The sequence below is a fragment of the Zingiber officinale genome, chromosome 1B (genome assembly GCF_018446385.1).
Source record: "Zingiber officinale cultivar Zhangliang chromosome 1B, Zo_v1.1, whole genome shotgun sequence".
In the NCBI taxonomy this organism is placed as follows: Eukaryota; Viridiplantae; Streptophyta; class Magnoliopsida; order Zingiberales; family Zingiberaceae; genus Zingiber; species Zingiber officinale.
The window spans coordinates 4,931,162-5,001,509 of record NC_055986.1 but is presented as its reverse complement, the minus strand read 5'-3'; the positions used below and the strand labels follow the sequence as shown (position 1 = coordinate 5,001,509).

At 39.0% G+C, this 70,348-nt stretch overlaps 7 protein-coding genes and 1 long non-coding RNA gene across 16 annotated transcripts in view; 3 read left to right on the top strand and 5 right to left on the bottom strand.

The window, feature by feature from the left end:
* LOC122021432 (alanine--glyoxylate aminotransferase 2 homolog 3, mitochondrial-like) overlaps positions 1-1,961 on the top strand; it is a 2,418-nt gene extending 457 nt beyond the window's left edge. The window contains exons 2-9 of the mRNA XM_042579886.1: positions 7-237; positions 325-495; positions 566-709; positions 839-1,018; positions 1,120-1,345; positions 1,430-1,543; positions 1,611-1,697; positions 1,780-1,961. Of these exons, the coding sequence (XP_042435820.1) occupies positions 7-237; positions 325-495; positions 566-709; positions 839-1,018; positions 1,120-1,345; positions 1,430-1,543; positions 1,611-1,697; positions 1,780-1,823 (1,197 nt within the window). The 3' untranslated portion in view covers positions 1,824-1,961. The remainder of the gene's footprint in view (positions 1-6; positions 238-324; positions 496-565; positions 710-838; positions 1,019-1,119; positions 1,346-1,429; positions 1,544-1,610; positions 1,698-1,779) is intronic.
* Positions 1,962-3,562: 1,601 nt separating this feature from the next.
* LOC122047822 (pre-mRNA-splicing factor SYF1-like) lies at positions 3,563-8,678 on the bottom strand. The gene is made up of 7 exons (XM_042609324.1): positions 7,549-8,678; positions 7,124-7,449; positions 6,342-6,526; positions 6,085-6,255; positions 5,051-5,251; positions 4,283-4,534; positions 3,563-4,200 (listed from the first exon to the last, which is right to left on the bottom strand). The coding sequence occupies exons 1-7, from the start codon at positions 8,595-8,597 to the stop codon at positions 3,763-3,765; spliced, it is 2,622 nt and encodes an 873-aa protein (XP_042465258.1). The 5' UTR covers positions 8,598-8,678; the 3' UTR covers positions 3,563-3,762.
* Positions 8,679-20,484: 11,806 nt separating this feature from the next.
* On the bottom strand, positions 20,485-22,786 carry LOC122020549 (DNA-directed RNA polymerases II, IV and V subunit 12-like). The gene is made up of 4 exons (XM_042578871.1): positions 22,633-22,786; positions 21,768-21,847; positions 21,567-21,659; positions 20,485-20,747 (listed from the first exon to the last, which is right to left on the bottom strand). The coding sequence occupies exons 2-4, from the start codon at positions 21,808-21,810 to the stop codon at positions 20,725-20,727; spliced, it is 159 nt and encodes a 52-aa protein (XP_042434805.1). The 5' UTR covers positions 21,811-21,847; positions 22,633-22,786; the 3' UTR covers positions 20,485-20,724.
* Positions 22,787-23,090: 304 nt separating this feature from the next.
* On the bottom strand, positions 23,091-23,771 carry LOC122019824. Its single transcript, XM_042577766.1, has one exon. It carries the CDS (start codon positions 23,715-23,717, stop codon positions 23,256-23,258), a length of 462 nt encoding a protein of 153 aa, XP_042433700.1. The 5' UTR covers positions 23,718-23,771; the 3' UTR covers positions 23,091-23,255.
* Positions 23,772-25,339: 1,568 nt separating this feature from the next.
* Positions 25,340-47,781, bottom strand: LOC122047776. Of its 9 annotated transcripts, none has more exons than XM_042609249.1 (8): positions 47,513-47,781; positions 47,309-47,438; positions 47,050-47,143; positions 26,994-27,237; positions 26,735-26,816; positions 26,401-26,455; positions 25,759-25,897; positions 25,340-25,684 (listed from the first exon to the last, which is right to left on the bottom strand). In XM_042609249.1, exons 4-8 carry the CDS (start codon positions 27,162-27,164, stop codon positions 25,580-25,582), a joined length of 552 nt encoding a protein of 183 aa, XP_042465183.1. In that variant the 5' UTR covers positions 27,165-27,237; positions 47,050-47,143; positions 47,309-47,438; positions 47,513-47,781; the 3' UTR covers positions 25,340-25,579. The 9 variants fall into 9 exon arrangements, with proteins under 9 accessions (XP_042465183.1, XP_042465219.1, XP_042465205.1 ...); XM_042609285.1 differs by having other exon boundaries at positions 47,050-47,133; positions 47,309-47,466; positions 47,550-47,781; XM_042609271.1 differs by having other exon boundaries at positions 47,050-47,133; positions 47,513-47,779.
* Positions 47,782-47,953: 172 nt separating this feature from the next.
* On the top strand, positions 47,954-52,872 carry LOC122047762. The gene is made up of 4 exons (XM_042609232.1): positions 47,954-48,375; positions 50,990-51,059; positions 51,136-51,213; positions 52,596-52,872. The coding sequence occupies exons 1-3, from the start codon at positions 48,034-48,036 to the stop codon at positions 51,210-51,212; spliced, it is 489 nt and encodes a 162-aa protein (XP_042465166.1). The 5' UTR covers positions 47,954-48,033; the 3' UTR covers position 51,213; positions 52,596-52,872.
* LOC122047769 lies at positions 48,382-50,982 on the top strand. The gene is made up of 3 exons (XR_006130657.1): positions 48,382-48,536; positions 48,619-48,676; positions 49,984-50,982. It is a non-coding gene; the product is annotated as an uncharacterized LOC122047769 (long non-coding RNA).
* A 424-nt stretch (positions 52,873-53,296) lies between the features above and the next one.
* LOC122047751 (CASP-like protein 4B2) lies at positions 53,297-58,413 on the bottom strand. Its single transcript, XM_042609221.1, has 3 exons — positions 57,779-58,413; positions 57,549-57,684; positions 53,297-53,660 (listed from the first exon to the last, which is right to left on the bottom strand). Exons 1-3 carry the CDS (start codon positions 58,087-58,089, stop codon positions 53,472-53,474), a joined length of 636 nt encoding a protein of 211 aa, XP_042465155.1. The 5' UTR covers positions 58,090-58,413; the 3' UTR covers positions 53,297-53,471.
* Positions 58,414-70,348: the final 11,935 nt, after the last annotated feature.

The following is a 70,348-nucleotide window of genomic DNA, read 5'->3' as shown; positions in this document are numbered from 1 at the left end:
CCGCAGTTGAACGTGGTGGCGGGGAAGATGCAGTATCTGTTCGACGAGGACGGGCGGCGCTACCTCGACGCCTTCGCCGGCATCGCCACCGTGGGCTGCGGCCACTGCCACCCGGAGGTGGTGAACGCCATCGTCGACCAGACGCAGCGGCTGCAGCACTCTTCCGTCGTCTACCTGAACCACGTCGTCGCCGACTTCGCCGAGGCGTTGGCTTCCAAACTGCCCGGCGACCTCAAGGTCGACCAAGAAGAAAGAATCAAATCACGAACACATCCCATTATTTCCTTCTTTCAAATATAACCAAACTCTCAAGCAATTATCCAGGTCGCTTTCTTCACCAATTCCGGAACAGAAGCCAACGAGCTCGCGCTCATGATGGCTCGGCTCTACACTGGCTCCCACGATATCATATCAGTAAGAAATTCTTACCATGGAAATGCTTCTGGAACAATGGGAACCACTGCTCAATACAACTGGAAGTTTAACGTTATCCAGGTGAGAAATTTTCTCTCTGTTTCTAAAATCATTCTCTACTTAAATCGAATCGAATTCTGTTTTCCACCAGAGCGGAGTGCACCACGCAATGAACCCTGATCCCTACAGAGGAGCATTTGGATCAGATGTCGAGCAGTACGCGAGAGATATGCAGGAAGTAGTAGACTTTGGAACATCTGGTCATGTTGCAGGATTCATATCTGAAACTATACAGGTATTGTTTAATAGGGATTCTTATCATTCTTATCTTATCTTATCCTCTTCTAATTATTGATAAATCTGAAGGATGATGATGATGATGATAGTTATAGTTGTTTTTTTGGTTGGGATCATCAATCATCAGGGTGTTGGGGGAATAGTGGAGTTGGCACAAGGCTACTTGCCTGCTGTGTACAAGATCATAAAGAAAGCCGGTGGACTCTGCATTGCTGATGAAGTGCAATCTGGATTTGCAAGGATTGGAAGCCATTTTTGGGGGTTTGAGGCGCATGGTGTTCTGCCTGATATTGTCACCATGGCAAAGGTGAAACAAATATATATCGCATAACGGCGGCTACACTGACATGAAAAAACATCTTTTGTTGGTCGAAAATGTCTGATTCGTGTGGTTTTTGAGCTCACCAGGGGATTGGAAATGGGATACCTCTGGGGGCAGTGATCACCACGCCGGAAATAGCTCAAGTCTTGACCCGTAGAAATTACTTCAACACCTTCGGGGGGAATCCTGCTTGCACCGCAGGCGGCCTGGCTGTTCTTCGAGTCATCGAGAGGGAAAAGCTTCAGGAAAACGCATTCTGTGTGGGTTCTCATCTCAAGGGCCGACTCAAATCGCTCCAAGAGAAGCATGAGAGTAATCACTCAAGAATCTACTTTGGATAATTGAACTGAGTCATCTTGTTTCTTGGGGGAATTTAGTGCTTGCCTTTTCTTGTAGTTATTGGCGATGTGAGAGGGAGGGGGTTGATGCTGGGGGTTGAGCTGGTGACTGACCGGGAAAAGAAAACTCCGGCGAGAGCTGAGATCTTACACGCGATGGATCTGATGAAAGGTGAAGCAAGATAGTCTATCACATAATCCTACCTTCACTCTCCTAAAATTCAAAAACCTTGTTGCAGATATGGGAGTGTTGGTTGGCAAGGGTGGCCTTCATGGCAATGTGTTCAGAATCACACCCCCTCTGTGCTTCACCAAAGAAGATGCAGGTAACCTAAGAATTGATGATACTTTTTCTTGTTCTAATCGGTGTTTGATCTTTTAATGCTTTGCTTTTATTCCATGATGCAGATTTCTTGGTGGAAGTGATGGACATTGCCTTGTCAAAGATGTAAAGCTTCATCTTGGAAGTCGAAAGTTTTTGTGTTTCAGTGCTGTTATCTATGCTTATCTTGTGTAATTGTCGATATGCAAGAATTTTACTACCTGTTTTAACTAAAATATGAATGTTGGTAATCACAAAAACTGATTCAGGAAGTCCATATTTCTTTAAAGCCCAATCAAAAGAATGGTCCATGCAGCTCGTAAGATCCACATGAGGATGAGGTGGGATACTCTGATCTGTAATTTACGGATCAGAGAATGATACACTACTTGTGATTGTCGGATTATGATTTACTTCATTTATTTAAGTGATGAGGTCCATTAAAATAGATCAATCCATAAAGTGGACCATCCTCTAGTCCGTAAATTGTGGACTAGAGGATCCGTGTTCCTTGAGGATACAAGTGTCATGTTATTGACATCGGCGAATACCTTCTAGTCAATCTCGTGAGAGCCATTTTAGATCGAGGAGGAGCACCATTGACATCGGTGAATACCTTCTAGTCGATCCCCTATGAACACCCAAATCTCATATGACCGTTCTTGTCGAGATTGAGGAGGAGCTACATCAACATCAACAAATACCACCAGCTCGATTCTCTTGCCGAACACTCAAATACCGAAGGACTGTTTTTGTCGAGATCAAGGAGGATCTACCATCGACATCAGCGAATACCTCTGGTAAATCCCCAAGCTGAACATCCAAATTTCATTTGTTTGAGCAAATCTTGCCTCGACCGATCGACATTTGACGCATGCAGGTATTGTTCGCACATGAGTCAACTTGGTTCAGTGCAATCTAAGTTCTGAATTTATACCCCTTATGATGGCAAAAGACGAATACGCTCGCCCCTAGCGCCCCTGCTAACCCGTCCCAAGACCAACACAGAGGAGGTAAATTACGGACGACTACTAGCCTTTGGAATAGTGACTAGCATATAAGGGAGGTATTTACCTCAATTTTATGGAGATTCGAACTCTAGACCTCATGGTGGCAACACCTCATACGCTAACCACTAGTCCCATCCGAGGAAACTTTCCTCATGTATATATTTACAATATCAATACATATATCATAATTTAAATCAATAATAAAATCCACAGACTTTTAATATAAAATTAAAATTCATAAAATCTTTTTTTCTCCACCTCTTTATCCTATACTCTTTATTCTATTCATATTTCCACCATATAAAGTACATCAGGAGGTCGTTGCTGCCGTTACGTGGCCGATGCTTCTGCAAACTACAAAGTACTCTCAGGAAGCTGGAGATCAAATCACAGTTGGGCGATACTTCTGCAAACTAGAGAAGAGTCTCCGGAAGCAAATTTTGCAAACTAGACTTTCAGTTAAAAAATATTCTATCTGAATTAAACGCTTCATTCAATTCAACTAAACTCTCTTCCCTTCATTTTTTTTATGGAAGCTTACTAATCAAACATTAATTAAGACTATTTAATTTATAGTTACATAGATAAATAGATCTATCTGGACCATTAAATTCATTAATCTCTTTTGTATTCTTTTTTGCGCTCTCAATTTTATATGCAGAAGTTTAATTTATCTGGATCATTAAATTTATCAATCTCTGATTCATATTTTGCCTCACAGCTTCTTAGTGTCATTTTTCAGCTTATTTATTTGTAGAAGCTGGCTAAATAAGAGTTAATTAACAATAGATAATTTGTATAACAATATGACGAGTAATTAATGACCCGCAATACTTATTGAGTAATTTCATACATATTCTATTGAAAATTAAAGAAATCCACACCTATGAGTAATTTCATACTTAGTGAAATTTGATATCTAGTGGACTGTTTTAACCACCAGACAAGATAATGAAACAGACAACTTTGATTCAGGTAATGACAACAATTGCAGTAACTCACGAGATTCAGGAATTTCAGGAAATACAATCTGAAGCCAGTAACATTCGTGATGTGGCATCATTGTTGCCGTTGCCTCTTGATTCGCTCAAGTGCTCCAAGATGGGTACTGTTTGTGTTATCTTTCGCATCGGCTTTGTGGTCAGCATCCAAGGCACGCTTGTTTGCCAAATCTCCAAACACAGAAGCAGGAACATCCTTCTGAGAAATTTCAATTTTCTCGTCATCTGAATCACTCTCCTCAGGCAACTCAATATCTTCGCTGTTTGCAGTCACTTGCCTAACACCATCTGACTGTGATTCAGATCCAGCACTGACAAAGCTCACTGTCCGGACACCATCCTTAGAAGGTAAATTGTTGGTTGCAGGAGCCAACTGCCTTTCTAGAGCAGCCATTTCATCCTCTGGGACCCCTGCACGCTTCAGTGTGTCCACAGCTTCCTCCAAGTTCATTTTTTGATCTTTTTGCATCAAGTACTCAGGCAGGATGACATGTGTCTGTCAGAGACAGTGTTAAGTCAGAAACAGTATAAGTTAAATATCTAACAGCTCAGCCTCGACAACAGAAATTAGAAGTTACCTGGCTGTAGCTCGCAGAAACACTACGACCTATACGAAGCATTTCCCTGAAAGTGTCCTCATTACCATGCTGAATCTCAAAATCTTTCCATTTTTTCCAGAAATCTGGATCAGAACGTGGATCTGCAAACTGTGATGCAAAAACATAGATGGCCCGTGCACGATCTATTTCTCCAAGGTTCTTTTCCAATTCAGCATACTTCAAGCACATTTTCTTGGCGTCATTATCATGCAGACCAGATTCAATGGCTTGCTGAAGAAGAAGCAATATGAAGTTAAGCAAAGATGCAATATTGAATAAGAAGACAACACGAATTAAAAGATCTATTTTAAACACAAAAGCATGGTGACACAACAACAACTATTCTGATCAATTATCATATGACATACTATAATATTAACATTCTAATATAACCTATGTTAATTAGGTTAGTTAAGTATATCCAAGCTAAAGTGTAGGGATACCAAAAAATTTACGTTGTAGTAGGTAGGTTATCAACCGGATCCTATATTGTACTGTTAGAAGTACCCTTGCTGGATAATGTGTTAGTTCTCAATCAAAGATACTACCTTTGGATTTGAGAATTATTCTGCATTTAGCAAGTTCTTAACTTATGATCGCCATGAATTATTTACGCTCCTAGAGAGGAACAATGATAACAAAGCAAAGAATTGACCAATATCTCAGATTGAATGCCTCAATTAACAGCTGCAGATAAATCTTGTTAAGATTCAACAGGAAGAGACAAACAAAAAAAAAAAAACCAACCTGGTATATCTCCCTAGTTTTTGGAACACCGAATATTGAAGCTGCTCTAGCTATATAAATCTCATACATGCTCAATTTCTCACTGTCAGGGACAGTCTTCACTGCTTGATCATAGACCTTCATTGCACGCTTCGCAAGACCATACTCTTCCTCCAGTTTTGCATATTGAAGGAATATTGGCTTTACCTCATTTTCAGGTGCCTGACCATGACATAGAAACTCATTAATTAGCCTCTACTGTTAAGGCAACAGAACTATATTCTTTCTTTTTTCCCCTAAAGAATCAATACAATCATGCCATAATCTGAAATAGTCTATTCTAGTGAAAAAAAAAGTTTATAAAGGGCTAATATTAGAGTAGACTAATATCACATGACTAAATATTAATCAAACATAATCGGTATCCAATTGTGAAATATGTTCTTATAGACAGTAAATGTAAAATGTTGGACTGAGCAAAGTTTCCTAAACTGAGTACTGCAATGAAGATAAATAAAGCTGATGTAGAATATTAGAACAAAAAAACTAATGACTTTGATGCATCATTGAGCACATATCAGGATTGTACTTTTTCTATTCACCGGAGACAAAAATGGAGAACTGATGTTTTGGAACCTCAATGGCTCAATTATCCAACGACTCCCAACCCACACCCACACAAAGAATATATACTACTTTAGTTGTTATAAGTAACTGAAATTAAACAAACTAGCAAAGACCCGCTAATTGAAGGTTTACAAAAACAAATCATAAAACATGTAAAATCAGAGAACTGGAGCCAAAAGATGATTTCAAAACCAAGACACAAACTTATGTGCATCAAACAAGCATTGACTGAGAAGCCAACATACTATTCATCCACTATCATCCTTTTAGAGCGATTGATAGAAAACATCCTGATTTAATTCATCATAAACACCGAGAGTTAATTAACCAAACTAACATAAAACTTATTGATCTCATATTGACATACAACTAAACATGCACACTTGAGTGAATCCATCAAAAGCCAACAGTTAAAACTTAATCAATACCTGCTCAATAGCATGTTCAAACAACTCTCTTACACGCTCCAACTTTGTCTTTCCATATCTCTTAACAAACTTGGAGAGGTAGGTGACCCATATATCTTTAACATGTGGGTATTTAAATATCTTCACACCTCTCTCATAAACCTTGAATGCATCTTCAAAGTATTTGTTCTCCTGAAAGGTCAAAGCAAAACAAATTTGAGAATGAAAGAATTTTCATCAAGAAGTGAAACATCACAAGAATATCACTTGTTTCTTACCTCAAGAAAGAATGCATAATTTAGGATAATTTGTGGAGTTGCTATTTGCAGATCAAGTATACGCTCATAAACTATTCGAGTCGACTCCAACATCCCAAGGCTCTCCTCCAAATCCACATAAAAGCTCCACAGCCTCAATGATTTGTGTAGCTTCATCTGTACAGGCTCATTACCATCAGCAGCAACTGCAAAAAGACAATGTGTTGAAAACCAATTAGCATCCTTTTGGTTCATTTGTAGGCTAGCAATACTATCATGTTAGCATACAATCATGATACAGGTAGAAAACAACTTCAAAATGAGCACAATGCTGATGGATCTTGTTTTAGCTTGACTTCTTAAGGTATCTAAGTCCAAGAAGGATAAAGTTTTGTTTCCCAAGTTTCATCCAGATTCTAAAGTTATCTGGATTTGAGATAAGTATTAAGCAATAAAAAAAAAAGGAGAAGAAAAACTTAATACCTTATCACAACAGTTTGGGTAACGTTTAAATTACACATTTTTACATAATTTTCTAGCTTACATGGGATTACTAGATAATGATCCAATAACTTTAAATTCAACTGTTCATGTTGGTCCACTGGTGACCTGCTGTCATTACTAGGCTGATTATCTCATGTAATTGCAAATTTTTTATAAGCATAAAAAAAATATGCTGTTTCCAACATAAATCCAAGCACAAGTGCTTCACGGTCTAGTAGGTAATGTAAATAAAGATAATTCTTCATCTTAACAGGACTATTATGGGGCACAAAACAACAAAAACTAAATAAATTTAGTACCTCTGCGCTTGACTTCAACTGAGGGCTCTGCAGTGGCCTTCCGCATTAGCTCAATGGCTGTTCTGAACTCCTTGTGTCTCAGCTCCATTTCAGCATATTCACACCAGACAGTTGCTAGATGGTTCACTGCCTTGTAATTGACATTGACAGCCTTCTCAAAAATATCCCTAGCATTCTTGAGATCATTGTGGCTCTCATATAATCGGGCAAAGGCAACCCAAAGTGTGTGAGGCTTCCCCACTGCCTTCAACGGATCAATTGTTCTCACTGCCTCTGTGTAAGTGAAAACCTGTTTTGCTGGATCATTCTCAAAAATTTTAACTCGCCTGCACAACAAAATAAATAAATAAATAAAAAGATTCAGTAACCTAAATGGACTAAAATAATAATCAAAAGAAGAACAAATTGCTATATAGCCAACTTGCCTGTGCCACTGTTCCACATTGTGTGGATTTTGTCGTAAGAGCACACTGTTAAGGAGCTCTGGCCGACGGGAGAGAAGATTCTCAAACCTCTCCATCCTTAAATCTGTATCATTGTCATCATTTAACCAAAAGCTATGGAGGAACTTCTTGCTCAGCTTTGATAAATCAACCTTCCTTTCATCTTCCTCCCCTTCCCCATCCTCCTTCTCCTCCTCAGCTGTCTCCATCTTTGCTTCAAGCCCACTCTGTTCAAACTGTGCGTAACTTTCAAAGATCACACTGAAATCCCTAACTGTTGTCACAATCTGAACGCCCTCCTCAAAGATGTCCCTCGCCTTCTCATACAATCCCCTGCGGACATAGTAATCCGCAAGGGACGTCCATAGTCGCCCAACCTCATCCGTGTACCGCCGGATGCCACTGCGTATTATGGCGTCAACATTAAGGCCAGACACCTCAGTGGCATGGTGAGTGAGGAGATCGCAAAGCTCAAGCCAGAGCTGATGCCGTGTCTTACCCTTGATGGAACGGAAGCTGTTGTCATTAAGTACACCAGCAAGCCGCTCTGCGGCTTCCTGCCAGCGCTTCGAGGCTATAAGAAAATTGATGAAATCTTCGATGTGGGAAAGATCGAACAAGAGGTACCGGCGGAAGACGCGTAGGGAGGTCTCCACGGGAACACCGGGGAGGGAGACAAGAGTGAGGTAGGGCTCCCAGATGCGATCGTGCTGGGTGACAGGGAGGGAGCGGAGGGCACGATCGAAGGTCCGACGAGCGCGGGTGAGGAGTCGCTGCTCGGAGAGGGAGGCGAGATACATGAGCCAGATGCGAGGCATCTTGTGCATCGTCACGAGGGCGCGCTCAAAGGTGTTGTTGAGAGAATCGAAGGCCAGGTCGTTGACGGGGCGGCCGCGGACGGCTTCGAGGCGCTCGCGGAGGTACGCATGCCACAGTTTGTAGCTTCCAGGTAAGGCCTTGAGCGCGCGTTCGTAAATGACGGCCCGGCGCCGGAAGGGAGAAGAAATCGCCGTTTGAGTAGCCACCGACATTGGGAGAACGCCGATGAACGAGAACAAAGAACGCGAAGACAAACGAGGAATCTTCTGACGTCGGGCAGGATGCTGATCTTCTGACGCAGGAGATGTCGAAAAAGTAATACTTTTAAACAAATAATTATTTATATAGAGTACAAAAGTAAAAAAAAAAAATCCTTACAATTTTAAAAATCTTAAACGGAATATAAAAATAGAAATTATGAAAACTAGCTTAATACTAAAAATATCTCAAGTATTAAAAAAATTTAAAATTATTAAAAATAGTAATAAAAATCTTAGGGTAGGGTGTGCTTGATTTGCACCTTTTCCATTGTGCATTTTTTAGAAAATAAAAAATGATTTTTAGATTTTTTTATTTTTCTAAAAAATGATATTTATTTTTTAAAAAAATGGGTATGAAAAATATAAACCAAACACTATTTTTCATAAACATATGTTTTTCATAAAATGAAAATAAAAAATACACAAACTAAATAAACGCACCTTTAGATTCTTCCAGATTAAAAAAAAATTATCCTCAAATTTAAAATAATACCTCTATAAAAAAAAAACTCCTTCTGGATCAATAAATTTTTGAATAACAATTGTTGGAATGACCATGAAACTTTGAATACTCGTCGAGTATCCAACTTGTTATCTTAATGTGTTGTATATATCATTGCTCTCTTGAAATCCAACGTCCGCTGATTGATTAGCCAAGTAATGCTGATCATGATTATTTTCTCTGGAGCATTTTAAAAGACCAGCATTAAGAAGCACAAGCACAAGTGAAATCCATGCATTATTCCTGAGTAAATCCAAACGCTGTATCGATGAAATTTCTAACTGCTTAGAATGAATCTGAGTAAGAATATTATAAATGACTCCAAAAAATATCAGCATCCTCGTCAATATCAGTGCCTTCAATCACCATAATATGACCAAAGCTCAGGAAGGATTTAAAATCTGCCACAACGAGAATCTGGGAAATTTATTGAGACCACATCCCAATAAAGTGAAAACATATAACGTTCAAAGAGTAATTGTTCTGATGTTTCCGATAATTTGCCTTTCAAAAAATCAAGAATTAATGTGAATTTAGAGATCAGTTCGGTCCAGTTCAGCGATTGATTTCACCATGTCTGTACAAGCAGTGCCCCAGTCTTTTACATTGGAATGATTGATCCCACCGATCTCGAGTGAATCCTAGCATCTCAATGTGAGAGGTGGAGGTACTGCCTACATAGATAGAATTGAACTAACCCAATTTAATGACAAATGTTCTTAGATAATATTTATTGTCAGATCAGATCCTTTGTCCTTATTATTGATGTAATATTTCCTAGGTCAAGGTTGACCTGTTTGACTGGACTTGAAGTGAGTCAAGCTCGAGTCTTGATGATTTGGTTTTGATGTTTCACAATATTTGTAGACAACACATGAACATTGCAGGTACAATTGTTCATGTGGGGAGATTGTAAAGGAGAGTCAAGCAGGTCAAAGTTGACAGGATACTTGACTGAAAATCCTAGTGAGTGAAGCTAGGTGAAAGTCCTGGTGAGTAAAGTCAGGCAGAAGGAAATCCTAGTGAGTGAAGCTAGGTGAAAGTCGTGGTGAGTGAAGCCAGGCAGAGGGAAATCCTAGTGAGTGAAGCTAGGTGAAAGTCCTGGTGAGTGAAGCTAGGCAGAAGAGAAATCCTAGTGAGTGAAGCTAGGCAGAAGGGAAGTCCTGGTGAGTGAAGCCAGGCACGGGGAAATCCAGATGGGTCAAGGTTAACCAGACATCTGGTGAAAGTTCAAGTAGGTCAAAGGAATTGACCGGATACTTGGCAAGAGGAAAAAAGTCCAAGTGGGTCAAAGGGATTGACCAGACACTTGGTGAGAGAATCCTAACTGGTCAAGGGTGACCGGATGCTAGGTTTTTATGTACCAACAACTCATGATTAACTGGATGTTGGTTTAGGGGGCTTTGGACTTGCTTTTGGGCAAAAACCAATATCTGGATTGATCAGCCGATTGATCCAGCAGATTTGGATTGATCAGCCGATTGATCCAGCAGATCTGGATCGATCAGCCGATCGATTGGATCATGCCCAATCGATCATCTGATCGATCGGGTGAGTCCCCACGAATAAAACCCCTTTGGATCGATCCGTGGATCGATCCAGAGGTCCCAATCGATCAGTGGATCGATTGGGAGCTGCTGTTTGTGCGCGATAAGCCCTGGATCGATCAGCTGATCGATCCAGGCTATTCCAGAGAGCACAGAGGCACTCTGGATCGATCGGTTGATCGATCCAAAGCCTTCCCGATCGATTGGGAGCAATCCAATCGATCGGGATCCGACCGTTGGCGTCGTATTTAGCTGCAGGCGAGCGTTTCCTTCAGTAGAATCTCACCGATTCATCTCAGATCACTTCAACGCTTCCACAACTTCTCCACAAAGATCAGATCGCCAGTTCTTGAAGGTTCTTGGAGGTTTTCCAAATCAAGAGGCGGATCTACAGCTGAAGAAGAAAGCTAGGGTTAGGGTTTCTATACTCATTGTATGCTTTTGCTTGTATTTGTGTATCCTTTCCCTTTCTTCTTGTAGTGTGAACTTGTAGGGCTTCTCCGCCTTCGATAGTTACCAAAAAGGAGTGTTTATTAGTGGAGGTGTGTGTGTGTGCGTGGATCCTTGGACTAGTCACCTCTTGTGAGGTGAATACCAAGTAAAATCTCAAGTGTTAGCGTTGTATGTTTTTGTTTCTTATATTTCCGCTGCACATCTTCGAAGAAACAAGCAACGTCAAGCACCGAGCATGCGCCGAGCTATTCACCCCCCTCTAGCAACTTTTCGGTCCCAACACTTATTTCTCATGTATCCGTGCCCCATTCAAGATCAAATGACTACGTCATCATTCCAAATTTATTATTTACTAATAAAGTATTTTTTTTAAAAAAATAATATATTTCTTAAAATTTCAAAAAATCCCATAAATAATAATTTCTAAATTAACAGAATACTTCTAAATTTAATTTTCTAAAATTATTTTAGAAACTTTTCAAAAGTAATTTTTATAACAATTTAAGAAACTTCCAAAAATATTTTTTTTAATAATTCTAGAAAAATCTCAAAATTAATTACAACACTAATTACAAATCGTAAAATAATTTTATGATCATATCAATACATGATCAGACTCTAATATCACTGATGGATATGTCTATCATGTGGTGTGCTAAAAGTACGTTTCGTAAATATGTACAGCGGAACACTTAACGATAAATAAATTAATTTATTGTATCACACACACCACACGCATGTAAGATATAATCAGACAGAGAAGAACATAAAATAAAATAAAATTGAATAATAATTATTCTAGGTATATCTTACGGATGACCTGTAATGAGAATGACATCAACCTTTTGCGACGTTATTAAATCTCACCTCTATCAACATCTACGTCGAGTTCTTCAAGACAACTCCAAAAGAACAAACTTTACCTTCGGAAGGAACTAGCCACAAGCGAAGGAGAATGATCAAATAGGAAGAAGAAGCAAAAGGAAGACCTTCTTCCTTTGGGTGGCTCACAGCAACAACAGGAGACCCTCTTGTTGTGGTCGGTAGCAAGAGAGAGGTAGAGGGAGAGAGGTATTGAGTTTAGAATTTCAAAATCTAATCAAGCCAATAGTGAATTGTGTATTAATTCTCTCTTAATCATATCAACATATAGTCATATTTAATGAGTTGGATTAGAAAGCCCAAATCTAACCTATTATGCCTTAACAAAAAAAATTAGCTCATTAACCCTTGGTTTGGTTCACAACTAAATCAAGTTGGTTCATGGCTAAATCAAATAGGGTTCAACTCTTCTATAAGAGATGTGGTTCATCCGCGCTTCTATTCCGACAAATATTTATATATATGTCCCATGTATGGTCCAACTACATATTTATCCTTTGATCTGAGAATCTTATTCTCTAACTTATTTTATGTCTTTTAAAAATTCATAGTGCGTAGGACTGAATAGGTTCTCGGTTTATCTTGGTCGTCCATAATTAACTTCTTAATTATGGAACAATCATGAGTGACACCTAGTAGTACATCATGATCCCCAATTAGTCAGAAAATACAGTTGATCTCAGAACTAATTCTGAACCCTTCAGTAGTTACAGTGAGTCATGTCTCGTTTCTTTCATTCATCTTATACCTACTTGGTACATGGCATGGTCTATGTGTTTGCTCTCACTAGGTTGATTACGTCACACCTAGCCCAAGTAATATTTTCTCGTTCTACGAATTCAAATTACTTACACATGTATACAAGAGTCTCATACTCTTAACATGTGATGCTTTAGCCAAAGACTTTGAATAATAATCCTAATGAGTGGCCATAGAGTATACGTCTCCTCGTAAAGAGCGATGAATCCTTCGTGTGCTATTCAGACACCTTTGAACATTTCTACTTATACTCAATCATCTCGTGTCCACACTTCCAAGGAGATGCTTGATTAAGATATCAAAGTATAAGTCTTCACGACCAAGATGACTTGTATACCTCAAGTTGAAGGAAACTTACACTCGAGTTGCAGTAAAAACTTTACAGACATATCCAGATTTATAGAGAACCATATGAAGTTTTACAAGAAGTTACTCCAATGAACTAGTTTCCATAACTAGTATCCACGTTTAACTCTCGACGTCCCAATATCTCCAACTAGTAAGAAACAATTGTTTGACCGAATCAAGGAGTATAACCCGTACTAGTCTTATAGAATTGATGATGTCTTAATGCACGAATTCGACGATTAGGGAAATTTCAATACGTTCATAATTATATATGTAGAGATAATCACAAGTTGTGATTCAATTACAAATTCTCTTATGCTATGAATTATATTGCGGACATTAAGTAAATAATGATTTTAAAATTATTTAAACATATAATATTCACTCAAATAATAACTCTATATTTATCAAATAAACAGTGAAAATCATAAAATGGTTGCTTTAGGATATCCCTCAAAATTTAATAATATCAACGACAATATAGCAGCAAAGAATCCATTAATAAGAGTTTTTGACCAACTTGTATTTCCCCCCTACATACTATAAACTTAAACAAAACCAAAAGCTATCAAATTACATCATCGTAAAGTTGTGTTTGCCTCCACTATTTGAGATTTGCTATGTAATCTATAAAGGTAAATATATAGTACAAGTGGGTGAGGAAAACACTCCTTAATGTCCAGCCAAAAATTATCAAACTGTTCTACCCCTCTTGAACCTTCAAATTTGTACCCAGCAGAGTTACCGTATCTCACTTGCTGTTGAACCCGTGGAACAAATACAATTTGATCTGAGATCTCTTATGCATCCCAGGAAAGTCACCTATCTGCTTCAGATTGGATGATAGTGGTTGTATGCAAGACTGCTGAATACAGTACTGCCTGGAATGCCATCTTTGGCAAGATAATGCGATATGACAGGTGGTGCTTCTCTGTACTTCAACAAAATTGAAGTAGTCTCTGGGTATGATGAAAATTCAATCCGAACCTTTTTGCCATCTAGAAACCAAAAGTTAAAGGTTCATTTGGCCTGTACCACCATTATATAGAAACTACTTGGCAAGCATCCTTGAAGCAATTGGAACAAGTCATATTTTTTGGGAGAACTATCTGTCTGTGGCAATGAAGGTTGTGGATTACTTTAATATGAGCAAGAGCCAGATTTCTATGAAGATATGGGGCTAAGAAACAAGTTCTAACAGTCAGATTATATATAATAATTTGTTTATATGTTTAGGGTATTTTAGTCTTTTCCTTTTCAATTAATGGTTCAGGGTTCTTAATCTAGATATATAATCCTTTGTACTCTAAATTTCTAAAACACTTTTGATTCAATAATACTTTTGATTCAATAATACGGCTAACTTTTTTCTCTTCTCAATGTTTACATGGTGTTAAAGTCTTCATCTTCATGACTTTAATAGGTTGATCGAAAAACTGTTAATTCGATCCACAACCTTTATCTTCTTGTTATGAGCTTTTGATTGAGTTTCTTTTATTTTTACATCAACTTGGTTTTGTTTATCTTTTGGTTATTTGTGAGTACTATTCGTTCTATTATCATAAGTGATTGTATAGATGATTCGCTTCAATCGATTAGTGTCAAATTGAACGAAAAAAATTATTCGTATTGGGGATATGTTATGAAATATTTCTTGTGAAGAAAATCTATATGGAGATATGTTTCAGATGTGTGAGTTAAACCTATAGACAACAACGCTACAATTATGCAAAGTTGTGGGATAGTTGGGAGGTTGATAATGCGAAGATTATTACATGGATCAATAATTCTGTTACACACTTTATTGGTGCTCAGTTGGCCAAGTATGAAACTGCCAAAGAGATTTGGGATCATCTGGCAAAATTATGCACCATCTAATTTTGCAAAACATGATATCAATTGGAAGCAGATATCCGAGCACTTCAACAGCAAGATATGAGCGTCCAAGATTTTTATTCTATCATGTCAGAACTATGAGATCAGTTGACACTCATATAATCCCCAAAATTACGAGTATTCCCAGCTTATGCCACTCGTAGAGAAGAACAACATCTTGTCTAATTTTTTATGGCTTTTCGTGATGATTTTGAAGAATTGTGTGGAATAATTTTACATCGTAGTCATATCCCTTCTATTGATTTAGTGATACATGAATTGCTAGCTGAGGAAATTCGCCTTAAGTCTCAGGTTAATAAGAGGATTATTGCACCGTCTACGCCATCTGTTTTTGCAGCACCTTAGTGGCCTCTGTCTCATAATCAAAATATGTCAAATATGAAGGTTTCTAGTGATGAGTGTGTTTATTCCATGTGGCAAAAGGTGATTCGTTCGCCCCCAGCGCCCCCGCCAACCCGTCCCTAGGCCAACACGGAGGAGGTAAATCACAGGTGGCTACTAGCCATTAGTGCAAATGGCCAAGACATGGGGGAGGTCATGCTCGGTCACGCCGAGTTTCGACCCCAAGACCTCATGTGACAATACCCCATGTCTTAACCATCACACTGCCCCGAGAGGATATGAGTGTGTTTATTCCAAAGACAACTTCTAGTGTCCATTATTGTTCAATAAAGATAAATTATCATAGCAGCATAAATGACCATCGCAATAGTATCAGCAACAACGACCTCAACAACTACCATTGCTACATCAAAATACTTCATGGAAATATGATAATCAACCACAACAGTCTAGTAATGCAGTGGTTATCCCCTCTTTAGATCCGCATATGTTTGAGTAGCTTCTATTGGTGCAGGGAGTACAAGACGATTGAACCTAAGTTTTGATTATGGCAAAAAGTCCAAAGTTAAGGTTACTTGTTGTCTAACAAAGATGAATGAATTTGCAGAAAAGTCCTAAGTGTTCATAAGCAAAGTCCTAATGGATTCTAGGTAGGTGGAAAACCGTAGGGGGAGGTAACCCTAGATCCTAGGGGGAGGTAACCCTAGGTGGTGGAAAGTCCTAATTGCGATTAAGCAAGGCTAAGTCTTAGCGGTCGAGCACTTTGGGCAAAATCTTGGAGTCGAGGACTCTAGATGAAAATCCTAATGGTCACGGACTAGGTGGAAATCTGGACGGGTCGTGGAGTGGACTTTCAGTATGAAGACCTGAATTCTTGGACGCTAAGCAAAAATCCAGATGGTCTGGAGGGCCGGTCTAGAAAAATGGTAAACTCTCCTGAGGGGACCATGTGAGGATGTGTTCCCTCTTAGGAGGGAACAGTAGGCGTCGGTTCGACCTAGAGTTTTAGCGAAACTCAAAGTCAGAACCAGACAGTCAGAGACCGTCAAATTTATATTTTACATATATTTTATACTGCCTAAACTAACTTTATTTTACAGGGAAATAAGTTGTTGAAAAAGTCGGTCCAGGCATTCGGAGCTGGTCTGGGCGCCCGAATCTGGTCTGGGCGCCTGAAATGGCAAGACTTATTTCGTCGCCAGTTTGGAGCGCGCTAATTGGAAGAGTTGACGTCACGGTCCATGCGTCTTGAAGGGATATAGGCGCCCGGAACAGCCTATATAAGCAGCATTCCACTAAGAGACATACACACAACTTGCATTTGCGATTGCTTTCTTGTGCGTTGCTCCAAAGACATTCCTGTGACTCCACGATGTGACTCTGACGACCGAGTAACACTGCTCCGATGACCGAGCAACACAACTCCGATGACAGAGTGACGCGAGAGTCTTGATGTTTAGGTTTCGATATTTGACAATATATGGAGATTGCAGGAGCAATCATCCGATTGAGGAGATTCTTAGAGCAATTCCCCTCTGGTCAAGGTTTGACCAGTCTAATGTAAAAAAGAGTTAAGTAGGTCAAAGGGTTGACCATATACTTGACTGGGAAAGTTCTAACTGGAGGTTAGACAATGGGAAAGACCTAGTGAGTGAAGCTAGGCAGGTGAAAGTCCCGGTGAGTGAAGCCGGGCAGTGGAAAAATTCTAGTGAGCGAAAATAGGTGAAAGTCCTGGTGAATGAAGTCAGGCTGATGGAAAGTCCTGGTGAATGAAATCAGGCTGATGGAAAGTCCTGGTATGTGAAGTCAGGCTGATGAAAAGTCCTCGTGAGTGAAGCTAAGTAGATGGAAAGACTTAGTGAGTGAAGCTATGCAGATGGAAAGACCTGGTGAGTGAAGCCAGGCACGTGGAGATTCAGGTGGGTCAAGATTGACCGGACACCTAGTGTTGGGAAGTCTAAGTAGGTCAAAAGAATGACCGGATACTTGACACAAGGAAATCTAGATAGGTTAAGGGTGACCGGATATCTGGTGGAAGGAAGTCGAGTGGGTCATGGAGGACCGGACACTTGGCACGAGACGGTAAGTTCAAGTGGGTCAAGGTTGATTGAACACTTGGCACGAGGAGAAAAGTTCAAGTGGGTCAAAGGATTGACCAGACACTTGGCGAAGAAGTCCCAGCAGGTCAAGGTTGACTAGATGCTAGACACGAGAAGTTCAAACAGGTCACAGTTGGCCGGATGTTGGATTTGGGGACTTTTGAGCTTGAGTTAAGCAAGTCAAGGGTGGCCAATCGATCAGTCGATCGATCGGACCAAAGCTCAATCGATCAGCCGATCGATTGGGAGAATATTGCGATAAACAGTAGCCCAATCAATTGGTCGATCGATTAGGGTTGTTTATCGCACAAACAGAAACCTCCCCAATCAATTAGCTGATCGATTGGGCATCGCCAATTGATCAGTCGATTGATTGAGGGTTGGAAATCACATGTGACACGAGAAAGCTAAATTGATCAGTTGATCGATTCAGACTTTTCCAGCGAAGAGCACAGAGGCGCTCTGAATCGATTAACCGATCGATTTAAGTCTCCTCAATCGATTGGTAATCGATTAGGATACGACCATTGCGCAGGATACAAGTTTTGGACAACCGAGATTGCTGGGATCTAACGTGGGAATAGATTGGAAGGAGCCCCAATCGATTGGAAGCCTTAAAAGCGCAGATATAAAGGTGACGAAGCATTCAAATGCTGTAACCTTTCTTCATGATCTTCACGCGATCTTCTTCGACACTTCTCGCGAGTTCTTGGAAGCTCTTGGGGACAAGTGTTGGTGCACTTCTAAGGTTCAAGAGGCAATTACAAGCAACAAGTGAGCAAGAAGAGAGTTTTTCATTTATAGTCATTGTATTTTTCTTCTTGCATTGAGTTACTCTATGTGTGAGTATTGTATAAGGTTTCTCCACCTCCAGTAGTTACCAAGAAGGAGAGTTTTATTAGTGGAATGAGCGTCGTGTGTGGATTCTTGGATTAGTCATCTCTTTTTCAGGTGGATACCAAGTAAATCCCTTGTTAGCGTTGTGAGTGTTTACTTCGAATTCTTTTCTGATGCACATCATCACGAAACATCAAGACAACGAACGCGACGAACTATTCACCCCCTCTAGCTACAAATCGACCATAATATTTGTTAGGACCGAAATATAGCTAGAGGGGGGGGTGAATAGCGTCTCACCCAAATCGATCGCTTCCTACGTATTCGTTAGTGCACAGCGGAAAACAAAGAATACAACCACGAATACAAATATGAAAGCTAAATACAAAGGAAGAGATGCAAACCGCTAACACGTTCGTTTACGTGGTTCGGAGATAACTTGCTCCTACTCCACGGCGTGTCCGTAAGGTGGATGATCCCTTAATCCGTCGGTGGATTAGTCCCCGGAAAACCTCCGGCTTGCTCAAGCTCCGTGTCGGTGGAGAAACCTCGCCACAAACACTGGAATACAAGCACACCGATCACATGAAGGCTTGGGAGACTCTAATAGGCTTTAACCAAGTCTATTTCGTCAACCATGCCCAAACACCCCGAGCTCTATTAAATAGAGCTCGAGAGGAAAACACTAAGCTGTTTTCCCACTACCAGTCGACTGGTGTATGCATCAATCGACTGGTCCTTTAAGTGAAGCTGACAGTTAACCAACGGTCGACTACCAGTCGACTGCTACAGTGTATCCGTCAACTGCTACAGTGACCAGTCGACTACTACAGTGCTGCTACAGTATCACAACAACGTTGCTACATTGCCGCTACAGTATTGCTACATTGAAACCTAAAACCATAAGATCTTTCCCCGAGTACAATCACTCAGCATTCGTCATTGCCCGACCAACCTAGACCTAGCCTTCTAGCCTCCTCCATCAGCCTCGCGCCCCTCGGATGTCTCCCCATCCTTCACATTTTGTCTTCTGGAGCTTCCTTCGGCCTTGTCTTTATTGTCGGGTCTTTGTTTACCAAGAGGCTCATCACCTCCGGGACTTCATCCATTGCCAAGTCACACTTGGACTTACATTGGCAAGACTACATACTTGGACTTACACCGCCAAGACTCATCATTGGACTTTCCTCCTTTGCCAAGATCACACTTAGGCTTTCCTTGTTGTACTTGTATCATGCACATATATCAAATACAATAATAAACCTAACTTAAACCTTTGTTTAAACATCAAAATATAAGACACCTAGATTGCTCCAACAATACTTCCTTCCTACATTATTGCACAACTCAATGAAAAAGAACAATTACACAAGTCAAAGGATGCATATAACACCAAGCAAAGGTAAATACACCATATTAAAAAAAAAAAATCAAAAGATGACATTAAAAGAAAATATTTAATTAATTTCATTTAAAGCATATGGAAACTTAGTTATGCAAAATAAATAGACCCTACGAGTAAGGGATGTAGGATTTAAACCTAGACTGTAATATATAATACTGATTTAGTATTCGATTAAAATAGGACTGAACTAAATTAATTAAAATCTACATGAAATGTTTTTTTTTAAATAATCAATTAATTTTTTTAATAAAAATAGAATAAATCGACCTATAAAATATCAACTAATTGCACAAAAATTAAATTAATTAATTATTTTCAACAATAATGACATCATGTAAAATTTACCAATTAATTAAAATAAAATAGACTTACTTAAATATTTAACTTTTTTAAAAGAAAAATAGAAATTTCAAATAATCAAATTGAATTTATAAAATAAATTGATTCGGTCTAACTTTTACCCATTTGACTATCGCCAAAGTTCTTAAATTCACATATGAATTTCCATTTCACTTAAAAAACGTTTTTAATTTTTTCTTCCCGAATAAACAAAAACAAGGCAAAATCATATTTATCTTTATAATTATTTTTTTTTTCAAATCATTTATCATGTTTGGAGAGGAGACATTGTCAATTAACTCAGAATCTAATTTTGTCCGTCTGATCCAGCCTTGATTTTGGTGTTATCATATGCTTATGCTTCACTATCATCATAACTAAGCTATGTTAATTGCAATTATTTGGATTAGCAAGTGTTAATCATATGCTATGGCAAAAAAAATACAAATCTTTAGAAGTAATATATCAAGATTACTAATCACGATAAAAAAAACATATAGACGTGAGCTAGTAGTAATAAATCACTTCCACAACTATTAACATATTAGAGGTTTTACTTATCAAAGCACAGTGGATCAAACTTTTATAGCGACACACTACAAAAGTTCTCTTTTAACACAGAGACCACTTAAGCAGATGACTTGCCCCTTAAGGATTGTGCTCTTGGCTCTCACCGGGCTTGGAATTGCATAACTGCAAGATTCAGAACAAAAAAACATGAGGAAAAAAAAAAAAGATTCATGGAACCAGTTACAACAGAGAGAACAAGGAAATGTGTAAATAACAATAAATTTTATGAAGAAGATTAGAAAATCTCTTTGTATCTTTCTGCCCTGATTTCAGGCTTTCTAAGGAAACAGGGTCTTAATCAGTAAATAGACTTTAAACTACATTCATTGAAGAATGGAATTTTGATTCTCTATTTCTTCTGTAACTACTTTTTCCCTAGCTGTTTGAACAGAATAATAACATGGTCTTCTTTTCTTTCCTGCTAGAAGGCTTCCCTACATGAATGCGGCGACAAGTTTAGTATGACAATGAAGTCGCATATAGTATTAGACTAGTGAAAATCAAATTTACAGATTGATTCCTTAAAAATCTAATCCATTACACACTATGCATCCCACCTTAAGTGCTAGTAATGACTGAATAATCATATAGTCCTAGATAAGAAACTCGAATATATGCAAAAAGGAATATACTCGAGCAATGTATTTCCATAGCTCCTCTAAGAATGTATGAAAAAGAATTTCAATAAGGGCAAAAGTGAAAAGGAGAAATAAATGACAGTTGGCAAATCTATGTATTTGGTTTTCAATTTAAGTTATCTTTTCACATGAAAAGAAGATTATAAACAAGGAGAAGTCATTTGCAAGTGGTTAAGTATTAAAACTGTAGGAAGATGTGTCAATCATATATAGAAGTTATTCACTCTTCCCACCATAACAATTAGCAATCTATAACAGACTTTAACAAAAGTAAATATTAAAAAACAAACCACATAATACATACTTCTGCGAGTGCGCTTCTTGTGAAGGACGCGATGTCCACACTTCCTGCACTGTACTACATCCCCTGGCTTCAGGGTGTTCTCTGCTCCGCAATCTAAATTATAGCCATTCCAATTTTCATTGATAAGCAGAACTATCAAAGTGATAAGATGAATTCATTAATACACAAACTACATAAATCAAAGAACGGAACAATTTTCACCTCCACATAAGTAAGTAATAGGCTCAGGCTGCAAGGGGTCCATGACACCAAGGACCAAAAGCTAGGTTCACAATAAACACCTGATCACGGATTGGGATTCATGAAAAAGTAGAAATAAAAGTTCGGAAAGCAGAGAAAGGCATACTAGGATGATATCAAGAGAAGATAAAAATTACAAGGATCAAATACAAATAAACTTAAAAATCCACAGCTAAGAAATAGATTTGCAATCATGTCTGGATCATTTTTTATTACTTGAAATAAATAATTTAAGAACAAGTTTAGGAGCACTCTACTGAATTGTGATTTAATCAATTGAAGAATTTGAGAAAGCCTATTTTGCTCATTGCGCAATGGACTCTTCTCAAATCTGAGACATTATATAATTGGCAGACAATAACATGTTCGCAACTGATTAAAATTAGTAATACATGAAGGAAAAAATTACCATGGTCGATTGTGCTGATAAAATTGATCTACTGACGGTTCATAAATAGGCCGTGAAATGAAACATAAGAAAAAGGCCTCATATTATTTCAAGAAACACGCAGTTTTTAATTTAGTGGAATTTCGATATTCATCCGGAGCATACAAATAGTAGAGATCTCCTCAGGGGAGTAACGCTGGAGCAATACTGCGTGATGCGTTCCGTTTTCCTACTGAACTAAACAGCGAATGCACTAATTTAACAGAACTAAAAACATCCATCGCGAAGGTATCCAAAAATCAACTGGAAGAAAGAAAACTGCATAGAATAGGAAGAAAATACAAATAAGGTCACCAAAAGCATCCAAATCAAACAATAAATAAAATCTGGAAACATTGTTAAGATCAAAAACCACGAGCGGAAGGTAAAATATGGCACCTTTGAAGAACGAATTCGTCGAGGAAAGAAGCACCCAAAACCCTAGCTGGACAACAAGTATGAGATTGTGTGCGAGGGGAAGGTGGCCGGCGCTTTTATAGAAGGCACCTTCGAAGGGCGAATTCGTCGAAACCTAACTCGACAAAAAGTACGAGATTGTTTGCGAGGGAAAGGTGGCCGGCTTGTGATTGTTTCAAGATTCGTGCCGTGCTATCGCGATCCGAAAAACATTGACGGTGTCCATATTTTAAAAAAAAAAATCTAAAAAATAATATTACAGTCGATGCATAAAATAATAATTAGCAAAAAAATTGATATAGAGTTTAATAATTAAATTCACCGCAGGGACTTGCTTGGGTTGAAAATCTAAATTTCTTTTTTTTTTTAAAAAATATTTTATTTCGGATTGTTCTAAATATAAATTCTTATTTTTTCAATAAATCGCAAACGGGCCCACCCAAAAAACTTTTTTTTTAAATTTTAAATTTATACAAACACCACGCAATATTTGGATATTGACACAAACTTGATGTGACGAGGCTTTTTTTTTTTTAAATAAAAATTGTTCAAAACTAATTAATTGTTGGGCCGGGCCCAAAAATTGATTAGTTAGGGCTGATAATTCAAATGGCGAGAACAAGGCCCGGGAGTGAGCGTCCGCCGGCGTTGGGCCCTGCCTGGCTCCGCCAGACCGCCGATCCTCCCACCCCACCGCCGGAGCTGATCCCGGCCTCACTCGGCTGCGCCACCTCCTGCACCGTGACGGAGGTGTTGAAGTACTCCCGAAACCGGATGATGCGAGCGGTGGCGACGTCGACGGCCCAGGCATGGACCCAGTATGCGTGCTTACCCTCCCACCCCTCCGCCACCACCCAGCGGCCGACCTCCGCCACTCGCCGCGGCCGGAACCGGAAGTCGCGCGGACCAGCTTCACCCGTCAGCGTGCGCCGCATGTACTGGCACCGCCGTGGCCCGTGGAACCACCACTCCACGTCCTCCGCCAGCAGCGCCGCCGCCGCCCCCGCGTCGCCCCTCAACAGAGCCTCGTACAGCGACTCCACCACCGCTTTTGCCGTCGAAGCCATCGCAATCAATCGGCAGCCTCTCGATTCGAACTGCTCGCAATGTGGCTCGAGCAATCGAGGTATGGAAATGGAATGGAGAGATTTGGGGGGCAGCGAGGACTAAATTTATAGTGTGTTCTTGAGTGAGAACGACAAGAAATTTTTCTAGAACCACTAAAATTTATCACAATTTTTAACTTCGCCCCATATTTTAAATGCTCTAGTTTCTGTGTGAAGTTGCTCTTAATTTATTAATTAATTAAAAACATTTTCTAGGATTAAATCTCAAATAAAAGAGAGCCAAATCTTATACAATATTTAATTGTAATAAATAAATAAATTATTTAGCCTGAATTTCAATGGATCCAGCTTGTCATTGTCTTTTAATAATTTTGAGTAATAAATTTCTGATTCATGAAATCATTTAATAAAGGTGAGCTCTGGACAACTAGTTTATTGGCCATGCCCCAATCACTGTGTACATCAATGAGTTAGGTGTTGGATTCAATTGGCGTGAAGGGGTGCAAAAAGTTAGGCCTGAGAGTTTGGAGGTGATTTTTGACAAATTTAGGCAGACATCCATATCGCAAGAAGCATAATTTATCAAGATATTGGCGTGTTACAAATACCATTATAAATGATTTTTTTTTTGGGGCACTTTCGCACAGTAAAAATTAATATAATTAGTATTATGAAAAAAGAGGTTCGGTATTGACAGTATTAAAAAAATAAAATAGAAAATAGTTTTCACTAAGAGATTCAGATTAGGACAAGTCGAGATACTATTTGTCTCTTTTCCAGATGCAAAACAGCTAATGGTTGAATAAACTATACGACCATTATCTTTTGTGGTTGAATATTTAATGTGGGAATTGCTCAATCAATCAATTTCTCATTTGCGATTATACAATTAGAATTGCATAATCATCAAAATAACTTCCAAAAGCTTTCACACATTTGCACCTACTAAAGAAATAACATTATTATTAATAATAATGCCTTTTTCAACTCTGTCAGATTTAATAGAGAGACAGAAACTTGACGGTGAAATCCATGTCAGAGTTTAGCTCCACTAGTGCTTCAAATAGATTACCCTACAAGTTATTGAGGAAACTGGTAGGAATCCTTGTGCACGCACCAACGAGGCAAGTCAAACAAAAAATGATTAAAAACAAAAACGTTGATTCCTTGAAGCCTGGATTCACCAAAAATCGAGGTTAATGAAATAAATCGTCTCTATCGACTCCAATAAAAAATGTTGCATTGGGTGCGACACCAGTGTATTATCGACTGCTGCATGGCGCGAGGTGTCTACTGGGGAGGAGCACAGTTGAGGACTCGGTGCCTCTTCTCCCCATTCCCCAGTTCCACCCGTCTCTCTTGGGTTCAATTGGATTAAAATAAACAGATAAAATAAATCTCTCATGAGGTCAATAAGTCTGTCCCTGACTCAGTGTCGACTCATTGAGTACCAGTGATTAAATATATGTATGGCCAGCTAATTTTGTTGGCCAGATTTGGACCAAATGCAAAGGCATGCCAAGTTCAGCTCTAGGTTGAAGCCGCTGGATACGACAAACAGTGTTTTCAATCAAAATTGCTTCAAACAATGTAGACAGTGTTTACTTCTGGCGGATGCATTCTTCAAGCACTGGTCTGTCAATTTAATTGCTGAAACCGTTCAAAAATTATAACCGGCGAGCAGGTATTCCAGTATAAACATTTGAAATTCCATCAACGATCCATCAGGTGAAATATCACTCTCAACATCAGGTTCATGAAAAATGATTCCGACTTGGCATCAAGAGGTGGCACGCTGCAGCAAGCTATTCTACACATGGCCACTTCAGTACATTCATTGATGAGTTATTGCACAGAACTGGTCAGGTAATGCTGGTTTCTTCACAGTTAATGGCGGCGCGCAAGGCCTTCCACACGGGAACCAACATTTTCAATGGTGGTTGTAATTTCTGTACGAATCTAATCAACTTCAGAACCCAAGAGACAATGATCAAATAGAGCCAAAGAACAGTTGTAAAAACTAAAATGATCGGTTGGTTACCTGGAACACTAGCATAAGCTCACCCTCATCACGAAGAAGCAGAGCCAAACTCCAGTAGCAAGTTACAGGGGTCACACATTCATTCAGCATGGAGCTTAGTATTTTGCTTATGGGGACAAAAAGGCGAACAATCCTTCCACTATGAAAATATAAATATTTGCTTTAGCACATAAATACATTCATTTAGAGACATGCTACTACAGACCACGACCTGATACAACTAGTAATCTAAAGATTATCCTAAGTAAAGAAATAAAGATAACCATTTGGGAATTAAGTCTTAATGGCTGTTCAAGCAAGGAAAAATAGAGAATAAGCTATAAGAGTGGTTTTTTAAGTTAGTGATTTAACGTTGATAAAGCATCAATGCATTATATCGTACCTAAATTTAAAGAAGGGAGTCACAAGGAATACATAAAGACTTCATGAGTAAGCAATCAACATCATGATAAAAAAAACTGCAAGGAATGCTGACTGAGGTAATAGTCATGAAGGAACTAACTACGGAGTAGTATATTTTGAAAATATAAAACAAATTCCACAAAATGCCTATTCCTTTATCAATAAACATAGAGATATAAAATGAGCAAGGAATGCATAAGCTCAAACATTAATGTGAGCAACTGCCATCTCATAACTTACCTCCAGTAATGAGTTTCAAGTTGCACACCAAATGCTGGCATAATCACCACCCTTTCTGGATAATGAAAAGGCATCAGTTAGTGAAATTCCCAAACCAAAAGTTTGCTAGTTGATTACCTAGCTCTAGTCATACATACTGTAATTTCTATATTGGTTTCAAACTAGATCATCTTCAACTTTATGAAATCTATTTGAAACTTCAGGCATACAAAGGAGGAACCAAAAATAGTTTTGAGAATCCCATTTGTCATCAGCGCATATCAGTTAGATTTCTCTGATAAATATAAATTTTGCTAATTAAAATCAACTGATTAAAGCACGATTTGAAATTTACCTTTCTTAACAGGGTTGTAGTGCAAAAACTTGGCCAAGAGAAAGCACACAAGAATGCTCCAAATGCTCCTGATATTAACTTCCTGTTACAACAAAATGAGGTAAGGCATTGGCAACGACAATTTTGCACCAATGCCGTGTAACAATTATTTAATGAAATTTGTGTCATGAAATGGGATAATTCCCCTGAAACATATACGTATTGGCAAATAAAGTTGATGAAGCATTACAAAGAACGTAAGAATTAAAATACAAAATACCTTCGTTGTAACAAAATATACATTAGTTCCCAGAAACACTACAACCATGAAATAAGACAAGAAAATCCCAAGCCTGCTCCTCTTCACTAAAATTTCATGAATGTCAAGCTGTTGCGCTTTGCCATCATGATGATAGCTGTATTTGCTATGAAAAATTGGAGCTTCAGACATCACATCTCAATCATAAGAAACTGTGGATATCTGAGGCAGGTTATTTGCAATGTACCAGCCAACCACATTTTACCTACATAATCAACATTAAAAAAAAAAAAACTATACTCAGTCACAACCAGCAGTTCAAAGAAAAGAAAAACTAATAATCAATCTCAATCCCAATAATCAAGAAAATCCAAATCAATCATAATCCCTACAATTAAGGGAATCTTCGGAAGTATTCAACGCTCCCCTTCAAGCTGAAGAATATATATCATATGCACCAAGCTTGTTACATATGTAATCAACTCGAGGACCTCAAGTGACTTAATGAATATATCTGCTAGTTGATCAAATGAATTGACAAAGCTAGTAGATATTTCTTCATATATGACTTTCTTTATGACAAAATGACGGTCAACTTCAATATGCTTTGTCCTCTCATGAAAAACTGGGTTCGAGATGATATGCATGGCGGCCTGATTGTCACATATAAGTGATACTTGTGTAACCTCTCCAAACCTTAGTTCCTGAAGCAATTGTTTTAGCAATATAAGCTCTTGACTGGCTATGGTCATAGCTCGATATTCTGCCTGTACACTGGATCTTGCCACATCATTCTGCTTTTTGCTTTTCCAAAAAACAAGGTTACCTCCGACAAATATACAAAACCTAGAAGTGAATCTTCTATCAATGGGATTTCCTGCCTAATCTGCATAAGAATATCCAACAACTCGAGTATGTCTTTTGTCTTCATACAAAAGATCCTTTCCTGGTGTGCCTCTGATATATCGAATAATGTGAGTCACATCATCTCAATGTTCCTTGCATGTAGAGTTGAAAAACTGACTTACTACGCTTACTGCAAACAAGATACCCAGACGAGTAACAGATAGCTTAGTTTCCCTACTAATCGTTTGTACCATTCAGGATCTGGGAGAGGCTCCCCCTGATTTGGTAATAGCTTGACATTAGGATTCATGGGGTTGTTGACTGTCTTTGAGTTTAACATTCATGTTTCTTCCATAATATCAATTGCATACTTCCTTTAGGATATGATGATCTCATCTTTAGACTGTGCTACTTCTATCCCCAAGAAATATTTGAGTTTGCCGAGATTTTTTGTCTTGAAATGTTTGAAAGATGTTGTTTTACCTGTGAAATCCCGAGATGATCACTACCTATGATGACGATATCATCAACATAAACCACTAAATAGATGCAACCAGTAGATAAGTGACGATAAAAGACAGAATAGTCAGCCTCGCTCTGAGTGCCTCACTCTGAGTCATGCCAAACTGTTGAATTACAGTACTAAATCTACCGATCCATGCCCTGGGTGAGTACTTGAGGCCATATAAAGATTTCCGCATACGACATACAAGACCAGAAGACTCCCCTTGAGCAACAAAACACGGAGGTTGCTCCATGCAAACCTCCTCAAGCAGATCACCATGTAAGAATGCATTTTTGATGTCCAACTGATAAAAAAGCCAATGTTGAATCGCAGCAATGGACAGGAAAAGAAGCACAGAAGACATCTTGGCAACAGGAGAAAAAGTGTCCTCATAATCCAATCCGAAAATCTAAGTATTGTTGGAGTGTATACTGAAAGCCTAAGCTTTGTAAACATTCATTATGAATAAAGAATCACATTTGGTCAAATTGTCTACATTTAGTTGTAGTTGTTCAATTAATTTATATTGTAGATAACATAGTATGTGGTGCCACATGCAGAAGATAATGTTATCAGTACCTTATAAATTATAAACAGTAGCTCACGACCAAAATGGAAATGAACAAACCATTAGAAGGTCGTAGTGTAATTAGGTATTAGTTTATCTTGACTATATAATTACACTAGTACACTCAGAGTGTATTGAGTAGGATCATTTGAGGTCGTTTCTTTTATACTGACTTTATAAAGAAACAAAGACCTCAGTTATTATGGAAGTGTGTGCTCTTAATCCTAATATAATAACAAGCACATATATTTAATATTTATTTCTTTAATTTATCAATGGGTGAGATTTAGTTCGATGAATCAATAAACTCGATAAGTTGGAAAATGGTATCACTTATAGTGTGTGTTGTTGATTATAGAAGGAAACTGTGTCCTAGAGATACTAGGTTGATAATGTCCTCAAGAGGAGCTCATAAGGATTGTCATGTTAAACCCTGCAGGTGGACTTAATCCGACATGATGATAAGGTTGAGTGGTACTACTCTTGGACTAAGATATTAATTAAATGAGTTGTCAGTAACTCACTTAATTAGTGGATATTCGATATCTTAAACACGGGGAGACTAACACACTCATAATAAGAAGGAGCCCAAAAATGTAATTTGGGATTGGTGCGGTAGTTCAATAATAGTTCTCTAGTGGAATGAATTATTATTGATAAAATTAAGTTGTGTGTTGGGGACACAGGATGCTTAATTTTATCGGAAGACCAAACCAATTCCTCCTCTCGGTCCCTATCGTAGCCTCTTATTTATAAGTCTATACCCACCTATACCCACCTTCTATACACACCCAATAGGGGCCGACCAAGCTAGGGCAGGCCTAGGTATAAATCGTGGGTGGTCGGCCCTAGCAGAACCCAAGCTAGTGGGGCGGGCCAAATTAAATTAAAAAGAATTTTAATTTTAATTTTATTATGTGGAAGAAATAATTTATTAAAGAGAATTACAATTAAAATATCTCTCTTGTAAAAGATCTATAAAGATTAAAGAAAGAGATTAGATCTCTTTCCTTATTTATAGATTGGTGAGATATTTTATTTTCTCTTTAAAATTATCACGTGTTGATAAAATTAAAATTATAGAAATTTCTTTTATCAACCGTGAAGAGATTTTAAAGAGAAATTTTAATTTTAAAATTTCCGAAACAATTAGGAAGTTTTAATTGTTGATTAAAACTTGTCAAATTTATCTCTTAATGTGGCCGGCCATTAGAGATTAATTGGGAAATTTTATTTTATTTTTCTCAATTAAATCGTAAGGAATTAAGGAAATTTTATTGTAATTAAATTTCCTAATTTACTAGAGGAATATAAAAGAAGGGTGAGGATGCCTTCATGAGAACCTCTATTATTTCTCTCCTCTTTATTCCTTGGGTGATCGGCCATCCTCTTCTCTCTCCCTCTTTGTGGTGGCCGAATCTCTAAGAGGCTTGGATACTTGGAAGAAGAAGAAGAAGGAGAAAGCTAGCATCTCTTGGAGCTTGGTTGGTGTTTTGTTCTTCATCCTTGGTTAAGCTTTTGTGGCGAACCTAGCTAGGAGGAGAAGAAGGTGGTTGGTGGTTTCTCATCTCGGAAGATCGTTGCCACACAACGTCCGGAGGTTAGAAAAGGAATCTGATGAAGATCAAGAGGTTTTTCTGAGGTATAACTAGTAATTTTTCTTTCCGTCATACTAGTTATTTATGGAAATAATACCAAATACAAGAGGCTTACGATTCTAGAATTTGAATATGTTTTCGATGTTGTGTTCTTTTGTTTTTTCTTTTCCTTGTGATTTGATTGTTCTTTTCGGTTAACCTAAAGTTATTTTAGGAAATTAAATATTAGCTTTCTATAAAAGGTTTTGTCTAGTCGGTGGTGGTTGCTCCCATATCCAAGAAGGCCATGTGCCTCGCCACGTCAGTACTGGGAACCAATTATGGAAATTAATATTTAATGGAATTAATAACTTAAGGAGACTTGGGTCGAACGTGTTAAGTTCCGCAGGAGATCCAAGTCAAAACCTAAAAGAACAAATAGATTAAGTTTTGGATCAAACGTGTTAAGTTCCGCAGGCAATCCAAAATTTAATTTAAAAGAACACATGGTAGCTAGGAAAAGGTTCAGACCTTTGTACAAAATTTTTGTACAGTGGAACCTCTAGGTTTTCCGAGTAGCAACCAACAAGTATAACCTTTAGCGACGAGGCGAGCCTTAAGTCGGTCAACCGTGTCATCTGGACCAACTTTCACCGTACATACCCATCGACAACCAACAACTGACTTCCCAGGTGGTAGAGGAAAGATCATTGGTTTATAAAAAAAATATATCTCCATTGATATGAGGCCTTTTGGGTAGAGTCCAAGAGTAAAACCATGAGGGCTTAGGTCCAAAGTGGACAATATCATATCATTGTGGAGTTATTTAAATTCTTTTCGATCCTACAATTACTATCAAAGTGAGGTTGCCCTTCACCGGACTAACCGCCGGAAGAAGCACGAGCCAGAGCCATAATCCGAGATCGAACCATGTGGGTGAAACCTTGAACAAAGTAGGGGAAGAGCAGGTTAGTAACCTGATGCTTGAGAGGATCCTGAGCAGGTCAAGAGTGACCCAATGCTCGAGGGGAGACCCTGAACAAGTCAAGAGTGACCCGATGCTTGAGGAGGACCCTGTGGTCCTTTGTTTAAGGGGGAAAATATTGGGTTGCAAGATTGCAAACATATAATCCCACGTTGAAAACACATGAGAAAGATCATTAGTTTATAAGAAAAAGATATCTCCATTGACATGAAACCTTTTGGGTAGAACCCAAGAGTAAAACCATGAAAGCTTAGACCCAAAAGGGACAATATCATACTATTGTGGAGATATCTAAATTCTTTTCGATCCTACAATGACGGTGGGGTCAGATCTAGTGGCAATTGTATAGCGAAAGCTAAAGAAGTGGCAGAACTCTGAGCAATCTGAGCAGCACGAGGAGGTCGATCATGGAGACTCCAACACTTATCAATCGTGTGTCTTGGTCGGTGGCAGTGATCACACCAAGGGCGTCCTTTGCCACCCTTATGAGGAGGAGGTCTATTGTTGTTTCAAGAGACTAAAGCTGACGAGTCAACAGGAACGACAGGAGACAACGTCAAGACTTTGTCAGGGACATGGACGAGAGTTGCTTAGGTACTGTCCATGATAGCTTCTATAGGGTTGCCCAGGATCTGATAGCGAACATGAGAATAATCTGTGGACAAACCATATAAAGCCAGAGACATAAAAAATTTCTTCCGATTTCAAGCTCCGCAACAAGAGTGGCTGTAGGTGGAAGTAGTTCATTGAACTCACAAAGAAGACTAGAGACTGAACCTAGATAGGTAGACATTGAATCTTTAACCTGATGGGCACTGAGGATGATCATGAGATCTTCACAAACCTGATAGAGTCACCAAGAGATGTTTATAAAGAGTTGTTGAGCCTGTGTCTAAACAGAGTTACATGTTTTGTGAGTGCGAAGGTCATCCCTAAGAGATGGATGGATGGTAGCTCAGATAATGCAACACAACGGGGCATCAACCTTTTTCCATAGAAGACGATCGACGACTTGGACATCCTCTTCGATGTGAGTGAGATGTGTCTCATAACCTTGTCCAACAAGCCAAAGCTCAATGTGAGATGCCCAAGAAGAGTAATTCTTACTATCCAATTGCTCGAAAGAGAGGGGTGCAATGATGTGGTTGGTAAAGATTGAAATATTTGGCTTTGGAGTGCCGGAGAAAGTCATTGATCAGCTCGGTGAAAGAGGACACATGGCGAAGAAAGGCTCGAGTGATGCAAGAAGATAGGTGAGGACGATGGAACTGCAGGAAGAAAAATCTCTGCTGTCACCAAATTGCTGATCTCTCGAGCCTCTCTCCGTCGCCAAACTGCGGGAGAGGACGAAGGATGGTGTGCTCACGATGCAGGAAAACACAGTTCGCGAAGAGGAGAGGGCGGCAACGTCGGGCGGTTGTCGAAGAGGGGCTGTGATATGCGTGCGAAGAGGCGTGCGCGATGCTGCGGCACAAGGAACGGCGGCGCAGGAAAAAAAAAATAGGATTTGCCTTTCGACTTAGCTCTTATACCATGTGGAAAAGAGAAAATCTCTCTATGTTATATTAATATGTTTACATATAGGTATTTATATATGTTGTGAGAAGCAAGGGTAGATAAGTCTTTTTATCTTTTGTAAATAAGTTGATGCTTAGGGTTGTGTGGTAATATAAACATATGTATTTCTCCTGAAAGATTAATGAATTCCAAAATCTCTTTATTTCAACATGGTATCAGAGCAAGGTTTTGATCCCTAACCCTAACCCTAGCCGCCGGCGCATCTTCTTCCTCTCTGCCCTAGCGCCGACCAAGCTTTCCTCTTCCCTTCTTCATCACTGCCCACTGGCCGCGTTTGGCTTCTGGTTTCCTGCTGCCGACCACAAGAGGCGCCTCTTGCTTCGCCGATTGCCAACCGGTGGTCCTATCTTTGCTTCGCCGATCGCCTGCCGGTGGAACTGGAGAAGGCGAGAGAGAGGAACGACGTCCTCTCTGCTCGCGCACGCCGCCGCCGCCGGAACGACGTCCTCTCTACTCACGCACGCCGCCGCCGCCGCGGACGCCTCCACCCAACGCCGTCGCTGCCGCGGACGCCTCCACCCAACGCGACGGACGCCCCTGCCATCGGCCAAAGTCCATCAGTAGCCTCCAGCAGTGTCGATATTCTGCTCCTGTCACAAGAAGGAGAGTCCAGCAGTAGCCTCCAGCAGTGTCGATATTCTGCTCCTGCACTTCACCTTCTCTTGAAATTTTTTTTTTTTCTTCTTTGGCCCAGTCTGTTGCCGCTGCACCTTCCAGAATTTTTTTTTTTTGTGTGATTTTTAATGACGGACAACGCTAGCGAAACCTCTGGGATTTCTGCAAACCCTATGTCTTCTTCAGGACAGGTACAACCGGTTTTCACAATGGCAGGCACTGGTCTTCAGATAGTATCAGAAAAATTGTCTGAGACAAATTATGCATCTTGGGCAGTTGCTGTTGAACTTTATGTCGAAGGCCATGATAAACTTGATATTCTTCATGGCACTAAAGTGAAACTAGATGAGAAGGATCCTAGCTTTCGCACTTGGCGGCGTGACAATATTCAATTAATGACTTGGATGCTTAACTCTGTTAATTCTGGCATCAAACAAGTCATTCTCCATAACAAAACAGCATACGACATGTGGAAGACACTAGAGCAGATGTATGGACGTCGACATGATATGCTGCGTACTTATCAGATCAGCAGTCAAATTTTCAAACTTGAACAAGGTTCTATGTCAGTCACCAATTATTTTGCTACTCTGAAGGGGCTGTGGGATGAGTTTGACTACTACCGGATGGAAAATTAGAGTTCCACTGATGATCATCAGAGATATTTAAAACTTCTGGAAAAAGACAGAATTATTAAATTTTTAGATGGACTTACTGCAGAGTTCGAAAATTTAAAAGGGCAAATCCTTGATCTTGATCCTACTCCCTCTCTAGAACAGGTTTACTATAAAATTCTAAGTGAAGAAGGTAGAAAAAGGACCATGAACAACAAGGGGATTTCCGCTATAGACCCTCCGATCGGGGAGACCTCTGTCTTTATTGGTTCTGCAAACAAGTTTCGACCTGGGGGAACTAAAAGACAAGGGGACAGATTTTGTCGGCACTGCAAGAGGACTAATCATGATTCAGATTTCTGTTGGGAAAAATATCCAGAAAAGAAACCTGAAAAATTTAAGCACAATGCTAAGAAGGCTCCTAATAGTAGTAATATTGCTGTCCAAAAGATAGAAAATGAAGACACTATTGGTTCCTCTGTGCCTTCTACCACTGGACTGTCTTCTACTGATATTGTTAATCTCCAGCATCTTCTCTCTCGGCTTCAGGCTTCATCTTCGGCCTCTACTCCTGCAGACTCTACTCCCTTTCAAGCGCACACAGGTATCCGTGGCCTGGGATTAAGTGTTACTGGTCCCAGCTTTTACAGCCCCTGGGTCATTGATTCAAGAGCTACGAATCACATGACAAATGCTGCTAACTCCTTTACTTCTTACTCTTTATCCTCTGGGCAGGAGAAAGTGATCATTGCAGATGGAACCAAAGCCACTGTTGCTGGCAAAGGTTCCATAAAACTTACAGATCATTTTTTCCTATCCTCTGCACTTCACGTTCCTTCCGTCTCTATTAATTTACTTTCTGTTAGTAGCATTACTAAACAACTACACTGCTCCGTAACCTTTTTCCCTGATTATTGTGTCTTCCAGGATCTCGAGACCAAGCAGACGATTGGGACTGGCCGTGAAGTAGGGGGTCTTTATTATTATCAGCTTGAAACAACATCTGCTTTGAAATCTGCGGCCAAGTGTTTGGAAACTAAGCATCAAGAAATTCTTTTGTGGCATTCTCGGTTAGGACATTTGTCTTTTCAGTCTTTAAAAATTTCATTTCCTAATCTTTTCTTTTCTGTTTCTCTTCAGTCGTTTCAATGTGAAATTTGTCAGTTATCCAAACATTGTAGAACACATTTTTCTGAGTCTTTAAAGAAGAGTTTATCTCCATTTGATCTTGTTCATTCGGATGTGCGGGGGCTCTCTCCTGTGACTTCTTTGGATGGCTATCGATATTTTCTCTCCTTTATTGATGACTACACCCATTGTACATGGCTTTATTTGATGAAAACCATGGACGAAGTTCCTCGTCTTATTCAAAATTTTTGTAGAATGGTTGAAACCCAATTTAACTCAAAGGTGAAGGTTCTTCGTTCTGACAATGCCCGTGAGTACTTTGCCCAGTCTCTAAATACTTTTCTTGAGGATTCAGGAATTCTTCATGAGTCGTCCTGTCCCTACACACCACAACAAAATGGAGTGGCCGAGAGAAAGAATCGTCATATTCTTGAAATAGCCCGTGCACTTTTATTTCAGCGTCACTTACCCAAATATTTCTGGGCTGATGCTGTTCTTGCAGCCGCTTATCTCATCAATCGATTGCCATCTAAAGGTCTCGGGAACCGGTGTCCTCTCACTATTCTTCTTCCTGGTGTAGAGTTGTTCTCCCTTACACCTCGGGTTTTTGGTTCTCTTTGTTTTATTCATGTTCTTGGTCCCAAGTCCTCTAAACTTGATCCTCGTTCTATACGAGGAGTTTTTATAGGGTATTCTACTTGCCAGAAAGGCTACAAGTGCTTTGACCCTATTGCAAGGACGAGATATATCTTGAAGGATGTTACTTTCTTTGAGTCTGAGTCCTATAATTCTCCTCAGTCTCATCCTCAGGGGGAGAATATTACCTCTTCCTTTGTACCTCAAGTGATTTCTTCTCCTATTCCACTGGATGTCATAGAAAATAGAAATGATGCCCCATCACTGGGAAAAGATGATCCATCACTGGGAAAAGATGCTCCATCATTGGGAGCACAGTCTTCACCAGATATTATTACTTACAAACGACGAAGACACAAGCAAGAACCTACTATTGATCGGCTAGTTGAATCGGATGCTCTGGCTCCTGATCATGTGAAGCAGTTATCCTCATCAGTTGAGTCAACCGCACCTCTAAATATGAATGAGCTGAACCTTCCGGTTGCTGTTAGAAAAGGTGTCAGGTCATGTACTCAACATCCTATCTCCAACTACGTTTCATATTCTCGTTTGTCTCCTTCATATCATGCATTTGTTTCACAGTTATCAAATCATGCTATACCTTCTTCCTATTATGAGGCTGTAACGGATTCAAGATGGCAGGAAGCAATGAACGAAGAAATGGAGGCTCTTAACAGAAATGGTACTTGGGAGTTAGTTGATCCCCCAAAGGGGAAGAACTTGGTTGGTTCTAAATGGGTCTATGCTATCAAGTATAACTCAGAGGGTGAAGTGATTAGATATAAAGCCAGACTTGTTGCCAAGGGATTCACCCAAACATATAGGGTAGATTACTTGGAGACTTTTGTTAGGATCTTTCGTACGGCTAGAGAGGGGGGTGTGAATAGCCGCCCCAAATCGCTCTCGTTTCTTCCTACAATTAGGTTAGTCGCAGCGGAAAATACAAAGAAACGAAAGAGAAGAAAACCAAACCTTAACACGAGGATGTAACGAGGTTCGGAGATTAGGGCTCCTACTCCTCGGCGTGTCCGTAAGGTGGACGAGTCCGGTCAATCCGTCGGTGGATGAGTCCCCGGAGAACCGGCTAATACAATATACTCCTTGTGGGTGGAGAAACCTCGCCACAAACGTTTGCAACAGCAAACAAAGAGTACAAGAGCAGTAAGAAAAGCAATACAATATGAATACAATCGCACTCGCTTGCTTTCTTGTCGACTGGATGAAGCAGCAACTTCACGCGACGCCTACAACAGCAGGAACCCAGCCGGAAGCTCACGCGAAGCTTGGAGGAGCTCAACAAAGCTCAAGCACAGCAGACTTAGAACAGCAAGAAGGAAGAAGGAGAGCTTTTCGCACGGAAGATGCCTCGATCCTTTATACCGCGAAGAAGAAACAATGAAGAAACTAACCGTTGTACGGCTAGAACCTGATCGGTCTGCGGACCGATCAGGCACTAAGCGATTCTGTTTGTCACCGATCGGTCCCGGACCGATCGGTGTCGATCAGAGCCACGATCGTTCAGGACCGATCAGGATCCCTGATCGGTCCATAGGCCGATCGGCTCGCTCCTCACGCCATCGATATTCCCGATCGGTGCGGGCCGTCGGGCCGTAAATGGATCGGTCGCCAGACCGATCCACGGTTTCCTCGGAGCGATCTGATCGGTCTCGGACCGATCAGTTCTGTCGATGAGCCGCGATCGATTACGATCGGTCACGGACCGTCGAGCAAACAAGATATCCGGATCGGTCACGGGATCGATCCAACTCCCGTGCCCTCTCTAACCTAGTTCGGAGAACGAGCTACCGAGCCCTCTCCACTCCGTATGCAAGCTTCACTCACTTGGACTTCTCAACACCGGATGTCCGATCACCCTTGATCCATCCGGATTTTCCCTTGGCTTCACTCACGGGACTTTCCACGCTTCACTCACTCATTTCACACTGCCTAACATCCCGTTAGGACTTTCTCATTCACCTAGCTTCACTCACTAGATTTTCACCGCTCAGGATTTCCAATCTGCTGCTTCACTCACGGGACTTTTCCGTCTGCTTCACTCACGACTTTCCTTGCTTCACTCACGGGACTTCCCAACCGCCTAACATCCAGTTAGGACTTTCCGCTGCCTCACCATGACTTTCCAACCGCCTAACATCCAGTTAGGACTTTCCACCGCCTGGCTTCACTCACTGGACTTCCCGTGCCAAGTCTTCATACTTGGACTTTTCCGCCAAGTCTCCATACTTGGACTTTTCCGTCCCAAGCTCACTTTTCCCGTGCCAAGTCTCCATACTTGGACTTTTCCGTCTGCCAAGCTCCCTGCTTGGACTTTTTCATGCCAAGTCTCCATACTTGGACTTTTCGCGCCAAGCTCCTGCTTGGACTTTTCCATGCTAGTCTCCATACTTGGACTTTTCGATGCCAAGCTCCCTGGACTTTTCCGTGCCAGTCTCCATACTTGGACTTTTTCCCGAATCAGTCAACCAGGTCGACCTTGACCTACGGTTGCACATAATCTCCCAAACATCTATTCTTGTCCCATATCAAGAATAGAACTCTCTCACGAGTGTCAAACTCAACACAAGTCAGGTCGACCTTGACTAAGGCACCAACAATCTTCCCAAGTCAAACATCAAAATACTCAGTCAGGTCAACTCGAGTCGGTCAACCAGGTCAACCTTGACCTAAGGTTCCAACAATCTCCCCTTTTGATGTTTGACAAACCATAATCAAGTTAGGTTAACCCGATAACCTAACTTAGGTTTTCCAACCATCTTCCAATGTCCAATGTTCTTTCCTTGAACATTCTCTAGACATTCTCCCTTAGGTTAACCCGATAACCTAACTTGGGTTCTCTAATAATTCTCCCCTTTTGACACACATCAAAAGTATTCCAATGTTCTTCCTCGAACATTCCTTGACAATCTTCCCTAGCTTAGGTTAAACCGATAACCTAACTTGGGTTCTCCATAATTCTCCAATGAACACTCTCCCTTTTTGACACAAAAGAATAAGGAGGGTATCGAGGTCAAGAGTTTCTTCTAATGAAAGTCCCATACCTTTCATTGAAACTCTTATTTTCCCTCGATACTAAGCTCAACACTCCTTAGTGATAATCCCATATCACTAATCCTCGAGAGTAAAACTCCCCAAAAGTCAACTCCCTTGACTAATAGTTAAAACTCCCTAAAGGCCAACTCCCCTTGACCATTGCACCAACAATGTCTTGGAGAGTTTCAAACCTTTAGAAATCTAAAACCAACTTTCGGAGAAATTTCAGACATGCGGTCGAATTTCAGCACATTGTACCTTATCGAGACCTCATTGGATCGGTCACGGACGATCCACCTCTGGATCGGTCGGTGGCCGATCCGACCCTCTGGATCGGTCCGGCCATCCAGACAATCACAGGAGTTTCGATTTTTCCTCTCCCGAAATTGAAACCCATAATACAGAAAATTTCAAAAATTGTGAAATTTTGAGGATACATTCCTCATATCATACACTACCATGGAAAATAATTTTCTATGAAAATAGTTTCCATTTTTTAATCTTGATACAAAGTTCAAAAACTTTGAAATAGTTCAAGTTTAACTCAACTTTGTATCACAATGTTCAATGATGAATGCTATCACTAGGAAAGCTTCATCAAGGTTTTTCAAATCAATTTTAAAATGCTTTTAAAACCATTTGAATTTAGGACCATAATCTTAGGGCTAAATGTACATGACTTGTACATAAGCTTTCCCTATGATCCTCCATTTCTTGAATTAGGGTCATCTAGGTACAAGAATTATGCACCTTGATCCTAACTCATGATCCTAATATCTCACACACATCTAAGGTGTATCAAACCACATTCAAGTCAATTTGATGTGAGATATGGGTTAAGATCAACTTAGGCTAAGTTCTCATGCATTTTCTAAACTACACTTTGATCTCAATATCAAAATGTGTTTTTATCCTTAAATCAATTTCATTGATTATTAATGCAAGAGATGATGACATCATAAATGATATCATAAGTAAAAATGCAAGAGATGATGTCATGGCATAAAGCTTGAAAACTTAAATAAAGCATGACATATAATAACCTAAGCATTATCATGACATTTCAAATGATCATAAATTAAATATGGTGTCATGACATGGCATATGGCAAACAACCATGGTAAGTTAACACAAATAAAATACCTAGATTACCTATCTAAGTATCCTTAATCACTTAGCTAACTTAAATTCTAATCCTAGATTGCCCAAAGTGCTCCAAGAAAATGTCAAAACCCAAGTTGGCATTTCTTGATCTCTTGTTTGATTTATACCATTTAAAATTCTACAAGAGTAGCACTTCTAAGTTAAGGCCCGGATTGCCTTGATTACCTAAGAGAATATCAAAATCCCAATTTGATATTTCTCTAGGTTTTTCAAAATTGTGTCAATTTAAAGTAAGATTAATATATTCTTCACTTTGGCACACTTTACTCTTCCAAGGAGTGAATGACAAAGATTATTCCATTTCATTTTCAAAGGTTCCCAAACACCTTGAAAATGTTCCTTGAGTGTCAATTTCCTCAAAGTTGGGTTAACTACCCTTCTTATTGGAGTTGACACTCTCTAACCCATCTATGGGGTAGAAAATGCTCTAGGAACCCAATACCTACTGAGCTCATTGGGTTCACTAAAAATTCACTAGGGATGACTTCCCTAGCAACCCTCCTAATGACCCTCTTAGGCTTTAAAGCCTTGGTCATTTGGGTCTCATCAAGTCAACTATAGGGGTGACTCCTCTGTGACCTTGGTAATGGTCTTCCTAGCCTTAGGTTTTATTCCATAATCAATGGAACATTGTGGTAAGTGGGCTTGACCACTTGGGACTTAGGTTGTGACCCAAACCTTTCTTGTCCTGGGCTTTGGTTTTGACCCTTAAACCCTAGAGATGACTTCTCAAGTTCTTAAGAGCCTTTTCAAAATCAAGTCTTGACCTCGAGACTTGATTCTCCTTCTCTAATACCTCGATTTTGATTTATCGTTTTCTTTGAGGTATTCCTAGGCATGTGTCTTGTTTGGGGTTTCTACCTAGGTTCTCCTTAGCCTTAGATGAGTTAATTCTAGGGTTAGCATTTCTAGAATTGTTCTTATCTAGGCTAACATGTTGCTCCTAAGCACGTGTATTGATTCCTAAGGTTATCATGCTTGTTATTATCGACAAGTGCAATAAAATTCCTAGCATGCATTTTATTAGAGTTGCAAAAATGAACCTTAGAGGTTACCTTAGGGTTTGCCTTAGCTCCCCCTATCGATGTGCTCGGTCTCTTGCCCTTGTGAGGTTGCCTCCCCCTCGGACAATGACTCCGATAATGTCCCCTTCGCTTGCATTGGAAGCACACCACGTGCTCCTTGCCCTTGCGTGTCGGGACTCCGGCTACCTTGACCTTTGGCGCCGGTGGAGTCTTCCTAACTCTCTTTGGACATTTGCTCTTGTAATGTCCATACTCCCTACACTCAAAGCATAATATATGTAATTTATTTGAAACTAAAATGCTTGAGTTACCTAGGGATGAGGGTGGATGCGAGCTCTCTTCTTCATCCCTTCCGGAGGTAGAAGCTTCTTCTTCTTGCTCCGAACTTGAAGAAGAACTCTCCTCCTCTTCTTCCTTAGATGTTGAGTAACCCTCAACTCCTAATTCTCTATCTCCATGAAGTGAGCTACTTGATGACTCACTTGTCTCCTCTTCATGACTTGAAGTGGAGTTCTTCTCATGAAGTTTGGCCAAGTTGTTCCACAACTCCTTGGCACTATTATATCCTTCTACCCTACACAAAACATCATTAGGTAAAGAAAATTCAATGATTTTCGTTACCTCGTCATTGATTTCGGATTGTCGGATTTGCTCTTCGTCCACTCCTTCTTCTTGATAGGTTTTCCTTCCTCATCCATCGGAGGGGAAAACCCTTCTTGTACACAAAACCAATTTAACATATTAGTCCTAAGAAAATACATCATCCTTACCTTCCAATATGTGAAGTTGTCGTGAGACTCGTAGAAGGTTGAATCGTGACATCTTCTCCATGAGATCCATCTCTAGTGCTCCCGGGTGTTGATCCGTCAAGAGCGGCCTCGCTCGATACCACTTGTTAGGATCTTTGTACGGCTAGAGAGGGGTGAATAGCCGCCCAAATCGCTCTCGTTTCTTCCTACAATTAGGTTAGCGCAGTGGAAAATACAAAGAAACGAAAGAGAAGAAAACCAAACCTTAACACGAGGATGTAACGAGGTTGGAGATTAGGGCTCCTACTCCTCGGCGTGTCAGTAAGGTGGACGAGTCCGTCGATCCGTCGGTGGATGAGTCCCGGAGAACCGGCTAAATATACTCCTTGTGGGTGGAGAAACCTCGCCCCAACGTCTTGCAACAGCAAAATAAACAGGAAAGCAAGAAAAGCAATACAATATGAATACGATCGCACTCTACCAATTGCTTGCTTTCTTGTCGATGGAGGTGAAGCAGCAACTTCACGCGACGCCTGGAGGAGCTCAACAAAGCTCAAGCACAGCAGCACTTAGAACGGCAAGAAGGAAGAAGGAGAGCTTTTCGCACGAAGATGCCTCGATCCTTTATACTGCGAAGAAGAAACAGTGAAGAAACTAACCGTTGTGTCGCGGCTAGAACCTCGATCGGTCTGGACCGATCGGCCCTAAGCGCGTGAGGCACATTTGTCACTGATCGGTCCCGGACCGATCGGTGTCGCGATCGAAGCCACGATCGATGCGTGGACCGATCGAGAACCTCTGATCGGTCCGTAGGCCGATCGGGCTTAACTCCTCACGCCATTCACGATCGGTGCGGGCCGTCGGGCCGTAAATGGATCGGTCGTGAGGCCGATCCACGGTTTTCTTCGCGAGGTTCGATCGGTCTCCGGACCGATCGATTCTGTCGATGAGCCACGATGCGATTACGATCGGCCACGGCCGATCGAGCAACGATATCCGGATCGGTCACGGACCGATCCACTCCTCGGTTTAGAGTGCCCTCTAACCTAGTTCGGAGAACGAGCTACCGACCTCTCCGACTCCATATGCCAAGCTTCACTCACTTGGACTTCTCGACACCAGATGTCATCACCCGATCCATCTGGATTTTCCCTTGCCATGACTGCCATTTCCGACTACTCTCCATTCTGCCTAACATCCAGTTAGGACTTTCTCATTCACCTAGCTTCACTCACTAGGATTTTCACCGGCTTCACTCAGTTTGACATCACTCACTGGGACTTTCCGTCTGCCTGGCTTCACTCACGGGACTTTCCTTGCACCTGGCACTCACCGGGACTTCCCAACTGCCTGGCTCCACTCACCGCTTCACTCACCAGGACTTTTCCATTGCCTAACATCCAGTTAGGACTTTCCGCTGCCTCACGTAGGACTTTCCATACGACTAACATCCAGTTAGGACTTTCCCAGTCCACTTGGACTTCTCCGTGCCAAGTCTTCGTACTTGGACTTTTCCTGCAAGTCTCCATACTTGGACTTTTCCGTCCCAAGCTCCGTCGGTGGATGAGTCTCCATACTTGGACTTTTCGCGTGCCAAGCTCCCTGCTCTTTCCGTGCCAAGTCTCCATACTTGGACTTTTCGCGAATCAGCTCCAACTTTTCCATGCCAGTCTCCATACTTGGACTTTTCCGATGCCAAGCTCCTGCTTGGACTTTTGCCCAGTCTCCATACTTGGACTTTTCCCGAATCAGTCAACCAGGTCAACCTTGACCTACGGTTGCACCAATAATCTCCCAAACATCTATTCTTGTCCCATATCAAGAATAGAACTCTCTCACGAGTGTCAAACATCAACATGCAACACAACTAGGTCAACCTTGACCTAAGGTTGCAAACCGATCTTCCCAAGTCAAACATCAAAATCTGACTCGAGTCAAGTCAACTCGGGTCGGGATTGACCAGTCAACCTTGACCTAGGTTGCACCAACAACTTCGCACCGATTCTGAGCTAAACTCGGTCGGGTAATTCTTTCTCTTCTTTCGATATGATTGGCCTCTATTTCAGTTAGATGCTAAAAATGTCTTCTTGAATGGTGACCTTTATGAAGAAGTATACATGTTGCCACCTCTTGGAATTGAAACAAAAGGAAAGGTTTGCAAGCTAAGAAAAGCTTTGTATGGGCTTAAACAATCTCCCAGAGCATGGTTTGATAGGTTTTGCAAAGTCATGATATTGTTTGGCTTTAAACAAGGGAATGCTGATCATACACTCTTTATAAAAAGGAAAGGGGACAACACTACCATTCTTTTGGTTTATGTTGATGATATGATAGTTACAGGTGATGACGAGGTAGAAATCCAGGCTCTTAAGTCCAAGTTAACATCAGAATTTGAAATTAAAGACCTTGGATCATTGAAGTACTTCCTGGGCATTGAAGTCCCTCGATCAAAAAAAGGAATCTATGTATGTCAGAGAAAATGTGTGTTGGATTTACTCAAGGAGACAGGGAAGCTGGGTTCTCGGCCAGCGTCTACTCCTATAGAAGTAAATCATGATCTTACTAGTTCTAGTGGGGAAGATCTTACAAGTCTGGAAAAGGGAACGTATCAAAGGCTGGTTGGAAAATTACTCTATTTATCTATGACTAGGCCTGACATCACCTATGCTGTTAGTGTAGTAAGTCAGTACATGCATGCTCCTAAGACTATCCACATGAAGGCCGTTGACAGGATTTTAAGGCACTTGAAATCATGTCCTGAAAAAGGCTTGCTGTTTAAAGGAGGTGGTGATCTGAAGGTGGAATGCTATTCTGATGCAGACTGGGCTGGTTCTCGAGATGATAGAAGGTCCACTTCTGGCTATTGCACTTTTTTGGGAGGAAACTTGGTAACTTGGAGGAGTAAGAAACAAAACGTTTGTGCACGATCCAGTGCTGAAGCAGAATATCGAGCCATGGCACATGGTCTTGCAGAGATGCTGTGGTTGAGTTTTCTGTTGACAAACATAGGATTAAAGGTTGAATTACCTCTCAGGCTGTATTGCGACAACAAGGCAGCAATCAATATTGCAAATAATCTGGTACAGCATGACCGAACTAAACACATTGAGATTGATCGTCACTTTATTCGGGAGAGACTTGATTCTGGAGAGCTATGTCTGCCTTATGTTAAGTCTGAGGACCAACTTGTTGATATGTTTACAAAAGTCATATCCCAAGCTGTGTTCGACTCTTCTCTTAGCAAGTTAAACATGTTTGATATATATGTTCAACTTGAGGGGGAGTGTTGTGAGAAGCAAGGGTAGATAAGTCTTTTTATCTTTTGTAAATAAGTTGATGCTTAGGGTTGTGTGGTTATATAAACATATGTATTTCTCCTGAAAGATTAATGAATTCCAAAATCTCTTTATTTCAACAATATACATAAGGAGAGAAAAGAAAAATCAATCTCAATCCCTACAGTCAAGGAATCAATCTCAATCCTAATAATCAAGGGAATCCAAATCAATCATAATCCCTACAATTAAGGGAATCTTCGAAAGTATTCAATATAGCTAATAGCTTTCTTGAAGTAATAATTTGAAGCAACAAAAGTATTTAACTGAAACAAACTAGGCGTAGAAGTTTCACAAGACATAATGTAGAAATCTCTAGAAACTAAACAAGGTGAACAAATGTGCAGTATAAAATCAGTTTGAGAAAATGCTTAATAAAAAATCAACTATAATTGTGTGAATTTCAGACTAACAGAGATTTTAGACAACTTTTCATCACTAGTATTCAGAAGCAAGGGCATGATAAACCTGCACAACTATATCAGTACCATCCAAGTCATCATCATCTGCATGTCAATAAATTCCTCACAAGTGTACTTATTAAATAACTCATTTAGGTAATTAAAAAGAAATATGGCTCTATACAACCATGTCAATAAAAAAGTGTATCTCTATATTGTCCATCTTATGCACAATATAAATGCAGGTTGTTTGTCAGCACAAATGAAGAATAATAACACCAAAACCAGTGTGACATGGTATATGGTGCACATGATACAACCATATCAGTACCATACCAAGTCATCATCATGTGCATGTCAACAAATTCCCCACAATTGTACATACTAAATAATTCATTTCAGGTAGTTCAAAGCAGTCTATCCATGTTTCTTTAATGACCAATCAAAATTAGTCATTTCAGGCAGGTAAAAACTGTCAATTCATCTTCCTACAGAATTGGAAAAATTACATAAGAAAACGCTGTATCCTAGTAACTTATCTAGCTTGAGGAGGGCATAATAACTCCAAATCTTTTTCTCGTTTGACACAATGATTCTTTTTTGATCAACATGTCATTGAAACACCTCGAGTGTTAAAATATCTATTTGATCATCCCTATGTAAATGAGTATGATACCCCAGGGCTGATCCAGGATTTTAGGTTTAGGAGGGCCGCATACTAAGGTTGTGCGGCCAGGGCGACTGGATTATCTTCTCCTTGGAAAATCTACAAGAACTTTGTTAAAAAATATGGCTACAGCTAATAAACCAACTTAAATCTAGACATGTAAGTTAAAGAAAGATTTTTGAGCCATTTGATACACAAAAGGGCTACTAAATCTCCAAAAGTTACCCAGAACTACAAGTCTACATGCTTCTCCTCAGAATATGTGATCAAGTATGAGAGGTTCAACTCACAACTAGAAACTTCATGGGAGGAACAAATCGATACATCGTTAAAAACAAGGCGTAACATAAGTTACAGTAACTGAGTTTAGTCAAGTTTCACAAGGCAGTAGTAATATAACTTAGGAGAAACAGGTCATAAACAGAAGCAGTTAAAATTAATATACTTGATATCCACGTAACAATTTTTGATATTGGGATGATGTCATTTGCAAGTATTGTTGATGGAATGAATCAAAATGCACAAACAAGGTGAAAGACAACAGAGCACAATGGCACAACCTTCGAAATTCTGAGAAAACTAATGCAACAATGCTTAATATTGCTAGGCAAATTGGACTCTCAGTGGTCGTACCTTTGTTACATATAGACTTTACTGCTGTCTGATGCAGCAACTCACTCTATCAACCTCCTGGATCCGATAACTTACCAAGAAGACCTAAATAGAGCTGTTAAAAATCAAGCAAGAAACTATCAAAAACAATCTTGCAGCTAAACAATTTTGGGCAAATGACAACAAATAACATATACAAGAAGAAAAAAAAGCTCCTGCACCTCCATCTAAGACAAAGGCAGAAACACAAAAGACTAGAAATATTATAGATCTATCTTACATAGCGGTCAAATGGCTTCCCATCTCTGAAAATAATGAACGTCGGCAATGCCTCAAATGGCAGCCTTGGGAGGCGGCCGCGTAGCTGCCTTGCGGAGCAACGACCACTTCGCGAGCGGCCGCTCGCGAGGCTGCCCCGTAAACATCTCAAACATTATACTGTCATATGCTCAAGCATGATTATAATTTGATAGCTGAAACTCACCTGCTCGAATCTACAAAGCCACGCGAACCTCGCTCACCTGCTCGAATCTACAAAGCCACCGGATCCTTGGATCTTGCGGAGAAGGAAGGAGAGTCACCGGTTCTCAGAAGAGGAACAGAGCGACGCGGGTTCGAAGAAAGGAAATAGGGCGGCGCAGGCAGTTTTCGGAGGAAGATGGTGGACAAGCAGAAGGAGAAGAAGAGAAAAGCAAAGTTCCGAGGAAAAGATTTAGGGCAAATTTAATAGAAAAAAATTACCGGCCAAAAATCAATTAAAATTGCCGGCCGCCGGAAAAATACCGATCAAAATTTCGACGCATAATTTTAGCAGTCGATTCAAGCCCAACAGATATCATTGAAAGGCCCATTCTAGTCAGGGCATGGGACCCGGTTGTAGTGTGCTTCTAGGTGGATATAAGCTATTTATCACCCGGAGATGAGAGTGCTCGCAAATCCTCTTTTTCGCCACAAAGATACATCTTTTATAGCCCTCATCTGCGTCTGCCTCCTCCGCCGCCATTTATGGGCAAGGGACCGCCGCCGCCGGCGAATCTAGAGAGGTACGCCCGCGTCGTGGCCGAGAGGATACGAAGATCCAAGGTCGCCAAGCCGGACCTTAAGTGTCTGTCTTCGGTCAAAGAGGAGGCCGCTGCCATTGCCGCCTCTTCTAGAGGTATCCGACGGAGGATGGACGAAAGGAAGATGCAGGAGGGTCGCGTCCCTCTGAAGGACGTGGTAGCGGACTGCACCAGGCGGTGGTTTCAGGACACGCTCAAGGAGGCCAGGGCTGGGGATGCTGGGATGCAGGTTCTTGTTGGTCAGATGTACCAGAGCGGCTACGGAGTATCGAAGAACGAGCAAAAGGTGAGGACTTTCATTTCATAATCTAAATATGTTCATCGTTTCCATGTGTAGATTGAGACATTTAGTGGGAAAGGGCGGAGAGGGTGTTGCTTCTCTTGCTTGTGATGCTTGTTTTATGGGAAACGGCGTTGCTCCTCCATTGACTACTCCGAATTGCACGTGTACCTACTTCCTTCCCTTCTCTTCGATTCCTTTCCTTTCAGCCCCTCGCGAAGCTATCCATACAAACAATGTGTTTGACAGTAGGGTTTCCTGCTTCGGATTTGCTGATTTGAGGAAGTTACTGGTCTTAATTGGAAAGGTCTCATCTTTAGTGCTATTTTCAAATCTTCATGTTTTTCAGAAGAATGAATTTGTTTCTGAGCAATACCTACCAACACACCAAAGATTTAACAATGATAGGGATGTTTGCCCGTAAACTTGATGGTTACTTTGATTATACCTCTTAACATTGATATCTTGGATTTTTGAATTAAAAATAAGCATTTTCATTTCTGGGATCTCAAAACGAGAGTTGATGGATATGAAATTGCTGTAAGAGTTTTAGATATGATGGATCTATTATTCGATGATAAAGAGATACTGTCAAATAAAGCATTAATAGGATACTGAATTGTTGGAGAGAACTCTGGAGTCTAATATGAACCTCTTGTGCCCTTAGTATAAAAGATAAAAAAAAATTATAGGATTATGGTACAATCTCCTATACTTTATGGATTGAAGTAGGGAAACAATGCATGCAAAAGGTTGATTTTGCATAGATGAGAATATTGAGATTGATATGTGAACTTACTAGAAAGGATATAGTTAAACAATTAGGTGTAGCTCCAAGAATTGATAAAATGAAAGCAAATAAAATGAGATGGTACAACATGTTCAAAGTTGATTACTAGACTTTGAATTAGAAGAGTTGAATCGGTTAGAAGAAAAGGTATAAGGGAATAGAGAGAGAAATATTAGTCAGTATAATGTAAAATAACTTAACTTACTTGAATATTACTATTACTATAGCCTTGCATGGTGTTCAATGAGGAATAAGATTCATGTGCCAAGTCCAAGTTGGGGCATTATAATCATTTCTTTAAAAGCATTCCACATTCCAAGTTGCTAATCTAATTTATGTAATAATTTCTTTTTTTTCATTGACTCAACGATGCTGAAACTTTTGTTATTTTGCATCACATGAGGGATTAGCATTATAATAAGTTTGATTTAGACCCATGTTCATGCTATTGTTTACATAGCCTTACATTGAATTGAGAGCATAAAACGATCCTCTACCTTTTTCAGCAATGTTAGGGCTAGCATTAGAGATGTTGCATACATTTTTAATTTCCTGTATGCTATCACCCCAATTTCATGTTCGTTTAGGCATATCAAAGCTTTATATTTTGTTGTGAGTATCTCATTTGATTTGATTCTCCTTCACAGCCATAGAAGTTTTGCAAGTTTAATTTGTAGTTACCCAGTAATAGAACAAGTTATTTCTTCGACCTGAAATTCTCATTGTGATTTATTGACGTGTGAGCCTATTGAAATTTCAGAATGTGCTATTTAGCTATTTAAAAGAGGTGATATGATACTTAGCGTAACATTTGTTTGTTGTAGTTGTGCAAATCTAAGTGACTACGGATTAGCTCATGACTTTATCTTCATGAAAAAGGTGATGTGACAATAGATATTGCAATTTGTCTTCCCTTTTCACGTGTAGTTTAAAAGATTATAGAAAGTTAAACACTATTGTCAGTCAAGGTGTCATGGATAATCTTATGGATTAAATGCATAAAGCTCATGCACAACAAAATCTTCCAAGATTTGTAGGCATTGCATATGGAAGATAGAGCTATTTGCATCTGAAGAACAAGCCAAACAAGGGTGTTGCTGATCGAGATCCCACCTTAGAACGACAAGTGTTTCATAGGAACTGAATCACTGATTGTAAATTGTAGGATGCAACATTCTAACAAAAAAGAATTTTAATTGTATTGGATATCATATAGTTATTTTATGGTCTATAATTCGTAAGATGTTTCTGCATTGTGTGATTAGTAATTGTAATGACAAAAATTAGAAAGGACTTGAATAGTTAGAAGTTGAAAAGGAGTCTCATAGAATAAAAAATTTTCTCAAAAAGATCGATCACTTTTAAGTTAATATTGATCTTTAAAATGCTAAGCGAATGCAAGTATATTCCATTCAGTCAAGGTTGTATAGGTCTAGATCCTAAATGATAAGGGGGCATAAGATGGGAGTGTAGGTTTGTAAGCACCTACCCAGTTCATTCAGTACGCCTGGTCAGCCAACCTATTCAGTCCATCCATCTTATTTATCTTTATTTATACTTGAAATGATAAAGCATATTATATTTACCAGAGATTGAATAATCATTGCATTTATCAAACTAGAATGATAACATCCACACGTTGAAATAAAATAATTGCTGAAATTACCCATTCCATTCCCACCTACCAAACTTGCCTAAGAGTTTAAGATTGTAAGAGGTAGATTCCCTGGAAAGATCCATTATTTTGAAAGGTTACACAATATGTACGAATTAGTGTTTTTCTGAATTCTCTCCGTGACAAGTTCTTTAATTTGCTCTTGGCATCTGCAGGCAAATGCTTGGATTTCAAGAGCATCAAAGTATCGGAGTTCAGTTTGGAAGGTTAGCGACAAACGGCCAGGTGATTCTCTAATTGGGACGGGATCTATCACCTATGATATATATTTAGGGTGTTGCTCAGCTGTTTTATTTCTCAGGTTATAATGCCAGTGACTCAGATTCTGATGAGGAGAAGATTAACATCAAATCATCAGCAGAAGGACCTGGTTCATAAGGTGAGTTATTCTTCTGTTCTGTTTGGTAAATTTTTAGACTCGATTCTAGATGATTGATGCTCTGTCAAGTTAAAAGGCAAAAGAAATAAGTAGCCATGGATCACTATTATTTTATCTTTGCATCTCAAATAATTTATAGTGCAATATATCAGATATTTGAAAGGTCCTGTTAAAATTGAATGGCCAAAGTGATTTACTGCTAATCTTGAACTATCTTTCACATATCTAGTTCTTTTGATTCCTGTTAATTTCATTTTTATTAATTCATTGATCATGACGCATGACAAGGAACACAAATTTGTCTTTCTGTTCTAATCTTGGTCAAGTGAAATTTCCTGCACGATGTTAAATATACCACAAAATTAAATAGTCTAGTGCAAGAAAGATATTCTTTTAGAATTTTAGGCCTTCATTTTTAAGTTGTTTTGTCATGTGCCTTAGTCTAGCTTGAGATGACAGGATACAAGGAAGATTGCTCTCCTAGAGATGCTCAACCCCGAAGTTTAAGAATGAATTAGAGGTTTATTTCTCGAATGTGAATTTTATATTGTCAATATTTAGTTCAATAATCTTTGTGATTTTGGGTTGTAAAACTCTGCAAATTGGTTTGGGTACATGATTTAAAATCTTACTTCGAGTGGAACTAGATAGTTTGGAAATGTTTTGATAGTAGGTGTTAAGAGGAAAAGAAGAGGGAGGAGCTTAGCTTAAGGCATTGCCCTGAAGAAGCCTTTTGACTTTCAAGAGTTTGTTCAACATTGACATTTATACGGAACTAAAGTTTTGCCCTTGCGTAGTGAAGAGGCTTCAGTCACCTTGCGTAGTCATGAGTAGGACAGTCACAAAGCTGTGGAGTTAGATCATTTATGTGGAGAATGGGCCACGAGACCGAGAGGAGATCAATCAGTTAGAGGGTGGATCGTGAGGATGGATTATGACCGGCACAACTGGAGATTTTAATCCATGCTTGGGTATAGATAGCAAGTGAATCATTTTCAACAGTATGAAATTAGTTACACCTTGACCACTAAGGGAGAAACTCTTATATCCACAGTCGTCGAAATCAGACTAGACACAGCGGGTTGAAGCTCTAGGTAACTAGTTCACTGGATTGACAAATGGGTCAATCAGTCAGATGCATGTTGACCCAAGCATTGATTCTACCAAACTTATTTAGATTGATCTGGACAAACGGAAAGGATCATATATTTGTCAAAGAAAATTTATTCTAGTCATATCCAACACTGAAATTTACTTTATACATATTTGTAACCTATTTAGCTATGAAACTAAATAACTAAATGCATTCCTCTATACATATTTCTTGAAAAGCTTCAATGTTGACCCCAAGGCTTATTTTGATTTCTTGCAACTCTCTGCAGATTCTCTGTCAGTGCATCAACACCCAACTATTTACTTTCCTGCAAGGCCTTTTGATTCCCAAGGATTGCATGGTAGATTTCCAAGAATAAATTTTGTTCAAGTTGTGCAACTTCTTCTCCCAGTCTTTTCATCTAGGACTAGTTGTTGTAATTGTAAATGAGTTATTATATCTGGATATACTAATCCTTTCAATCGTGTGAATTATTTTTATTACGAAAGAAATTATGATTTTTGATAACCCACTTTTCTGGATGCGATCTTGGGTTGCCTGTGTTATGAGAAAATTGCAGTTTGGTGAACAATAAGTTGTGGATTTTTCTCTTTCTTTTGCCTAACTTTTTGGATATTGAACTCGATACACATTTTTTTTGTGCGCTTATTTGATAAGATCCACAGCGGAGATACGTTAGTAAAAGAATAAAATCAGATAATTAAAACAGAGATACATTATGGAATTTTGTGAATACTGTGAACCTCTTACATTTTTATGTATTGACTATTATAATTCCACAAAACTCGTGCTGCAAGGAAAAAGAAACTAATCTGTGATCATCTCCTAACCTCATGATTAAAATAAAAAGAACCAATGGAGGATAATGAGATAACATAAGCAGTATAACCATAGAGTTTCAGTTCTGTAACTTCAAAGTGACCGTGCTGCAACCAAGGTCGCAGTTTAGGTAAACTGGATGAGCAGATATGAGGCACAGAAAATTCCAAGAACAATCATACTGTACAGATTGAAGGTCAGTTCAAACAATGAGACAATACAGAAATTTGAAATAAAAAACACTCTTGCAGGGGTCAGTACAAAGCTTTACTGAAGAAAGAAAAGAAAAAGTTTAGATCATGCAGAATATTTCAAGGATGTTTGTTCATATGTAGTTCTTTGAGACTCTGTAGCCAGAGATGAGAGATGATACTGCAAGGGCTATGAAAGCTAAGAACGCCATGCTGATAGAAGCTGCTGATGCATCTGTGAAGATATTTGTCACCGTTTCTCGCATATGATTTGTGATTGGAATGGCTGCAGAGGATGCCGAGATTAGCAGGTATGCAATCACCTGTGAAGTTTGGCAAGCAATTTCAAATACCAACCAACACCAAGTAATTGTTCAAGTTCATGATAATCAGCCATTGATAAGTATGTGATTGCGAAAACAATATTAGGGTAGAGGAAGTTGCATCACAGAAACGCATGTGGAAGAACAAGTCCAGTCTTACAAATATTTATCATTGTTCTATTTTTTGCCAAAACGATATTAGGAGAGAGACAGTTGCGTCACAGGAAATCATGTGGAAGAACAAGTCCAGTGTTACAAATATTTATCATTGTTCTATTTCTAGCTAGAGATAATAATGATCCTGTGACAATTAAATGCAAAGGTATATACAAATAAAAATTTCTTGCCACATACAACTTCTTAGTCACGTTATTCTTATCTCCATTGGCAAAATGATGTTAATTGGTATTAGCCATCATCTTTAGGCTAGCAGTTTCAAGAACACTTAAATGCAGTATCAAGAATAGGACTTAGGTTGACTTTGCTACTGTATACTGTCAAAAAATGTATACTGTCAAAAAATGGGGAAAAAAAAATAATTAAAGGTTAAGTGGATGATAACGGGATTTAAATTAACAATATTGCTTAGCTGAGTTGTGAGTTCCATTAACTTTATTCACAGGAAAATTTTAGAGCAAATTGACTAGTTTGTTTCATTAAATGTAGAAGATAGATGGCCTCCTCATCTTAATGGAATAGTATGCACATTTTTGTTTAATCTTGATGTTAAATGATGTGATCATTACATAACCTCAGATATTTGACCAATAATCTCATAAAAGCACCTATGCTATAAACCTATTTTAAGAATGTCAAAGCTATTTTTTGAAGCCAAAAGGTTATAAACCACTAAATGACAAAGATCACTGGAACAATAAATCTTCAGAATTGTTCTAGATTTTAAAGTGATGGGCAATACTTTAAATATATGAACAGAAAAAAAAGTTTAATAAATAGGTCATATTTAAGAAAGGGAGTTTGTCTCCCTTTTCTTTTACAGTTTATGAATATTATTTTCTTCCTACTGCTTCTACCTAGCCAATACAACCAAAACAGGGTTTTGATGACAGGTCGATTTCAATACAAACTGATACTGCAAACTAAGGTGGTGGTTGCTATTGGTATCCTCTTTGATAATCAGGAGTTGTGCATCCGCTGCTTCCTTTTAAAAACACAATCTCGCGCTCGAGGCCTTCATATATGATCTCTTGTCAACACCATCCTACCCCTGCTATATATGAATTATACATAAAGGGAAAGATATTTCTAACTTTATGAATGGTGAGATGATCAACAAATCATCGGACAAAGGGAGAAAATGGTAGACCATCCTATAAAAAAGTACATGGGCTTGAACTAATGGAGTCGCAATCCCTTCTCTAGATGAAGATTGAGCAAAACCCAATCCTTGAGCAACTCATCAAGATCCTCATCAAAGAAATTTATTGAAGCAACAGGCAAACGTGAAATGACCAATGAGTCAGACTAGGAGACAAAAACTTAAACTATTTCTGTGGAATTAAATTGTGCAACCAATGCAGAGACTGGATTCCAGAGCAAAATGAAGGTTCACTAACACCTTTACAAATGACCATGGTATTGCAGAGGCTTTTCCTACCCACTACACCAACATAATGGTCATAGGAAACAGCATCAGTATCGAGATAATTTGGTCATCCTTGAGTTTATCTCACATGACCTCTCCCAAGAGTTATGTTTGGCTTGCAACTCAAATGAGTTCTCATGCAAATTTTACTAGAAGTTTTAGGATAAATTTGAAAGCCATTTGAGCTTAGTTTTGATGATTTTTAATTTTGCTTGAGATTATGCATTCTAGCCAGTATCCAACTCTAAGCTTGATCTCTACCGAACTTATGATGGTTCAATAAATGAATAATAGGCACTCTATCTCTAGTAAACATACAGTCGTTATGGGTTCTGTGGGTGCTTTATTTAATGCTAGAATTCTTCAAAGATTTTGACTCGGTAAGTTGGAGATGATTACTTCATGCTACAAGCACTTGACTTGGTGATGAATAGCCATCCTAGTCCATTGGTCCAACGCACAAAGGGAAGCCATCTGTTCTTGACAATAGATGCCCAAATCAGTTCCATAACAAAAGAGCTCTTAGGCAGGGCGACCAAGCCTCCCCATATGTTTCTCTTAATTGCAGACACCTTTTCACATTCTACAGAAATTTGAGATAGTGATTTAATTCATGCAGTTAGTAAGCAGATTATTGGAAGTGGCATCCAAGCTGTCCAATATGTGGACAGCATGCAGCCAAGATGATCATGATCAGATCGAAGCACTTAGACAATTCTTTGGCTTTATGAACAGTCCACTGACTTGAAAATCAATTACAAGAACCTCCTTTGGGGTGCCAATCCATCAAGAAGTCAACCATATCAGTTGGATTGTAGAAGGTACATAGCTACATATTTTTGGCTTTACCATTCAACAAAATGCCTTTTCACAAGTGACTTTTTTCCACTCATCTACAAGGTTCAGGATACAAGAATGCCTGGCCTGCTAAGAGGTATTATTCTTATCCCCAACAGAAAGAGTGACCTTGTTCAATAATGTACTCTTAGCCATCCCAGAAAAGTACAGGTCTTTCAAAATGCAAGCTTATGGTATTAAGTAAGTCAACAAATCCAGAAGGAATCCAGAAAGACATTCCTATGCACCAGTTCTCGTCCATAGGATAAATCTGCCAAGCTACCTGGTAATACGTGGTGAGACCAAAAGCAGAGGGAGGCTCGGGAATCATAGATTAACAATCCTATAACTTGTCAGTTCTCTCACGTTGGTGGTGGCAGGTTGCAAAATGGCGCAGATTCTATTTTATGTTGTAACATGTTATGAACATCTTGCCTAAACTGTTCGTCAAAACGTTGGCAGTGCCAAACTCTTTGTGATAGTGACATATCAGACATAGTTATGCTCACAAGGAGTAGCCACTTTGTGTCAGTGTCATTAGTACCTCGTGAACATAATCCATCCTTTTTTGGCCTCTCAAATGGTTGCACAACTGAAGTTTAGCATTGCTTCTCCCTAACCTTTATGCCCGCTGCCTCAACACCTCCACTACCATCAGGACGGACCACATATCAATCCCCTTGCCAATTAGTGCCACCTGATTAGTTCATATGGTCTTGATGAACCCACTCTCTGACACTGGAGAAGATGTCCTAATCTGGAAACTAATAATAATGGTTGGTTCACAGTTAACTCCACTTATTCTCTGTTGAGTAAAGGCAGATAACAAGTAACTTGGTTGAGTTAGGATAGTGCCTGAACCTATCAATTTTTCAGAAGGCACATATTTTGATAACTTTTTTACTAGAACTTAGAATATATCTAGGTAGTTTTTCTTTTGTCAAGCCGAGTCTGATACTCTCGCTTTGCAATTCCAATTATCTCAAAAGAAAAAATCTTCTGAAATTGAAAATCTCTTTACTAAGCAAATATTAGGTAGCTTCTATATTGCTTCCATGAAAATAAATCCTAAATGATCAAGGAAGGAAATTCTCCAAAATCACATCCTTTCCTTTAGTGTAAACAGTTGTCTGCATTGCCAACCCTTATTCTGTTCAATTTACTTATGTTTGAGAAGTTCACGGATTTCAGTACTAACTGAATTATATCAGAACTATAGATAAAGTATCTTTCAGGATCACACAGCAGCAAACACTTATATTAAAAGATATATTGAATTGGTATTCTTGCATAATCTAAGAGCAATAAACGAATAGAAGGTTTCCAACAGAAGTATAATTTCTTCATATGAATCAAACCAGTTAAAACCCCAAATCCCTAAATTCGGTGATCCCCTAATTGTTAACCAGAGTGATAAACAGTAACGTCGAGTGAAGAATCCCTACCTGGTCTCCAGAAAAATCCACGATCCATGAATATTGTATAGGCACCAAATCCAACCCACCCCTTGTCTGGCTCCTCTGTCTGATAGTCTGAGCCATCGAGTAGGCGAACGCGAGGACGGAAACAGCCAGCAAGTACCTTACCAGAACCACAGAGCGGCCTTACCAAATTTTGTTAAATAAATAAAAAAAAAATTCACTTACAGCCGCATCAAAATCGAACAAGAAATTACCGGTATTCCTGGTACCGAGAGAAATCCTCCCAGTCGCCGTGCTTATTGGAGGCGAGGACGATAAGGGAGACGAGAGAGAAGAGGCCTGCGAAGGCACGGAGCAGCAGCACGACCTTGTCGAGCAGATCCTCCATCCTGGACGTCCGCCGCACCGGGCGCGGGCGCGGAGCTCCCGGCGGCGTTGCCGAGAGAGGGGTAGTAGGGAAAGTAGGGAAAGTAGGAAAAGTAGGAAAAGGGCTTCCGGAATCTGACGGCGGCGTCTCGTTGGCCACGCCACGAGGGCCCAGCTCGCTGGTGTCGGTCGTCGTCATCGCAGTGCTCCTCGACTCAAGGATCGATTGATGCGTCGGAAGAGGAAAGGCCAGGAAAAACAAGCAGACAAGTGGCCCGACGACAGATGGCCGGACGAAAACAGGAAGAGGGTTTTGGGGAGCGACAGCATGAGCATTTAGCAAGAGTGCAAGACCATCAGCAAGTAAATAAAAACTAAAAAGTAAAAGATCGAAATAAAAGATTGGTACAGACTTTGTTTTACCTCTCGATCCGTTTTCGGTCTTTCGACATCCTTGCAAGACTATTGAATTTCGAAGGTATTTTCTTCATGGTGCAGCTGGGCCAAGAGCCACCGTCACAGTCGCGGTAAATTAACTAAGCGTCCTCAATAAATTTGATAAGTATAAATACCGTGTAGATGTTATTGTACGCTCATGGCTACCAACCAAACACAATCACAAATTAGCCACACCGTCATTGTGGCAACCTCAATCCAGTAGCATTCCACTAATATGACAGCACCCCAACAATTCAGCAGTAGATTCCAGGTGCCGTGCTCCGCAATCAAGGGAGGTTCAATTCAGCGAGGACCTTGAGCATACCAACCTGTATCCCATGCACCATCAAACATAGCTAGGCTCCGGTTGGAACCAGAGCTTGAGAGGAAGACCTAGCTTGAACACGCTGTCCCATTTACCCCTGCCAAACGTGACTTACAAATAGAGCTTCGATGATTCGAACTCGGGCTATCCAATTCTTAATCTCCCTCCACGTGATCACTCGCCCAACCCCACCAGACAACCAAGGGAATTTGCAATATAGTTGTAGCGCTTGACATCCTTGCAAGACTATTGAATTTCGAAGGTATTTTTTTCATGGTGCAGCTGGGCCAAGAGCCAGCGTCACTGTCGCGGTAAATTAACTAAGAGTTGTAAGTAAATTTGATATTTGATTTGGTAAGTATTTATCTTCGTTATACCAGACTAATTAAATAAATAAATTTAAATAACTAATTAAATTAAATAAATAAGCTTTTATATATATATATATATACACACAGGAGGCATCTCCTGTGACGTTTCTGTGCGGTTTCTGTGCGGCAAAGCAAAATCGTGAATCTGAGCTGGCAAAAAAGTTACACATCAGCGGCGAGTTTTTTTAGTGCAAAAAAACAAAACCTTAAATTGAAGCTCTGCCGACTCACTCTCCGAACCCCCCCCCCCCCCTCTCCTCGTCGCGACGCAGAGTCACAAACCCTCGCGGAATCGTCGCCTCCCTCTTCGAACCCCTCCTCTCCTTGTCGCGACGCAGAGCCACAAACCCTCGCGGAGTCGTCACCTCCCTCTCCGAACCCCCTCCTCTCCTTGTCGCGACGCAGAGCCACAAACCCTAACTCGGTTCATTGTCGGAGCCGTCGCCTCCCTCTCCGATCCTCTCCGCAAAACCCTAGATGAAGCAGAGCCGCCTCCCTCAGCGAGACCCCTCTCTTGCCGAAGCTCGGGCGCGGTGCTTTCTGTGTGGCTGATCTCCCTCCACACTAGGGCATTTCTCTGCGCCGAACCAGGGTAAAATCCTTCTCTCTTGTAGAATTTTGCTATCTATTCTTTTGTGACATACTTCATGTTTGAATCACATATGTTCTCTGTTTAGGGTTTTCATAGTTTCTGTTTTGTGTGGCATACTTCATATATGATTTGAATAAAAAAGAGGGTTGGTTCAAGATTGAGCTGATGCAAATTTAGTTTTTTAAAATCTTCGTGAAACACAGCTTCGTCTGATCAACTAGTTGTTTGATGAATATTACTTATTCTCCCTTGCAAATTTATGCACTTAAGCTGCTAATGTCTAGTTATTTTACTAATCTCCATTTCAATAATACCATTAACACTTACTAGTTAATTGGAGCAGTTGTTTACCTTAGAAATTGCATGATTTGTTCAATCAAATTAGAGTTTAGAAATTGCATGTCTAGTTAATTAGAACAGTTGTTTACTTTGAAATAAGTTATAGTTTTTATTTATTTATCTATTTATCTTTTGTCAAATATAATAGAAGGGCGCTCAGAAATGGAAGAAAATAGAGTTGATGACCAGGAATTCATTCCCCAAGCTGCAGATGATCGAAAGCCAAAAATTGGAATGGAATTCCCTTCTCTAGAGGATGCATATTCGTTCTATAACCAATATGCACGAGAAATTGGATTTAGTTCAAGGAATAGCACGAGCAGGAAAAACAAGATGACAAATGAAGTGACGTGGAAATAAATTGTATGTTTTAAAGAATGACATACAGATCGACAGCGGAACAATAAAAATCCAAATCATGATCAACTAGCAAGGGAAAGAACACGTGGCACAGTTAGAACAGGTTGTAAGTCAAATATTGCATTTGTCAAGAAACAAATTAGACCGGATTGGGTTGTCTGTAACTTTATAGAAGCCCATAATCATCCGCTTTCGACTCCATCAAAGGTGCATTTGCTACGCTCACATCGTAGTGTTTCTGCAGCCAAAAAAATATTGACAAAATAATTTTCAGAGGTCAATGTACCAACTTGTCAACAAATATGTTTATTAGAGATAGAGTATGGAGGCCCAGAACGGGTAGGTTGCACAGAATCTGATATTAGAAACTTTGAGAGAAATTTAAGGAATGAACAAAAGGGTATTGATGCTGAAACACTGATTAAGTTTTTTACATCTGAGCAAGAGAATAATTCAACTTTTTTCTTTGACTACGAGACTGATTCAGATAACAGATTTAGTATGTGTTTTTGGGTTGATCATGTGTCAAGAAGGGCATACAGTGTATTTGGTGATGCAATTGTATTTGATACGACATATAACACCAATAAATATGGTTTGATTTTGGCACCATTTGTTAGAGTTAATCATCATCATCAAACAATTCTTTTTGGTTGCGGGTTTCTTAGTGATGAGAAAACTGAGTCTTTTGTTTGGTTGGTTACAAAGTTCTTAGAAGTCATGCCTAAAGGTGCACCAAACATTATCATCACTGATTAGGATCCTGCTATGACAAAAGCTATTGCACAGGTTTTCCCTCAAACAGTGCATCGATATTGTTTGTGGCACATATTGAACAAATTCTCAGATAAATTAGACCCTTTGACTTTTCGAAACCACTATCACAGTATAAAAGATGTCATTGTAAATTCTACAACACCTTATGATTTTGAGAAGACATGGGAAGAGACTATCAAGGATGTTAACTTAGAGAAAAATGATTGGTTGTCCTTGATGTATGAATTGCGACACAGATGGGTCCCAGCATATTTTAGTCATGTATTTTCTGCAGGAATGTCAAATAGCCAAAGATCTAAAGCTTCACATGCATTTTTCAAGAAATATATCTCAAATAAGAACTCATTAATGGATTTTATCAAACGTTTTAATAAAACACTGAGACACCAAAGACACAATGAGTTAGTTGCGGATCATATTGATATGAATGAACATCCTAAGGTTAATACAACCTGGCCAATGGAAACTCAAATGGTTAAGTTGTACACAAAAAAGAAATGGTTGGAGTTTCAAAGTGAAATGACCGAGAGTCATAGTTATTATGTGCAACAGACATTTACAGGAGTTGTCTCAATAGTTTACCACGTGATGAAATTTCAAAGTTCTTTTTCCTCAAAATCAAGAGTATTCACGTATGACAAACAAAGGGATTACATATCGTGTAACTGCATGAAATTTGAGTTTGAGGGCATTCCATGCAGACATATGTTAGCTTTTTTCGTATCAACCAAGTGTTTCATTTGCCTGATACGTATATACTAAAACGATGGACACGAGATGCAAAAGTTGGAGCAATATATGCTTTAAGGGAGCAAAATGTCATTGATGATTCAGATTCAGAAAAGTATTTGATGTCGAGGCACTCAAGGCTATCCTATAAAGCATCAGTATTAATTGATGATGCATCTATGAGTAATGAGAAGATAACCTTCTTGGATGAACAATTTGATTGTATCTACAACAAAATGAAAGAGATGTCCATCAGTACAACATACAATGATAGAAGTAAAAAAAAGAAATCCATTAATGAGGGCATTGGTATTATTGATCCTTCTGTAGTAAGAACTAAGGGATGTAGAAAGAGATTGAAATCTACAAAGGAAAAAATCAACCTCAAATTCCAGGCTATGTCGTGGATGCGAACATCGAGGAGTGTCACATGACAAACGTAACTACCCCAATTTGCAGCAAGGGTATATGTCAATTCTATTTTTGCATTTTTATTATATTTTTTCTTACAAACACAAATTAATTTTATTATATCTTGTATATGACAATGTGTCAATTATCAAATCAATTGAAGATAATTATATCAGTCTTGAAGATACATATGAACCTGATTTGGGATCTATAGCGGGTATCATCAAAGTTTTATTTTGCTAAATTATAGTTGTTTATTTTTTATTGAGAAAATGAAATTAATAAATTGTCTTTATTTTGCAGGTTCAAACAACATGAGATAGGATGTTGTAATTATCTATGGTTGGTATTCATCTATTTCCATAGTCTTCAGGATATTCTATTATCATGTTTTGTATTGATAATGTTTTATCTAACGGAATATGCATATTGCTATATTTATGTCTAATAATTGCTTAGTCTTGTTTGGTTTTTTCAGGCATGGGAAATGGACAGCTCATTTTGTTGTAATGGGAAACTGACATCTCATTTTGTTGTAATGGAAAACGGACAGCTCATTTGGTTGTAATGGTTGAAAACAGTTTGTACCTACTATATGTGTGTGTACGTATGGAAAACTGACATCTCATTTTGTTGTAATGGAAAATGAACAACTTATTTGGTTGTAATGGTTGAAAACAGTTTGTACCACTTCCCAATGCTCCAAGTTCCTCAATCTATGCAGTTCGATCTCTTGTAGATGAGGAAAACCTCCCTTTGGAAACAGAAATTCTAGACATTTGTAGAGTTCTGTATTATGCTGTGCAAAATGGAAAAGTTGAAATCCAGCTGTTGTTCAAGTGTTGGTAAATGTTGATTTTGCTTCATCTTTGTTTACAAGAAGTTTAGTTTGAGAATTGGATACAAAACAGGAAACACAAACTGAAAACTGGAAATTTATTATGCAGTTTGTGTTTGGTACTGAGTTTGCAGCTAATGAGATTAAAATTCAAGCAGGATTTTTGGTGGCATTGTGAGAAAATATGGTTCAGTTTTTCTGTAGATCAAATGAAAACAAAAATGAATGAAAGAGACAATTTGGAATTTTTTGGTTCTGCCCCTGTCGATGGCTCTGGGATTTTGGTTAAGCTATTATAAGTGCAAGTGTGCAGGTGCTATGAAGTCCAGTTTTTGTTATTTTGTTGATACGAGTTTTTTTGAATTGTTTGGCAATGCACTTGTGGAAATTGTGTTTTATGATGGAGTTTTTGTCAACTGTGGGTGTGTTGAAAACTCTTGGTCACTTGTAACTCATTATATTGCACACATAATAAATACCATCGATTATGGCTCTGGGGTTTTTTTGTCAACTGTGGGTCTTCGATGGCTTTGGGATTTTTGTCAACTCTTGATAAAGAAGAAGATGAAAAGGAGTATGCATCCATGATCACATAGGTTCTATTGCTTATGCCCACACCACTAACAAATACCATCGATTCTTCAAAAGCCCAATCGTTACATCATTTAAATGTGGCTTTATGCAGTTTGAATGGATTGATGGCTTTTATGCTCCTCGTGACTATATTAATATGTCAAAGTATTGAATGCTTATCGTACCAAGTTTTACATAACATATGTACACATAACAAATATAACAGAAGAGTACATATAACTAGTTTTCCAATTTGTATACACCATATTATCTAAAAATAAAAACGTAATTATTAACTTATTTGCGAACCATTATATTACACACAACACATACAATATATTACATTGACACTAGAAGAAGAATCAAAACAAAAATCAAAACAAAAAGTAGTGCACATATAAAACCAAAACAACAACAAACTAATTAGTCCCCGAACAACGGTCTACACTTGATGGTCTTGCTTTGTAACCCACCTGTGTTAGATTCCATCACCCCTTTTGCTGCTACGTATTGTTCTAGCGCATGTGTATGGTGAGGACAAGTTTGTGAGCTATAGGTTGCCTACGACGTGTGTGTGTAATGACACTTGTCTAATATTATGATCGTTTATGCATATTTTAACGCACATTCACTTGCTTTATACGTATATATTCCTTGCATGATCACCTCTTTTATCATGTATTCATCATATATACTCTTTTGTTCGGATATCTACTCTTTGTTTGGTTTTGTGTTGACAGGGACAACTTTTGGAACAAAAATGATGATTGTCGACGCACCAGAACAAAGCAAAGAGCACAGTTGTGTAACCTTGCACGACCGTGTGGCCAATCCAGAGAGGGATCAGAACACGGTCGTGCAACCCTGCACGGCCATGCCTCACAGCCAACAACCAAGCAAGGAACGACCGTGTAACCTTGCACGGTCGTGCCCTCCCATGACCGCAACCATGCAGCATACGGTCGTGCAACCCTGCACGGCCGTGTCCCAGGAGCCGAGCCCGGAGTTCACACGGCCGTGCCAATTGGCACGGTCGTGCAGCACAGCCAGAGACAAAGAAGGGCACGGTCGTGTCATCCTTACACGGTCGTGCCGCCGCAGCCGCACCCTAACCTATAAAAGGGGGTTTAACCCTTTTCCTCAAAAGGGGAGAGCCGGGAAGCGAGCCATCAATAGGAGAATCACTTTGGTGTTGTTCCACGTCGTCCAGGATATCGATCCAGTGTTTTGGTTGCTACTCGAAAAACCTAGAGGTTCCACTGTACAAAAATTTTGTACAAAGGTCTGAACCTTTTCCTAGCTACCATGTGTTCTTTTAAATTAAATTTTGGATCGCCTGCGGAACTTAACACGCTTGATCCAAAACTTAATCTATTTGTTCTTTTAGGTTTTGACTTGGATCTCCTGCGGAACTTAACACGTTCGACCCAAGTCTCCTTAAGTTATTAATTCCATTAAATATTAATTTCCATAATTGGTTCCCAGTACTGACGTAGCGAGTCACATGGCCTTCTTGGATATGGGAGCAACCACCACCGACTAGACAAAACCTTTTATGGAAAGCTAATATTTAATTTCCTAAAATAACTTTAGGTTAACCGAAAGGAACAATCAAATCACAAGGAAAAGAAAAAACAAAAGAACACAACATCGAAAAACATATTCGAAATTCTAAAATCGTAAGCCTCTTGTATTTGGTATTATTTCCATAAATAACTAGTATGATGCGGAAAAGAAAAATTACTAGTTATACCTTCTAGAAAGACCTCTTGATCTTCTACCGTATTCCTCTTCTAACCTCGGACGTTGTGTGGGCAACGATCTTCGGAGATGAGAAACCACCAACCACCTTCTTCTCCTCCAAGCTAGGTTCAGCCACAATAAGGAAGCTTCACCAAGGAAGAAAATCAAAACACCAACCAAGCTCCAAGAGATGCTAGCTTTCTCTCCTTCTTCTTCTTCTTCTCGAAGTAGTATCCGGCCACCACAAGAGCTCCAAGGGGAGAGAGAGGTTCGGCCACCACAAGAGGAAGAGAGAAAGAGAGGATGATGATGATGATGGCCGGCCACACCAAGGAACAAAAAAGAGGGAGAGAAATAATAGAGGTTGTCACTCATGAAGGCACCCTCACCCCTTCTTTTATATTCCTTGGCCTAGGCAAATTAGGAAATTTAATTACAATAAAATTTCATTAAGTTCCTTGACATGATTTAATTGAGAAAAAATAAAATTTCCAATTAAAACAATATTGGCCGGCCACATCAAAAGAAATAAATTAGACAAGTTTTAATCAACAAATTAAAACTTCCTAATTTGTTTCCGGAAATTTTAAAAATAAAATTTCTCTTCAAAAATCTCTTCATAGTTGATAAAAGGAAATTTCTATAATTTTAATTTAACAATATGTGAATAATTTTTAAAGAGAAAATAAAATATCTCACCAATCTAAAAATAAGGAAAGAGATCTAATCTCTTTCTTTAATCTTTTGTAGATCTTTTACAAGAGAGATATTTTAATTTTAATTCTCTTTAAATTATATCTTCCACATAATAAAAATTAAAATTAAAATCCTTTTTAATTTAATATGGTCGGCCCCTCTAGCTTGGGTTCAAGCTAGGGCCGACCACACCAATTTATGCTTAGGTCGGCCCTAGCTTGGTTCCCAAGCTAGCTTGGCCGGCCCCCTTTAGATGGGTATAGAAAGTGGATATAGGTGGGTATAGTACTTTATAAATAAGAGACTACGATAAGGACCGAGAGGAGGAATTGGTTTTGGTCTCCCGATAAAATTAAGCATCCCGTGTTCGCCCTGAACACACAACTTAATTTTATCAATAATAATTCATTCCACTAGAGAACTATTATTGAACTACCGCACCAATCCCAAATTACATTTTTGGGCTCCTTCTTATTATGAGTATGTTAGTCTCCCTGTGTTTAAGATGTCAAATGTCCACTAATTAAGTGAGTCACTGACAACTCATTTAATCAATATCTTAATCCAAGAATAGTATCACTCAACCTTATCGTCATGTCGGACTAAGTCCACCTACAAGGTTTAACATGACAATCTTTATGAGCTCATCTTGGGGACATTATCAACCTACATTACTAGGATACAGTTTTCTTCTATAATCAACAACACACACTATAAGTGATATCATTTCCCAACTTATCGGGCTTATTGATTCATCAAACTAAATCTCACTCATTGATAAATTAAAGAAATAAATATCAAATATATGTGTTGTTATTATATTAGGATTAAGAGCACACACTTCCATAATAACTGAGGTATTTGTTCCTTTATAAAGTCAGTATAAAAGAAACAACCTCAAATGGTCCTACTCAATACACTCTAAGTGTACTAGTGTAATTATATATTCAAGATAAACTAATTCCTAATTACACTACGACCTTTCAATGGTTTGTTCCTTTCCATTTTGGTCGTGAGCTACTGTTTATAATTTATAAGGTACTGATAACATTATCTTCTGCATGTGACACCACATGCTATGTTATCTACAATATAAATTAATTAAACAACTACAAACAAATGTAGATAATTTGACCAAATATGATTCTTTATTCAAAACAAATATTTACAAAAGCTTAGGCTTTCAGTATATACTCCAACACAGTGATCTTTCATCACCACATCAATTCCAGAAGTAAAGGATTGGATCCGAAGATCACTCGTCGTCGTTGGATAAGCATACTTCTTCTTTCTCTCTTCTTGTTTGAGAATTGTATGTTTAAATACACCATGTCTTCAGGTTTTTCTCCGACGTCTATGGAGTAGAGTCCTTAAATGTTATTAAACTATTATTAAATTAATAGTTTGAGCTTGGTTAATAATATTCATGAATAACATTTGTGAATAATATTCATGAATCATATTCATTAATAAAATTCATTTCAATATACTAAATAAATAATAAAATAAATAAATAAATTTAAATTATTAAATTCAATAATCATTTAAATAATCATTCAATAACATTTAAACTAACCAAGCTCAAACTAAATTTGAAATAAACTTAAACTTATAAAAAACAAAACTTAAACTTATAAAAAACAAATCTAAGTAAAGGTTCAACAATCATTTCAAAATTTTAATTTATTTTAAACTCGACTCGATTCAATTATTTTATCAAATAAATTTAAATATCTAAAAATTGGACTCGACTCGATTAGAGAGAATCGTAACCGTAATATTGCATAGGCTTTCTACATATGAACTGACAGTATTAAGTATTACTTTATTATTTAAAAAAAACGTGAGCAAAAAATTTAAAGGAGTGTCAAATAGTGAAATGAATATCTGTAAAAAAACATATGGGGAGACACAATGAGGTTAATTTTCAATCCTACTCATGGGTCCATGAACTGCATTATCCACATGATTCTTCACAATGGAAATATACTATATTTTATGATAATCCTACCGTTGCGCTTGACAGGTCGACTGATGGGAATTCATAAGCTTTGTGATCTGCCGTTTTATATATATATATATATATATATATATATATATATATAGAGAAAAAAAAATATTATGTTGCGGTGTCTTATGTGCGATTTTACTACGGTACTTGTCATGTCAGTGAGAAAACACAAAAAAATGCACTCCTCTGATCGGCCTGGACCGATCAGGCTCCAACCTGATCGGTCTGGGAGTCTCCTGATCGGTCTGTAGACCGATCAGGCCCTAGGCTGATCGGTCCCTAGACCGATCAACCAACTCTCTGTGAGAGTTGGCTTGTGCTCCTGATCGGCCTGGACCGATCAGGCTCCAACCTGATCGGTCTGTGGACCGATCAGGACCTAGGCTGATCGGTCCCCAGACCGATCAGGAGCACAAGCCAACTCTCACATAGAGTTGGTTGATCGGTCTGGGGACCGATCAGCCTAGGGCCTGATCGGTCCACAGACCGATCAGGAGACTCCCAGACCGATCAGAGGAGAGCAGTTTTTTGTGTTTTCTCGCTGACGTGGCAAGTACGCAAAACCGCACATAAGGCACCGCAGCATATATATATATATATATATATATATAATTTTATTTTATTAAAAATCTCTCCCCTTTACTAATTAATTTTGGTAAAGCCTAAAATAAATTTACATTAATATTCTTTTTTCTATTCATACTAAAAATAATTCCAAGATTTATTAGTAATTCCACAAGCGAAACAATCAGTGATCTAGAGTTCGAGACTCAGCTGCGGCATATTATTATGAATTTTTCTCATCATTAATTTTCTCTGATTGTTTTATATAAAAAAATATAATTCTCTTTAGTCCCACATATTAGAATTGACAACACTATAATCAAAGAAGCTTCTATAAATATTTTAGACTGACAATGTTAAAAAATATATTTTTCTTAGGTTTTTTTATTAAGATAAGTATAATATTAAATTAAATTAATTTTTTTCCATAGGGAAGCCGTAAGGGTGACACTCGAAAATCTAAACAATTCAAATTTTCAAAGACCCAAATAATCATATTTTTAAAAGTCAGGTACTTTACTCTAATGACTTTACTTTAATATTTTAATGTTAAAATGCTTTAATTAATATCATTTCATTATAAAGGATCAATGTGATTTCAATTATATTACACACGCGATGCGTGTGCACGATCACTTGTATTTATATATATATAGTCTGAGTGCATCCTTACCTACCAAAAACTTGATTTCATGTCAAACTTTAAATACCATTTAGAATCTTGTATTTTATTCAAAAGTTAATTTTTATCGGGTATTTTGTAGTCATCCTCCTGTCAATTATCATTTAGCCTTTTGGAGTTAAATATCATTCGATATTGACTTCTTTTTTGTTAAGCTCCTTTATTTACTATAAAAGTTGGGTTCTTATATCGGGAGGTAGATCTCTGAATGGCTCGTAAGTATAGTAATTGTTGGATATATGTTTTGCATTCTTCAGTTTCTCAATTTGTGCATCTCAAATCTTGGGCCTTAATAGTGAGATCAGGGTTAATAATTACTAATTTATAATAGATTTTATCTCTCTCTCAGTATTTGGTTGGATTGTCTCCAATAATTTCTAATTTTTCTAGACGGGAGATGAGAGAGTCTATATCTGGTTGATGAGTGTTGATAGTCTGAAGCAATTGTTTGGGGAGGAGTAGATCATTAGGAAAATCCCAAAAAGAAAGATCATTTAGTAAGCTTTCGACTGAATTACATTTTCCATCGGTATATTTAACGGCTGAAAACTTGTCCCGTCGATAAAAAAGTAAACGGCAGGTAACGAAAATTCTTGACTGAAATTTATTCAGTCAGAATATTACAGACGAAAATAACAATTCCATCGGGAATTCCTGATGGAAAACACAATTCCGTCGAAAATATATCGCAAAATTTACTGTGCTACCAATACTTTACCGATGGAAACCATAATTCCGTCAGTATAAAATTGAAAAAAAATAAAAACCTGCTTTGAGTAACAATTTTAATATAAACACAAGCCAACACAAGCGATGACATCACAAACACAATGCATACATATATCACAATCCACACAATATACTCACAACATACAACAAGATCACAATATAAAACAATCCAAAATCTCCAAAACATAACATACAATACAACAATACATAAGAAGAAGAATCTCCAAAATAAGTATCTAAAAGTACAAAATATCCAAGTGTCTAGTGAACGGCAAATAGA

Bases quoted from the DNA above. Each gene is read 5' to 3' on its own strand.
- LOC122047762 (XM_042609232.1), top strand. From the start codon at position 48,034: ATGGGCAAGGGACCGCCGCCGCCGGCGAATCTAGAGAGGTACGCCCGC. The intron at 48,376-50,989 runs GTGAGGACTTTC...TGGCATCTGCAG, and splicing joins TATCGAAGAACGAGCAAAAG to GCAAATGCTTGGATTTCAAG. The intron at 51,060-51,135 runs GTGATTCTCTAA...TTTATTTCTCAG, and splicing joins GGTTAGCGACAAACGGCCAG to GTTATAATGCCAGTGACTCA.
- LOC122047776 (XM_042609249.1), bottom strand. From the start codon at position 27,164: ATGTCTGAAGCTCCAATTTTTCATAGCAAATACAGCTATCATCATGAT. The intron at 26,456-26,734 runs GTAAATTTCAAA...TTCATTATCCAG, and splicing joins CTACAACCCTGTTAAGAAAG to AAAGGGTGGTGATTATGCCA. The intron at 25,685-25,758 runs GTAACCAACCGA...TGGGTTCTGAAG, and splicing joins AGCTTATGCTAGTGTTCCAG to TTGATTAGATTCGTACAGAA.
- LOC122019824 (XM_042577766.1), bottom strand. From the start codon at position 23,717: ATGGCTTCGACGGCAAAAGCGGTGGTGGAGTCGCTGTACGAGGCTCTG.
- LOC122047822 (XM_042609324.1), bottom strand. From the start codon at position 8,597: ATGTCGGTGGCTACTCAAACGGCGATTTCTTCTCCCTTCCGGCGCCGG. The intron at 5,252-6,084 runs GTATTGATTAAG...TGTCATGGTCAG, and splicing joins TTGAACATGCTATTGAGCAG to GCACCTGAAAATGAGGTAAA. The intron at 4,201-4,282 runs GTAACTTCTAAT...TGTCTCTGACAG, and splicing joins TTTCTGCGAGCTACAGCCAG to ACACATGTCATCCTGCCTGA.
- LOC122047751 (XM_042609221.1), bottom strand. From the start codon at position 58,089: ATGACGACGACCGACACCAGCGAGCTGGGCCCTCGTGGCGTGGCCAAC. The intron at 57,685-57,778 runs GTAATTTCTTGT...GGTTCTGGTAAG, and splicing joins TCTCGGTACCAGGAATACCG to GTACTTGCTGGCTGTTTCCG. The intron at 53,661-57,548 runs GTAGGGATTCTT...CAAACTTCACAG, and splicing joins TGGATTTTTCTGGAGACCAG to GTGATTGCATACCTGCTAAT.
- LOC122020549 (XM_042578871.1), bottom strand. From the start codon at position 21,810: ATGGACCCCTTGCAGCCTGAGCCTATTACTTACTTATGTGGAG. The intron at 21,660-21,767 runs GTGAAAATTGTT...GCTATAATTTAG, and splicing joins TATTACTTACTTATGTGGAG to ATTGCGGAGCAGAGAACACC. The intron at 20,748-21,566 runs GTATGTATTATG...TGAATCTTGCAG, and splicing joins CAAGAAGCGCACTCGCAGAA to TTATGCAATTCCAAGCCCGG.